At 44.4% G+C, this 72089-nt stretch overlaps 1 protein-coding gene and 2 pseudogenes across 1 annotated transcript; 2 read left to right on the top strand and 1 right to left on the bottom strand.

Annotated features, from left to right (window-relative positions):
* Positions 1 to 36730: 36730 nt before the first annotated feature.
* Positions 36731 to 40211, top strand: LOC119322050. Its single transcript, XM_037595558.1, has 5 exons — positions 36731 to 37097; positions 38219 to 38377; positions 38476 to 38548; positions 38963 to 39097; positions 39214 to 40211. The coding sequence occupies exons 4-5, from the start codon at positions 39023 to 39025 to the stop codon at positions 39871 to 39873; spliced, it is 735 nt and encodes a 244-aa protein (XP_037451455.1). The 5' UTR covers positions 36731 to 37097; positions 38219 to 38377; positions 38476 to 38548; positions 38963 to 39022; the 3' UTR covers positions 39874 to 40211.
* A 5160-nt stretch (positions 40212 to 45371) lies between these two features.
* On the bottom strand, positions 45372 to 46888 carry LOC119326293 (annotated as a pseudogene).
* Positions 46889 to 55059: 8171 nt separating this feature from the next.
* LOC119320839 lies at positions 55060 to 55457 on the top strand (annotated as a pseudogene).
* The last annotated feature ends 16632 nt before the right edge of the window (positions 55458 to 72089 follow it).

The raw sequence follows: 72089 nt of genomic DNA, 5'->3' as shown, positions 1-72089 counted from the left end.
GCAGAAAAGAGAGAAAAGGACGATGGTCGTCCCCTATGCTTTAGACGTAGGCTCTACAGTATGCTATGCTGTGTACCGCACCTGATGTGTGCCTTGCTACATACCAAGGCAAGAGGGTACAAAGGTGGTCAAGGAGTGCATCACCAGATAGCGGTCAAAATTATCCTTAGAGGAATAAGGATATGTTTCTCGATTATGGAGGTGATAAAGAGTTCGATGTAAAGGGTTACGTCGATGTAAGCTTTAACACCTATCCGAATGACTCTGAGTAGCAAAACGGATACGTATAGTGGAGCAACCATTTGGAATATCTCCAACTAGAGCGTGGAAGTAGCATTTACAATATGACCTAGAGATTTGCGAAGTACATACGGATCTGAATGTTGCAGACCCGTTGACTAAACCTCTCTCACAAGCAAAACATGATCAAACCCAAGAACTCATTGAGTCTTAATCACATGATGATGTGAACTAGTTTAGACACTAGTAAACTCTTTGGATGTTGGTCACATGGCAATGTGACCTGTCAGTGTTAATCACATGGCGATGTGAACTAGATTATTGACTCTAGTGCAAGTGGGAGACTGTTGGAAATATGCCCTAGAGGCAATAATAAATAAGTTGTTATTATATTTCCTTGTTCATGATAATCGTTTATTATCCATGTTATAATTGTATTGATAGGAAACTCAGATACATGTGTGGATACATAGACAACACCATGTCCCTAGTAAGCCTCTAATTGACTAGCTCGTTGATCAATAGATGGTTACGGTTTCCTGACCATGGACATTGGATGTCGTTGATAACAGGATCACATCATTAGAAGAATGATGTGATGGACAAGACCGAATCCTAAGCCTAGCACAAAGATCGTAGTTCGTATGCTAAAGCTTTTCTAATGTCAAGTATCATTTCCTTAAACCATGAGATTGTGCAACTCCCAGATACCGTAGGAATGCTTTGGGTGTACCAAACGTCACAAGGTAACTGGGTGGCTATAAAGGTGCACTACAGGTATCTCCGAAAGTGTCTTTTGGTTGCACGAATCGAGACTGGGATTTGTCACTCCGTGTGACGGAGAGGTATCTCTGGGCCCACTCGGTAGGACATCATCATAATGTGCACAATGAGATCAAAGGGTTGATCACAGGATGATGTGTTACGGAACGAGTAAAGAGACTTGCCGGTAACGAGATTGAACAAGGTATCGGCATACCGACGATCAAATCTCGGGCAAGTACTATACCGCTAGACAAAGGGAATTGTATACGGGATCGATTGAGTCCTTGACATCGTGGTTCATCCGATGAGATCATCGTGGAATATGTGGGAGCCAACATGGGTATCCAGATCCCGCTGTTGGTTATTGACAGGAGAACGTCTCGGTCATGTCTGCATGATTCCCGAACTCGTAGGGTCTACACACTTAAGGTTCGATGACGCTAGGGTTATAAAGGAAGTTTGTATGTGGTTACCGAATGTTGTTCGGAGTCCCAGATGAGATCCTGGACGTCACGAGGAGTTCTGGAATGGTTCGGAGGTAAAGATTTATATATGGGAAGTCCTGTTTTGGTCACCGAAAAAGTTTCGGGTTTTATCGGTAACGTACCGGAACCGTCGGGAGGGTCCCAGGGGTCCACCAAGTGGGGCCAACATCCCCGGAGAGCTGCATGGGCCAAGTTTGGGAGTGGACCAGCCCCAGGTGGGCTGGTGCGCCCCCCCACAAGGGCCCATGGCGCCTAGGGTTTGGGGGAGGGGGCGCACCCACCTAACTTGGGGGGCAAGTTTCCCCTCTTCCCCACTTGGCCGCACCCTAGATGGGTTTGGGCTGGCCGCCACCCCTAGGGGTGGAACCCTAGGTGGGGGCGTAGCCCTCCCTCTCCCCCTATATATACTTGAGGGTTTTGGGGCTGCCAACACATGAGTTTGACCTCTCCCTGGCGCAGCCCTATCTCTCTCCCTTCTCCTCTCCCGCGGTGCTTGGCGAAGCCCTGCAGGATTGCCACGCTCCTCCATCACCACCACATCGTTGTGCTGCTGCTGGACGGAGTCTTCCTCAACCTCTCCCTCTCTCCTTGCTGGATCAAGGCATGGGAGACGTCACCGGGCTGTACGTGTGTTGAACGCGGAGGAGCTGTCCGTTCGGCACTAGGATCTCCGGTGATTTGGATCACGACGAGTACGACTCCTTCAACCCCGTTCTCTTGAACGCTTCCTCTTAGCGGTCTACAAGGGTATGTAGATGCACTCTCCTTCCCCTCGTTGCTGGTTTCTCCATAGATAGATCTTGGTGACACGTAGGAAAATTTTGAATTTCTGCTACGTTGCCCAACAGTTTTTTCTACTAGTGGGGGGCCAAGGCAACTAGGAGGAGGCGCTCGAACCCATCTAGGGTTTCCCCCTTGGTGGCCGCCACCCCTAGATGGGATATAAGGGCGCCCTCTCCCTCCACCCTTCCCCCTATTTATATAGAAGGGGAGAAAGGGCAGCCACACCGATATATATCTAACCATGCCATGGCGCTGCTCCTCCTCTCCCTCATAGCCATCTTCTTCTCCGTACTGCCTAGCGAAGTTCTGCTGAGATTTGTCCACCACCACCGACATCACGCCGTCGTGTTGCTGGAGGACTCGAGCTACTACTTCATTGCTCTCTGGATCAAGGCGGTGACGGCGTCATCAAGCCATACGTGTGTTGAACACGGAGGTGTCGTCCGTTCGGCACTAAATCGGAGTTCACAGGATGGATCATGATTGGATCGCGAAAACGTTCAACTACATCAACAGCGTTTCTTAATGCTTCCGCTTAGCAATCTACAAGGGTATGTAGATGCAATCTCTCCTCTCGTAGATGGCCATCTCCTAGATTGATCTTGGTGAGCGTAGGAAATTTTTTGTTTCCCATGCAATGTTCCTCGACACTGGCATCATGAGCTAGATCTATGCGTAGATGACATCACGAGTAGAACACAAAGGATTTTGTGGGCGTTGATATTCAGATTGCTTCCTTCCTTGGTCTTTTCTTGATTCAGCAGTATTGTTGGATGAAGCGGCCCTGACCAACTTTACATGTCCATGTACATGAGACCGGTTCCATCGACAAACATGTGACTTTGTTGTAGAAAGATGGCTGGTGGGTGCTATCTCTCCCACCTTAGTTGAATCGGATTCGACAAAGGCGGTCCGTGTAGAAGGTTGAATAACAACTTGCATATCACCGTTGTGGCTTTGCGTAGGTAAGAATCTTTCTTGCTAGATACCCATAGCAGCCACGTAACACATGCAACAACAATTAGAGGACGTCTAACTTGTTTTTGCAGGGTATGTTGTGATATGATATGGCCAAAGGCATGATGAAATATATTTGATGTATGAGATGATCATGTTTGTAATAGTTTATATCGACTTGCATATCGATGCATACAGAAACCGGCAGGAGCCATAGGGTTGTCTTTAATTATTGTATGACATGTGTGTCAATCATTAAGCGCTATGTAATACTTTACTTTATCGCTAAGCGGGTAGCAATACTAGTACAAGCATGGTTGGCGTGACAACTCCGATGGCGACACAATGATGGAGGCGTCTGATGTGTCGCCACCGGCGCTGCTGCTGGAGGCGTCCGAACTGTAGTCGCACGCGCTGCAGTTCCTCCCCATGAAAGTTGTTGCCCGGCGTAGAAGCTCAATAATCTTCTTTGATGTGCCATGGGGCGGGATAGCTTCTTGGCAGGGGCGGGCGCCCCCAGGGTGGGTGCTGTTTTCTTGGCCGCGGCGAACGTCAAAGGGGGCATCGTGTCCGCGGGAGTAGGGCGCGCACCCAGCTGAACAATCCACCTCCGCCTCCATGCTCGTAGGATTCTTGCCTCGGTTCCGGTCCACCCTCTTCTTTTTTGCCATTAGCATCGAGCCACCGACCAAGAAGACGAGGGTGGGTTCCTTCGGGGATGCTTGGGTGTGGAGGGGAGGTGGTGTAAGATCATAAGCGTTCCTACTCGCTTGGGGGGAGCCGCATTGTTGTATATATTGATGTGGGCAGGAGCCTTGCCTTGGCATACAAGATGAGTTACAAGAGTTTGAAGAGAATAAGGGATAAGGAAGGAGGTTGAGATTACAACACGATATTCTCTAACACCCTCCCTTAATCTCAACTATCCTAAATTAAGATTGCTCTTGAACTTCTCAAATGGTCTTGTTGGTAGTGCCTTCGTAAAGCCGTCTGCTACTTGATCCTTGGAGGGAATAAACCGTATCTCAAGTTTCTTTGCTGCAACTCTCTCTCACACACACACAAAGTGAAAGTCAATTTCTATGTGCTTTGTTCTTGCATGAAACACTGGATTTGCAGACAAATGTGTTGCTCCCAAATTATCACACCACAAGCATGAGATACGATTTTTCTTAATCCCCAATTCCTCAAGAAGTGATGCAACCCAAATGATTTCAGTAGTTGAATTTGCATCCACCCTGCTAGCCCAGGCTGCTGACCTGGAACCTATCCCCTGATCGAAGAAGCAAAAGAAGAACTCAACACAAGCAAGCATCGCTCTCGTGTCATGAGCATCGCATAACCTGTACCTGCAACTGTTGTTTTAGTAATCTGTGAGCCACGAGGACTCAGCAATCCCATTACCATGGGTATCAAGACTAGCAAAGCTTAACGGGAAAGGAAGGAGTAAAGTGGTGAGGTTGCAGCGGCAACTAAGCATATATGGTGGCTAACATACGCAAATAAGAGCGAAAAGAGAAGCAAAGGAACGGTCATCAACTAGTAATGATCAAGAGGTGATCCTGAACTCCTACTTACGTCAAACATAACACCAAAACCGTGTTCATTTCCCAGATTCCGCCGAAAAGAGACCATCATGGCTACGCACACGGTTGATGCGTTATAATTCGAATCTGGTGTCACGTTATCTACAATCGAACATTAACAAATTCGCATCTGCCCATAACCGCGTGCACGGCTTTCGAAAGTTTATAGCCTGCAGGGGTGTCCCAACTTAGCCCATGATAAGCTCTCGCGATCAACGAAGGATATACCTTCTCCCAGGAAGACCCGATAAGACTCGGAATCCTGGTTTACAAGACATTTCGACAATGGTAAAACAAGACCAGCAAAGCCGCCCGGATGTGCCGACAAATCCCGATAGGAGCTGCACATATCTCGTTCTCAGGGCACACCGGATGAGCAAGACGACGGGTTGGCATAGACCCTGGTTGCCCAGGGGGCGCCGGACATCGCTCGGTTTGGACCAGCACTCGGAGGAGAACTGGCCCGAGGGGGTAAAATAAAGATGACCCTCGGGCTCCGGAACCCCAAGGGAAAAAGGGCTAGGTGAGGCAAATGGTAAAACCAAGGTTGGGCCTTGCTGGAGGAGTTTTATTCAAAGCGAAATGTCAAGGGGGTCCCATAAATCACCCAACCGCGTAAGGAACGCAAAATACGAGAACATAACACCGGTATGGCGGAAACTAGAGCGGCAAGAGTGGAACAAGACACCAGGCATAAGGCCGAGCCTTCCACCCTTTACCAAGTATATAGATGCATTAATTAAATAAGAAATATTGTGATATCCCAACATAATCCTTTCCACCATGGAGCAATCTTCAACTTCACCTGCAACTAACAACGCTATAAGAGGGGCTGAGCAAAAGCGGTCACATAGCCAAACAATGGTTTGCTAGGAAGGGTGTAAAGGTTAGAGGCTGACATGGCAATTTGGGAGGCTTGAAGAACAAGTGATAGGTAGCGCAGCAAAGCGATAGAACGAAGCAACTAGCATATCAATGATAGTAGTGAGATCCAGGGTAGCGGTCATCTTGCCTAAAATCCCGCTTGGAAGAAGAACGAATCCATGAAGAAGACGAACGGGAGTAGTCGAACGAATCCTCACAATCGCAACATTACCGGAACTAAGAAGCAACACCGGAAAGAAACAAATAACATGGTAAATGCACAAGCGTAAACATGGCATGATGCACAAACAAGTATGATGCATGTCTGGTTTAAATGAGGCATGGCATGGCAAAGTGCAACAAACAATACTACAAGTTAAGTGGAGCTGAATATGCAACGAGTTGCATATTGACAAAGCACCACATGGATATATTTAGTTTAATCTCGTTTAAGCTACCAAACGATATTAAATGTTGTTAAACATGGTAAGAGGTGAAGCATAATTAAGCTACCTATCTAGGCAAGTTTAAATGAGGCCGGAACAACAAGCAACAATTCCGAAAAATCCTCATGTCCATATTTATGAATTTGGTATTGTTCTGCCCTAAAAATATTTTATTGTTGATAAACAGGAAAATAAAGTGCACCATGTTAAACTAGGAATTTTTCCACCCCATTTACATATAAAGTTTATTTAAAATCGAGCTACGGTTATTTAGTTATGAAATAAACCATTTTAACATGACATTTATGCAAATTAATGCAAACAGCAGTTTTAAATATTTTAACATGGATGGAAGTTGGATATTGTGAAAGAACATGAAATTCTAAGCATTTTACATATACGACATGTTTCATTTGGATGCATGGATATTTAGATATGAACAATGCAATTTTAATAGCATTTCTGAAAATATGCATGCACTAGATATGTGTCAAAATCACAGAATGGAAAAAATGTCTACGGGCTGAATGTAACGCACTGTGCAAGGCCCAAGATGGACCTGGCCCGAAATGGATGAGTGTGAGTGTGCAAAAAAAATAAAAGAAACAGAGCAAAACAGGGGCGCAACTGGGACTTGAACCCAAGACCTCCTGCACGTTCGACACCGGGATCAACCAGTTGAGATAGAATGCATGTGTGATGCTTGATGGGTTCGGCTTTCCATGACACATCCTCTCGGACTGATCTGAACTGAAGAACCACGAACAGATAGCAAAATAAAAAGGATTAATAAAAGGGGGCAACTGGGATTCGAACCCCAGAACCCTCGATCGGATGGAGTGGCACTTGCCACTGCGCTGTCTTAGCATTTGTTACATGCGAGCGCAAGCGGTCTTTAAGAGGACCTGGAAGAGTCAACCTTGGCCGTTCATGGTCGCACGGAGATCGCCGGCGATGATGGCGACCAAAGCAGTGGCGGTGGAGGCTAGAGAGTGGCGAAGGGGGGTGCGGAACTTGGTGTGGTTGCGGTCCTGCAAGCGGAGCTGCTACGGAACGTGCAAGCGCGGGGCTGCTCGAGCACGAGCTTGAGCTCGTCTCGGTCCTGAACAAGAAGAAGGCTGGGGATACGTGAGTGGTTGTGAGTGCGGCGAGCGACGCAATTCCTGGACGCTCGCGTGTGGATGCATGCAAGGTGGGGCGCATCAGGCAAAATACAAGAAATACGAGCTTGCTCGCTGCCATGGCGCCCATGGCCTCAAGCGCGACGGGATCGACGGCTACGCGGACGGATTCGACAAGCGCACGAGGCTGGGAGGAGCGACTGCTCACCAGGGGCTCGAGGAACTCGACGAGGGGGCTGGAGACGCGACGCAGAGGGCGAGGCGAGGCGCTGATCAGGGTGGCGCCCTCGGGCCCGTGAAGCAGGGGAAGAAGACGGTGACGATGGCGTTGGCTTGGCGTCCCTGGGCGACGGAGTGAAAGAAGGTGTCATAGAGGACGGCGAGGAAGCAGATGAACGCGCCGGAGGTGGCTGAACTCGATCGGAGGGTCGCCGGCGTCGCGTACGCGCTCCCGGTAGCGCTCGGCCTCACTCGGGGAAGTAGAAGCGGGGCAGGGAAGAGCCCCTGTTGGGTGGCGGTGGAGACGGGGAAACCCTAAGGGGTTAGGTGTAGACGTTGAGGGGGATCTTATAGAGGGGGTGCGGGCACGGCTGGCTTGGCCACCGTGGCCATGTGGGCGCCATGCCCTCTGCTTTTACCATGAGGGAGAGAGAGGGCAAGGAAGAGGAGGAACATGACGCTGGGAGGCTGCAGGTGGGGTCAGCGTGGATGCCAGCGTGGATCACCACACGGGAGGGCGAGCGAAGGAGGCTGCGCGCGCGGGGAAGCTGGGCCGGCCTGGAGGTGAGGCCCAGCTGGCTGTTGCGGCCGGCTGGCAAGAGTGCCGGATTGCAAAACGGACAACGGGGAAAATGCTTGGATGCATGAGATGAACATGTATGCAAAATGAGATGCACATGATGACATGGCAAAATGCAACACGCGAGCAAATGACATGGCAATGACGGCGAATAACTGGCGGACACCTGGCGCATCGAATCCAGGGCGTTACAACACTCCTCCACTAACAAGAGATCTCGTCCCGAGATCTAAGGACGGCACCGGAGAAAAGCGGAAGAGGAAGAGAAGAGGTAAATCTAAGTTGCTTATTTGACAAACGAGTGAAACCACGAACCTTGAGAGATTGAATGAACGAAAAGAGAGAATACAAGGGAGATGAACGAGATTGAAAACACTCTGTTATCCAAGGAACACAGAAATACGGCAGGAAAGAAGAGCTTAAGTGACAAGATAGACATTGAAACCACTCCGGTTAAATGGATAAGCAAGAAAAGAACACGATCCTCACAATTCAAGATGATGAGTGAAAAGAGCAACATCACAATGTCTCCGGGAGAAAGAATAGAAGATAGATCATTGGAATAACATAATGGAGTAGAAAATGCCAACTTCTGCCACAAATGAGCTTGGAAAGCACCCTTCCAAGAAGGTTATAACGGAGTTGTTGGAAAAGCCACAACAAAACGAATAAGCTTGTAGTGGGCTTATGGAAAACTTCTCAAAATGATGAGGTGACAACCGGCCACCAATGGAAACAGTTAATTGGATTGAGATCAGCAAGGAGATGAAAACTCCTTTTAATGAGAGAATAGGAGAAACTTGGATTATCGATAGGCACCACAATTAGCAACATTCCTTAGGGAAGGCTTTAGGTGTAACCTAAACCAAAATAACTCCAAGGAAGAAAGTGGTGGGTTTAAAATACCTCATTCTTGACAACATATGAATCATGAAACATGAAGGAAATTGTGAAGAGTGACATAACACCATCTCAAAAGATAGGGTAGAAAGAATTGCACTTTGGAATGCAAGAATAAGAATACTTGAACTCCTCAGAAACAAAACATGTGTTTAGCACCATGTTTATTTTAGAGTGTAGCTTGGCGGATCATGACTCCGAGAGAAAAACTTGAAGAACAATTGAAGAATGAAAGGAATCCTTGATGAACTACCATGTAGAGCCTCCAGTAAACAAAAGGATGAAAAAATAGGATTCAAGCCTTGAAATGATTTAGATGGATCTTCGCGATGAGATAATGCGGAAAACTTGGAACTCCGGAAAAGAAGAGATGAATCATCTCGAATCGAGAAAAATGACATGATGAACAACTCTGGAAAAAGAAACTAGATCACTTGGATGAAACAATAATAAGAATTACGTTATGCCTATCGTTCACCAATTTAAATTGATGACAAGCAACGGATTTGGCATACTACTTATTCTCGTAGAAAGGATTAAGAGGGATATAGCGTAAACATGAGAAGGTATTGATGGAACCACCGGTGGGATTTGGAAACAACGAATGAATGAATGAATTGATATGATGACGAATGAAGAGAAATCTTGAACGAACCACCGTAAGAATTGACAATGAACATAGCAAAGGCACAATTCACGGGGAAGAATTAGAAAACGAATGAAGATACTTGAAGGGATTTAGATACATGAGGACGAAGAGATCCCGAACTGATTAAAGGATATTAGAATGATTCATCGGGAAGAATTTGGAGAATGATAGCTACACGCTGAGAATGAAGAATTATGACATGATGGCCTTCGGAGGAAAGAAATGGAAACAACTCATGAAATGCTCCGGATGGTAAGAAAAGAATTGTCACAATCAAAACAATTATGAGGATAGCATGAAGCTAGAACCACGAATCTCGAGAGAATGGGCAAGATTTAGAGGAAAACTCTTCTTCGGTCTTCAAATGAAGACGAGAAACACCACCAAAATTACTGAGATACTCCGGGAGAATGAAAAGCAAAGAGGTTGAGCCGACGATGAAAAAGAATTTGAACACGATCTTGGAAGGCATCTGACTGATGAAATTCATACTTACGTCATACTTCGAAAAGAATTTAATAATAGCTCCGGGGGAATTAGAAGAGTCAGGTAAGATCCTGGGAAAGACCTGTGGGTTAGGGCCCACTGAAGAGATAACACCGTTGGAAAGGTATGTTGAACAGATAGATGATGCACCCGAACAATTGAAATATTTGAATGAGGTGGCAACCTCGAATTAATTGGAACACAGACGAATCTCTTAAGGTGTCTTCCGAACTCCGGAATGATAAACTAGCGAGAGGCGAACGAGCAGGGAAAACATTTGAGCCGAGGAAAGAATATAATCACTACCAAAAAACTTGAATTGAATCCACCGGAAAAGAAAAAGAGATGAAGAATGACGAAAAAAATGAGAATTCACTGGTTGAAATAATTGAGGGAAGACTGAAGAGGCTCCGTACGAATGAAATGGCTTCTCGAATAGATGCTCAGACTCCGGGAAGAAAAAGGGGTGGGAGGGCTGGAAAACAAAGGCAACTCGGACGAATATCTTGAAGAGAAAACACCGGTTGAAAGAAAGCAAAGTCTTCACACGAGTCGGATGGATACTCGATTACGGACTCCGGTTCCAAGAGGAAGAAGGGTGGGCGGGTGGGAAAAAGAAAACAACTGAGGATTGAACTCAAAGATGAAGAGGCTTGAGTCAACTTGACGAGAAATGCACCGGATGGAAAGAGATGAGAACCAACGATCGGAAAACCAGCTGCGTGAACCTAAAGAAAGTTTGAAAGGGAAGAGGAGTAATTCAAAACACCTACGTCAAGATTCCTGACCAGAGCGACGAAGAGGCTGAGGAGTAAAAGAATTCTACTCTCCGATATAACTAGACTCAGAAAAACAGTTTTCTTCTATACTCAACAACGGCCAAACTACACGATCAATCAAGGGGGCTCCTAGGGTCGGTCGAGGCTCTGGTACCAACTTGTCACGCCCAATATGCGACCCTATCCAAAAGGAACTCGAAGGTCCCACCAAGGATAGACCCGCATATTGAAACGCTTATGCAAGGTGGATATCATTACATCAACATTACATAATAGATGGGGATACATACAAGAGGCATACATGCCACAAGAATACAACATCACAATACATCAGAGCACCATCCAACTACGGATGAAACACAAATAGAAACTCAAACGACATCCACCCTGCTAGCCCAGGCTGCCGACCTGGAACCTATCCCCTGATCGAAGAAGCAGAAGAAGAACTCAACGCAAGCAAGCATCACTCTCGCGTCATGAGCATCGCATAACCTGTACCTGCAACTGTTGTTGTAGTAATATGCGAGCCACGAGGACTCAGCAATCCCATTACCATGGGTATCAAGACTAGCAAAGCTTAATGGGAAAGGAAGCGGTAAAGTGGTGAGGTTGCAGCGGCGACTAAGCATATATGGTGGCTAACATACGCAAATAAGAGCGAGAAGAGAAGCAAAGGAATGGTCGTCAACTAGTAATGATCAAGAGGTGATCCTGAACTCCTACTTACGTCAAACATAACACAGAAACCATGTTCACTTCCCGGACTCCGCCGAAAAGAGACCATCACGGCTACACACACGGTTGATGTGTTTTAATTCGAATCTGGTGTCACGTTATCTACAACCGGACATTAACAAATTCCCATCTGCCCATAACCGCGGGCACGGCTTTCAAAAGTTTATACCCTGCAGGGGTGTCCCAACTTAGCCCATGATAAGCTCTCGCGATCAACGAAGGATATACCTTCTCCGAGGAAGACCCGATCAGACTCGGAATCCCAGTTTACAAGACATTTCGACAATGGTAAAACAAGACCAGCAAAGCCGCCCGGATGTGCCGACAAATCCCGATAGGAGCTGCACATATCTCGTTCTCAGGGCACACCGGATGAGCAAGACGACGGGTTGGCATAGACCCTGGTTGCCAAGGGGGCGCCGGACATCGCTCGGTTTGGACCAGCACTCGGAGGAGAACTGGCCCGAGGGGGTAAAATAAAGATGACCCTCGGGCTCCGGAAACCCAAGGAAAAAAGGGCTAGGTGAGGCAAATGGTAAAACCAAGGTTGGGCCTTGCTGGAGGAGTTTTATTCAAAGCAAACTGTCAAGGGGGTCCCATAAATCACCCAACCGCGTAAGGAACGCAAAATCCGGGAACATAACACCGGTATGACAGAAACTAGGGCAGCAAGAGTGGAACAAGACACCAGGCATAAGGCCGAGCCTTCCACCCTTTACCAAGTATATAGATGCATTAATTAAATAAGAAATATTGTGATATCCCAACATAATCCTATCCACCATGGAGCAATCTTCAACTTCACCTGCAACTAACAACGCTATAAGAGGGGCTGAGCAAAAGCGGTCACATAGCCAAACAATGGTTTGCTAGGAAGGGTGTAAAGGTTAGACGCTGACATGGCAATTTGGGAGGCTTGAAGAACAAGTGATAGGTAGCGCAGCAAAGCGATAGAACGAGGCAACTAGCATAGCAATGATAGTAGTGAGATCCAGGGTAGCGGTCATCTTGCCTAAAATCCCGCTAGGAAGAAGAACGAATCCATGAAGAAGACGAACGGGAGTAGTCGAACGAATCCTCACAATCGCAACATTACCGGAACTAAAAAGCAACACTGGAAAGAAACAAACAACATGGTACATGCACAAGCATAAACATGGCATGATGCACAAACAAGTATGATGCATGTCCGGTTTAAATGAGGCATGGCATGACAAAGTGCAACAAACAATAGTACAAGTTAAGTGGAGATCAATATGCAACAAGTTGCATATTGACAAAACACCACATGGACATATTTAGTTTAATCTCGTTTAAGCTACCAAACAATATTAATTGTTGTTAAACATGGCAAGAGGTGAAGCATAATTAAGCTACCTATCTAGGCAAGTTTAAATGAGGCCGGAACAACAAGCAACAATTCCGAAAAATCCTCATGTCCATATTTATGAATTTAGTATTGTTCTGCCCTAAAAATATTTTATTGTTGTTAAACAGGAAAATAAAGTGCACCATGTTAAACTAGGAATTTTTCCACCCCATTTACATATAAAGTTTATTTAAAATCGAGCTACGGTTATTTAGTTATGAAATAAACCATTTTAACATGACATTTATGCAAATTAATGCAAACAGCAGTTTTAAATATTTTAACATGGATGAAAGTTGGATATTGTGAAAGAACATGAAATTCTAAGCATTTTACATATATGACATGTTTCATTTGGATGCATGGATATTTAGATATGAGTAATGCAATTTTAATCGCATTTCTGAAAATATGCATGCACTGGATATGTGTCAAAATCACAGAATGGAAAAAGAACGTCTACGGGCTGAATGTAACGCACTGTGCAAGGCCCAAGATGGACCTGGCCCGAAATGGATGAGTGTGAGTATGCAGAAAAAAATAAAAGAAACAGAGCAAAACAGGGGCGCAACTGGGACTTGAACCCAAGACCTCCTGCACGTTCGACCCCGGGATCAACCAGTTGAGATAGAATGCATGTGTGATGCTTGATGGGTTCGTCTTTCCATGACACATCCTCTCAGACTGATCTGAACTGAAGAACCATGAACAGATAGCAAAATAAAAAGGATTAAAAGGGGGCAACTGGGATTCGAACCCCAGAACCCTCGATCGGATGGAGTGGCACTTGCCACTGTGCTGTCTTAGCATTTGTTACATGCGAGCGCAAGCGTCTTTAAGAGGACCTGGAAGAGTCAACCTTGGCCGTTCATCGTCGCACGGAGATCGCCGGCGACGATGGCGACCAAAGAAGTGGCGGTTGAGGCTAGAGAGTGGCGAAGGGGGGTGCGGAACTTGGTGTGGTTGCGGTCCTGCAAGCGGAGCTGCTACGGAACGTGCAAGCGCGGGGCTGCTCGAGCACGAGCTTGAGCTCGTCTCGGGCCTGAAGAAGAAGAAGGCTGGGGATGTGCGACTGGTTGTGAGTGCGGCGAGCGACGCAGTGCCTGGACGCTCGCGTGTGGATGCATGCAAGGTGGGGCGCATCAGGCAAAATACAAGAAATACGAGCTTGCTCGCTGCCATGGCGTCCATGGCCTCGAGCGCGACGGGATCAACGGCTACTCGGATGGATTCGACAAGGGGACGAGGCTGGGAGGAGCGACTGCTCACCAGGGGCTCGAGGAACTCGACGAGGGGGCTGGAGACGAGACGCAGAGGGCGAGGCGAGGCACTGATCAGGGTGGCGCCCTCGGGCCCGTGAAGCAGGGGAAGAAGATGGCGACGATGGCGTTGGCTTGGTGTCGCTGGCGACGGAGTGGAAGAAGGTGTAGTTAGAGGACTGCGAGGAAGCAGATGAACGCGCCGGAGGTGGCTGAACTCGATCGGAGGGTCGCCGGCGTCGCGGACGCGCTCCCGGTAATGCTCGGCCTCACTCGGGGAAGGAGAAGCGGGGCAGGGAGAGCCCCTGTTGGGTGGCGGCGAAGATGGGGAAACCCTAAGGGGTTAGGTGCAGACGTCGAGGGGGATCTTATAGAGGGGGTGCGGGCACGGCTGGCTCGGCCACCGTGGCCATGTGGGCGCCATGCCCTCTACTTTTACCGTGAGGGAGAGAGATGGCAAGGAAGAGGAGGAACAGGACGCTGGGAGGCTGCAGGTGGGGTCAGCGTGGATCACCACACCGGAGGTCGAGCGAAGGAGGCTGCGCGCGCGGGGAAGCTGGGCCGGCCTGGAGGTGAGGCCCAGCTGGCTTTTGCGGCCGGCTGGCAAGAGTGCCGAATTGCAAAACGGACAACGGGGAAAATGCTCGGATGCATGAGATGAACACGTATGCAAAATGAGATGCACATGATGACATGGCAAAATGCAACACGCAAGCAAATGACATGGCAATGACGGCGAATAACTGGCGGACACCTGGCGCATCGAATTCGGGGCGTTACAAATATGTTGCTCCCAAATTATCACACCACAAGCATGAGATACGATTTTTCTTAATCCCCAATTCCTCAAGAAGTGATGCAACCCAAATGATTTCAGTAGTTGCATTTGCCAAGGACTTATATTCAGCTTCTGTGCTTCATCGCGACACAGTGGCTTGCTTTCTGGCACTCCAAGAAATAAGATTAGATTCAAAGAATACTATAAAGCCTCCAGTTGATTTTCTGTCATCACTACATCCTCCCCAGTCAGCATCAGAGAATGCACTCACAAGAGAGGAATTACAATGTTTGAAATGAAGTCTTATTCCCATAATATGTTTTACATATCTTACAATTCTCTGGACATCTGTCCAATGTGTAGAAGTAGGTGCATGTAGATATTGACAAACCTCGTTGACAGCAAATGAAATGTCTGGACGTGTGAGAGTTAGATATTGCAATGCTCCCATGTTACTCCTATACCATGTGCTCTCCTCCTCTTGAAGGGGCTCTCCTTCATATGTTGAGAGTTTCTCTGAGGAAGATAAGGGAGTAGGCACTGGCTTACAATTCTTCATTCCCATACGAGACAAAAGTTCAATAATATACTTTTCCTGATTTAACACAATGACATCTTGAGTTTTCTTGACTTCGATACCTAGGAAGAAGTGCAAATCACCTAGGTCCTTCAAGGAAAAATCTAAACTCAAGTCATGTAGGAGAGCATTAGTAGCATTTTGTGAAGAAATTGCAACTATGATGTCATCAACATATATAAGCACAAAAATGACTACCCCTGCCTTGTTATAAATAAACAAGGATGTATCAGCCTTGGTGAAGGAAATATGCCCTAGAGGCAATAATAAAGTTATTATTTATTTTCTTATTTCATGATAAATGTTTATTATTCATGCTAGAATTGTATTAACTGGAAACTTAGTACATGTGTGAATACATAGACAAAACATATTGTCCCTAGTATGCCTCTACTTTACTAGCTCGTTAATCAAAGATGGTTATGTTTCCTAACCATAGACATGTGTTGTCATTTGATGAAGGGGTCACATCATTAGGACAATGATGTTATGGACATGACCCATTCATTAGCTTATTATTATGATCATTACAGTTTCATTGTTACTGCTTTCTTCATGACTTATACATGTTCCTCAAACTATGAGATTATGCAACTCCCGAAATACCGGAAGAACACCTTGTGTGCTATCAAATGCCACAACGTAAATGTGTGATTAATAAGTTGCTCTACAGATGTCTCCAAAGGTGTTTGTTTGGTTGGCATAGATCGAGATTAGGATTCATCACTATAAGCCTTGCCAGCAATGTGACTAATGAGTTAGTTGCGGGATGAAGCATTACGGAACGAGTAAAGAGACTTGCCGGAGATGTGTATCGGTCATGTCTACATAGTTAAACAGGTAATTTGTCGTATCTGGATCATAGACGGCAAAGACCCAAATCCAGACGGCAAAGAGTTTGCCATCAGGAAGCAGACGGCAAAGCTAAAGTCGACAAAGAATACTTTACTGTCAGCTTTTTATCGGGAAGACAGCAAAGACTTTGTCGTCAGCCAAATCTGCTTCGTCGTCAGCCTTATATATAAATGACGGCAAATAATGCGGTCTTTGCCGTCAGTCAAAACGTTTTCTTTGCCGTGAACAAGACTAAACTACAGACGACAAAGATTGTTTCCTATTTTTTTTTAAAAACGTCAGTTCAAGCGTTCCGAGGGTGGCTTCTGCTGCTGCGGTGAGCTCTGGAAGAAGGGAGGCAGAGAGGAGGGCGGTTGCTACTTTGGTGGTTGCCGGAGTAGCCAACTCCGGCAACTGCTAACACTGCCGGGGGAGCTCTAGTGCTCGGGCAGAGAGGAGGAGGTTGGCGAGTGATAACCCGCAAGTATACGGGATAGTTGTAGCCTCTTTCAATAAGTAAGAGTGTCGAACCCAATGAGGAGCTAAAGGTAGAACAAATACTCTCTCAAGTCCTATCGGCCACTGATACGACTCTACGCACGCTTGACGTTCACTTTACCTAGAACAAGTATGAAACTAGAAGTACTTTGTAGGTGTTGTTGGATAGGTTTGCAAGAATATAAAGAACACGTAAACAAAAACTAGGGGCTGTTTAGATAAAGATGCAATAAAGTAAATATAGCGAGTGTGGAAAAGTGGTGGTAGGAGTTGTGAAATTGTCCCTAAGCAATTGACTATGTTACTAGACCGGTAATCACTATTGCAATTCTATTTGAGGGAGAGGCATAAGCTAACATACTTTCTCTTCTTGGATCATATGCACTTATGATTGGAACTCTAGCAAACATCCGCAACTACTAAAGATTCATTAAGGTAAAACCCAACCATAGCATTAAAGTATCAAGTCCCCTTTATCCCATACGCAACAATCTACTTACTCGGGTTTGTGTTTCAGTCACTCACGCAACCCACTATAAGCGAATCATGAACGCATTACAACACCCTACAGCGGGGATCCCTCATGCTTGCGCGACATGGAGGGCACCATAGGACAGCACCAATAATAAAACATGCAACTCAAACCAATCATAGCAATTCATCAATCACCGATAGGACAACGAAAATCTACTCAGACATCGTAGGATGGCAACACATCATTGGAAAATAATATGAAGCATAAAGCACCATGTTCAAGTAGAGGGTACATCGGGTTGCGGGAGAGTGGACCGCTGTATATAGAAGGGGGAAGGTGATGGAGATGTTGGTGAAGATGACGACGGTGTTGGTGAAGATCGCGGTGATGATGATGGCCCCCCGGCGGTGTTCCGGCGCCACCGGAAGCAAGGGGGAGAGAGCCCCCCCCCCTTCTTCTTCTTCTTCCTTGACCTCCTCCCTAGATGGGAGAAGGGTTTCCCCTCTGGTCCTTGGCTCCCATGGAGTGGGAGGGGCGAGAAACCCTCCGAGATTGGATCTATCTCTCTGTTTCTGCGTTCTCTATTTCTTCCCCTTTACTGTTTCCTTTATATCTAGAGGTCCGTAACTCCGATTGGGGTGAATCTTTCACCCAGATTTTTTCTTGCGGCAAAAGAAGAGCATCGACTGCCTTACGGGTGGCCCATGAGAGCCCAGGGAGCGTCTGCCTCCCTGGGGCGCGACCCCCTGTCTCGTGGCCACCCCGGATACTGTTTCGTGTTGATTTTACTTCCCAAAAATCATAAATATTCCAAAAATAATCTCCGTCCATTTTTATCCCGTTTGGATTCCATTTGATATTGGTTTTCTGCGAAACAAAAAATATGCAACAGACAGGAACTGGTACTGGGCACTGGATCAATATGTTAGTCCCAAAAAATAGTATAAAAAGTTGCCAAAAGTATATGAAAGTTGAATAATATTGGCATGGAACAATCAAAAATTATAGATACGACGGAGACGTATCAGCATCCCCAAGCTTAATTCCTGCTTGTCCTCGAGTAGGTAAATGACAAAAAAGATAATTTTTGATGTGGAATGCTACCTAGCATAATCTTGATCATATGTCTAATCATGGCATGAATATTAATACATGAGTGATTCAACTCAATAATCTATCATTTGACATAAAAACAATAATACTTCAAGCATACCAACCAAGCAATTATGTCTTATCGAAATAACATAGCCAAAGAAAGCTCATCCCTACAAAATCATATAGTCTGGCTATGCTCCATCTTCGTCACACAAAATACTACCATCATGCACAACCCCGATGACGAGCCGAGAAATTGGTTCATACTTTTTAACGCGCTTCAGCTTTTTCAACTCTTACACAATACATGAGCGCAAGCCATGGACATAGCACTATAGGTGGAATAGAATACGATGGTGGAGGTTTATGTGGAGAATACAAAAAGGGAGAAAGTCTCACATCAACGCGGATAATCAATGGGCTATGGATATGCCCATCAATTGATGTCAATGCGAAGAGTAGGGATTGCCAAGCAACGGATGCACTAAGAGCTATAAGTGTATGAAATCTCAAAGTGGAAACTAAGTGGGTGTGCATCCAACTTGCTTGCTCATGAAGACCTCGGGCATTTGAGGAAGCCCATCATCGGAATATACAAGCCAAGTTCTATAATGAAAATTCCCACTAGTATATGAAAGTGAAAGCATAGGAGACTCTCTCTATGAAGAACATGGTGCTACTCTGAAGCACAAGTGTGGTAAAAGGATAGTAACACTGCCCCTTCTCTCTTTTTCTCTCATTTTTTTATTTTTTTCTTTTTTTTCATTTTTTCTTTCTTTTTGGTGGGCTTCTTTGGCCTCTTTTTTTATTTGGGCTTCTTTGGCCTCTTTTATTTTTCATAAAGTCTGGAGTCTCATCCCGACTTGTGGGGGAATCATATTCTCCTTCATCCTTTCCTCACTGGGGCAATGCTCTAATAATGATGATCATCACACTTTTATTTACTTACAACTCAATATTACAACTATGACTCTATATGAATGCTTCCGGCAGTGTACCGGGATGTGCAATGATCTAGCGTAGCAATGACATCAAAAAACGGACAAGCCATGAAAACATCATGCTAGCTATCTTACGATCATGCAAAGCAATATGAAAACAAATGCTCAAGTCATATGATGATGATGGAAGCTACATGGCAATATATCTCGGAATGGCTATGGAAATACCATAATAGGTAGGTATGGTGGCTGTTTTGAGTAAGATATAATGAGGCTTATGTGTGATAGAGTGTATCATATCACAGGGTTTGGATGCACCGGCGAAGTTTGCGCCAACTCTCAAGGTGAGAAAGGGCAATGCATGGTACCAAAGAGGCTAGCAATGATGGAGGGGTGAGTGTGTGTATATCCATGGACTCACATTAGTCATAATAAAGAACTCATATACTTATTGCAAAAGTCTACTTAGCCCTCGAAGCAAAGTACTACTACGCATGCCCCTAGGGGGATAGATTGGTAGGAAAAGACCATCGCTTGTCCCCGACTGCCACTCATAAGGAAAGCAATCAAAAAGCACCTCATGCTCCAACTTCATTACATAATGGTTCACCATACGTGCATGCTACGGGACTTGCAAACCTCAACACAAGTATTCCTCAATTTCACAATTACTCAACTAGCATGACTCTAATATCACCACCTTTATATCGCAAAACTATTGCAAGGAATCAAGCATGTCATACTCAGCGATCTACAAGTTTATGTAGGATTTTATGACTAACCATGTGAATGACCAATTCTTGTCATCTGTCTAAAAGGATATAAGTGAAGCAAGAGAGTTTAATTCTTTCTACAAAATATATGCCCACGCTCTAACAAATATAAGTGAAGCAAAAGAGCATTCTACCAATGGCGGTTTTCTATGTGAAGAGAAACAGGCAATCCAACTTCAAATGATATAAGTGAAGCACATGAAGCATTCTATAAAGCCATACTCAAAAGATATAAGTGAAGTGCAATGAGCATTCTATAAATAAAACAAGGACTATCTCATACCAGCATGGTGCATAAAAGAAAAATGAAAACTAAATGCAAAAGACGCTCCAAGACTTGCACATAATGCATGAACGAAACGAATTCGAAAACATACCGCACTTGCTGAAGAAAGAGGGGATGCCTTCCGGGGCATCCCCAAGCTTAGACGCTTGAGTATCCTTGAATATTTACTTGGGGTGCCTCGGGCATCCCCAAGCTTGTGCTCTTGCCTCTCTTCCTTTTCCTCAGATCGAGACATCCTCGATTAGACACTTCATCCACACAAAACTTCAACAGAAAACTTGGTAAGATCCGTTAGTATAATAAAGCAAATCACCACTCTAAGTAATGTAGAAAACCAATTCATATTTTGTTTTTTAATTGTGTCTACTGTAATATAGCTTTTCCATGGCTTAATGCACTGATATAAATTGATAGATTCATCAAAACAAGCAAACTATGCATCAAAAACTGAATCTGTCAAAAACAGAACAGTCTGTAGCAATCTGAACATCCACCATACTTATGGTACCCCAACAATTCTACCAAAATTAGAAAAAATAAATAAGTTGTATATAAATACATTTCAAAAGGAATCAGAACCAATTAACGTTCCAGTTAAAAATGTAAAATCGTGCACTACAGCCAAAGTTTCTGTCCAGCACCATACAAACCAACAAGCATTGTAAACATCCTAAAGGCAAACCTTGGCACACTATTTTTATAATACAATGGAATTGTACAAGGGGATAATTATTTTTGATGAAAAGTTTCTGTAATCAAGATTCACAAAGTTTCCGTGAGCATGAACAAAGTTCAAGGAGCTCTCCCACTTCAACAATGCTTGTCTTTCTTACTTTCACTTTCCTTTTTGAAAAGTTTTTAGGTTCCCCTCTTTATTTTTTTGTTTTTAAACTATATAAAAGCACTCAACAGAAATAAATGACTCTCTAAAACTTCCGGGTTGTCTCCCTGGAAATGCTTTCTTTAAAGCCATTAAGCTAGGCATATAGTGCTCAAGTAATGGATCCACCCGGGTCCCAAGGTATATCAAAGCCAATTTTAGTTAACAATGATATGTGATTTAGTAGTGAGCACAAAGTAACATACATCAAGCAATGACGAAGTCTAACTCTCTTCCTATGCATCGGTATGTCATAAAAGAACAATTCATGCACACACCAAGTAAAGGCCAATGCATAGTATAAGCAGTTTCTTGCAATTCTATCGTATTGGAAACATAAAGAGGCTGAGATAAAGTTCCTCTCTCATAATAATTGCAAGTAGGAGCAGCAAGCACATGCATATCACATTCATCAAAATCATCATGTGCAATGGTAAAAGGCAACCCATCAATATAATCCTTAATACGCACAAACTTCTCTGATAAAGTGTGGTAGGGAGAATTCAAAAGGCTAATAGGACAATCATGCATGGGTGCAATAGCAACAATTTCATGTTTAACATAAGGAACTATAGCAAGTTCATCTCCATAAGCATAATTCATATTGGCATCTTGGCCACAAGCATAGCAAGCATCATCAAAAGGGGATATTTCAAGAGAATCAATGGGATCATAACAATCATCATACCAATCATCATAGCAATCATCCTTCGGTAAGCACGAAGGGAAATTAAACAATGTATGAGTTGAAGAGTTACTCTCATTAGAAGGTGGGCACGGGTAGCTAATCCGCTCTTCCTCCTTTTGTTCTTCGCTCTCCTCATCATCTTTTTCATCCAATGAGCTCATAGTTTCATCAATTTCTTCTTCCATAGCTTCCTGCAAAATATTAATCTCTTCTTGGACAGCGGAGAATTTCTCAATATATGGTTTAACATAAGCATTAGAAGCATAATTATCATAACAATATTCAAGTATGGCAAAACTTTCAGATTTGTAAAGAGTAGCATCATTCTTTTCAATCAAAGAAGCAATTTCAAAAGCACCCTTAAAAGCAACAAATTCTTCAATTTGTTGAACATCATAGTAATTATAAACACCCTTAGCATATGAAGATACGATCCCATTATCAAACTCACATTGGTAGGGAAGGTGTTTCTTAGGGTTTTCAAAACAACAAGTAACATCATATATTTCACATAAATTCCAAGCATAGCATTGCAAACGTTGAATTTGATCCCATAATAGTTTCCCTTTTTCAGATATACGGTTGAAAGCACAAGTGCTCCCTAGGTGGTCTTGGTAATTAATGTCAACATATCTCTTGTTGGACTAACACTTTTATCTAGTATATTTTAGATAAGTTCAACAATGGAGTGGCATGGACTAAAGGATGTGGGAACTCCTTCAAGATGCTAAGGACAAAGGATTGGCTCAAGCTTCAAGCTCAAGACTCTTCATTTTACATTTTAGTGATCGAAGATCACATTGAGTCTATAGGAAAAGCCAATACTATCAAGGACGGATGAGGTGTTGCTTAGTGAGTTTCTTGCTCCATAGTGCTTAGTGATATGCTCCAAAACCCTCAACTACTTTCCCACTTCCACACATATGTCCTATACCTAAAGTCAAACTCGGCCATACCGATTCTTTCTATCTGGCGCCACCGAGTTCAGATGACATAGCCACTGCCACAAACCCTAGGCAAATCGGTCTCACCGATAGGGATCTCGGTCTCACTGAGATGGGATTGTAATCTCTCTGTGTATGTCCATTATCAAAGTCGGTCTCACCGAGTTTGAACAATCGGTACTACCGAGATTACAATGCAAACTTCCTGGTTGACTCATTACCAAAATCGGTCCCACCGAGTTAGAGTAATCGGTCCAACCGAGTTTGCCTGACCAACTCTCTGGTTAGCTAATTACCAAAATCGGTCTCATCGAGTTTGTGTAATTGGTCTCACCGAGATTACGTTATGCCCTAACCCTAACCATATCGGTCCTACCGAGTTGCATTTCGGTCCCACCGAAAATCCTAACCGTCACTAGATTTGCTGAATCGGTCTGACCGAGTTTCTCAATTCGGTCCCACCGAGTTTGGCAAGTTGTGTGTAACGGTTAGATTTTGTGTGGAGGCTATATATACCCCTGCACCTCCTCTTCATTCATGGAGAGAGCCATCAGAACAAACCTACACTTCCAGCATCCTATTTCTGAGAGAGAACTACCTACTCATGTGTTGAGGCCAAGATATTCCATTCCTACCATATGAATCTTGATCTCTAGCCTTCCCCAAGTTGCTTTCCACTCAAATCTTCTTTCCACCAGATCCAAATCCCATGAGAGAGAGTTGAGTGTTGGGGAGACTATCATTTGAAGCACAAGAGCAAGGAGTTCATCATTAACGCACCATTTGTTACTTCTTGGAGAGTGGTGTCTCCTAGATTGGCTAGGTGTCACTTGGAAGCCTCCGACAAGATTGTGGAGTTGAACCAAGGAGTTTGTAAGGGCAAGGAGATCGCCTACTTCGTGAAGATCTACCTCTAGTGAGGCAAGTCCTTCGTGGGCGGCGGCCATGGTAGGATGGACAAGGTTGCTTCTTTGTGGACCCTTCATTGGTGGATCCCTCCGTGGACTCGCGCAACCGTTACCCTTCGTGGGTTGAAGTCTCCATCAACATGGATGTACGATAGCACCACCTATCGGAACCACGCCAAAAACATCCGTGTCTCCAATTGCGTTTGAATCCTCCAAAACCCTTCCCTTTACATTCTTGCAAGTTGCATGCTTTACTTTTCGCTGCTCATATACTCTTTGCATGCTTGCTTGCTATGTATTGTGAATGTTAAACTTGTGCCTAAACTCCACTTAAACTTAAAGAGGTTAAAAACTGCAAGTTTGGTACTTAGTGTCTAATCACCCCCCCCCCCTCTAGACACCTCTTCTCAAGGTCCTACAAGTGGTATCAGAGCCAGGGTCTCCATTACCTTGGTTTAATCACCATTGGAGGAAGATGGATGAGTCTACTTTGGGGAGTCTTAGACATAGAGTGCCTATTCTTAATGGAGAGTACTTTCATGAGTGGAAAAATGAGATGCTTGTAATTTTCAATCAATATCATTTGAACAAGTACATTGCTAGCCCTTGTGCACCTCATGTTGATTCATCCTACTCTTGATGAGTCAATTGACATGATTAGGAATTTTAGAACTGTTAATCTTATCACTAGAGGCTTGCCTAGAAACTTGTTTATAAACTTGCCTACTCTTGAGTGTGCCTACACTATATGGAAATTTCTTGAGGAACAATTTCCAAATTATTCCTTGAAAAATCTAGATGAAATTCTTCATAAGTCTATTGCCTTGAGTAAGATGAATACTAGTGATCCTATGTTTGGTGATCGTCTATTTGAACTTACAAACCTTATGCGTGCCAAAGGAGATGTTGGAATTATTGGTGATGTTATTTCCGAAGCTATAAGAATTCATAAGCAAGATCATTGTCAAACTCACTCTAACGAATCACCCTCTCTAGGATTTGATCCACCACATGACGATGTTGAACATGGATACTATGATGAGGATGATGATAGTGACTTCGATTTTGATGATGCAATGAGACACTTTGGTCTTATGGCAAATCTTCGGGGATATATGTCAGGAGGAAAGGAATGGGTTCTTGATAGTGGATGTACCGATTACATGACCGGAGATAAAGACATGTTTCGTGAGCTTGCTGAAAATGATGGTCCTCGAAAGTATGTCACTTTCGGTGACAACTCAAAGGGTAAGGTGGTTGGCCTTGGTAAGGTGTCTATATCACATGATAGCTCCATACAAAGTGTTATGCTCGTCGAATCTCTTGGTTACAACCTACTTTCAGTATCTAGACTTGCTGATTTCGGATTCAATGTCCTATTTACTGAAGTAGATTGCCAAGTGTTTCATCGAGACAATCATAAAATGGTCTTTACCGGTATACGTAGAGGTGATCTATACATTGTTGATTTCACTAAAAAGGCTCAACCTAAAACTTGCTTCATTGCTAAATCCTCAAAAGGTTGGTTATGGCATAGACGACATGTCACGTTGGCATGAGAAACCATGACAAGCTTATTAAAGGAAATCATATCCTTGGTGTTAATGATGTCATATTTGATAAGTATAGACTTTGCATCGCTTGTCAAGCAGGTAAACAGGTTGGAGGAAGGCATCCCGTGAAGAACATCATGACCACAAGGAGGCCACTTGAGCTACTTCACATGGATCTCTTTGGTCCCAACTCTTACAAGAGTCTCAGTGGAAATTCTTTTGGTCTAGTTATAGTTGATGATTTTTCAAGATTTACGTGGGTGTTCTTTCTCGATGATAAATCGCAGGTCCAAAAGATCTTCAAAAACTTCGCCAGGAAGGCCCAAAATCAATTTGAGGTGAAGATCAAGAAGGTTCGCAGCTACAACAGAACGGAGTTCAAGAACGCAAATGTGGACACCTTTCTTGACGAAGAAGGGATTTCACACGAGTTCTCGGCTACGTACACACCTCAACAAAATGGAGTTGTTGAGAGGAAGAACCGGACGCTCATCGAAATGGCGAGAACGATGCTTGATGAGTTCAAGACGCCAAAGCACTTTTGGGCGGAAGCGGTTGAGAAAGCTTGTCATGCAACACATCTCTTGTATCTCCACAAGCTACTCGGCAAGACAGCATACGAGGTCCTCACCGGTAACAAACCCCAAGTTGGATACTTTCGAGTATTCGGCTCAAGGTGCTACATTCTTGATAAGCATCACCGTTCTAAATTTGCTCCTAAATCTCATGAAGGTTTCCTACTAGGTTATGGCTCAAACTCTCACACTTACAGTGTCTACAACAATTTCACCCAAAAGGTTGAAGAGATGGTAGATGTGAAGTTTGATGAATCAAATGGCTCGCAAGTAGAGAAATTGCCAATTGATGTAGGAGACAAAGATCCTTCGGAAGCAATCCAAGACTTGTCTATTGGCAAGGTCCGTCCAGCGGAGGTGAAGGAGAGTACCTCGTCCGTCGAAGTGGAAGCTTCTACTTCATGACAAGGTGAACCAAGAGTTGATACGGAAGCATCCACAAGTGGGACACACCAAGATGAAGAAAACGAGGAAGTGCATCAAGATGAACGTCAACAACCTCCTTCTCCACCACGACAAGAGAACGACAATGCCAACAATGAAGAAGGCCAAGAAGAAGAACAAGATGAAGAAGAAGTTCAACCAAGATCCAAGCAAAAGCTTTCACGAGTTCGAGCAAGAATTGCTAAAGACCATCCCGTCGAGCAAATCTACAATGATATTCAAACTGGGAGAATCACTCACTCTAAAACTCGTTTCGCTAACTTTTGTGAAAACTATTCTTTCATCTCTAGCATTGAACCTATGATGGTCGAAGAAGCATTGGAAGATCTGGATTGGATAAATGCTATGCATGAAGAGCTACACAACTTTTAGAGGAACCAAGTTTGGACATTGGTTGAGAAGCCCGACAACAACCACAACATCATCGGTACCAAATGGGTGTTTCGCAACAAGCAAGATGAAGATGGACAAGTAGTTCGCAACAAAGCACGTCTCGTCGCCCAAGGCTACACACAAGTCGAAGGTATGGACTATGGTGAGACTTATGCTCCCGTTGCTAGACTTGAGTCCATTCGCATCTTACTTGCCTATGCTAATCACCACGATATCACCTTGTACCAAATGGACATTCAAAGTGCTTTTCTAAATGGTGAAATAGAGGAGGAAGTTTATGTTAAGCAACCTCCCGGCTTTGTCAATCCTAAGAAACCAAATCATGTTTACAAACTTCACAAAGCTCTTTATGGTCTTAAACAAGCTCCTAGAGCATGGTATAAATGCTTTACCAAGTTCCTTATTGAAAAAGGCTTTGAAATTGGGAAAATTGATTATACTCTTTTTACTAAAAGGTTTAATGGGGAACTATTTGTGTGCCAAATCTATGTTGATGATATTATATTTGGTTCAACTAACCCTCATTTTAGTGAAAAGTTTGGGAAGCTAATGTCGGAGAAGTTTGAGATGTCTATGATGAGTGAACTCAAATTCTTTCTTGGGTTGCAAATCAAGCAAACTAAGGAAGGTACTTTTGTCTCTCTAACAAAGTACACCAAGGACTTATTCAAGAAGTTCAATATGCAAGAATGCAAACGTATGACTACACCCATGCCTACTAGTGGACATCTTGACTTAACCAAAGATGATGAACTGCTTGATCAAAAGGTTTATCGCTCTATGATTGGTTCATTGTTATATCTATGTTCTTCACGTCCTGATATTATGCTAAGTGTGTGCATGTGTGCACGATATCAAGCTGCTCCTAAAGAATGTCATCTTAAGGCCGTGAAAAGGATAGTGAGATACTTAATTCATACACCAAATTTTGGCATTTGGTATCCTAAGAGGGCCTCTTTCGATCTTGTTGGATACTCCGACTCGGACTATGCCGGATACAAGGTTGATAGAAAGTCCACTCCGGGTACTTGTCAATTTCTTGGTAGATCTCTTGTGTCTTGGTCCTCCAAGAAACAATACTCGGTATCCTTATCCACCACCGAAGCAGAATACATTGCCGTTGGTTCATGTTGTGCTCAATTACATTGGATGAACCAAACTCTTAAAGATTATGGGATATATGTGAAACATGTTCCATTGCTTTGTGACAATGAAAGTGCTATCAAAATTGGTCATAATCCCGTGCAACATTCTCGAACTAAGCATATTGAAGTTCGTCATCATTTCAATCGAGATCATGTTGCTAAGGGTGACAATGATCTTAAGCATGTTTGCACCGAAAAGCAATTAGCGGATATATTCACTAAACCTCTTGATGAGAAAGTGTTTTGCAGGTTAAGAGGAGAATTGAACATCATTGATGCTTCAAACTTGGAGTAGAAACTCCATTGGATACATGCAAGACATGAGCTTATGACTAATCCTTGATTTTTTTTCTCTTATGATGAAAATCTTATGTCTTGGATATATTTGTATCTTGCATGTTATCTAACTCATGTAGGTACTTGGTTGAATCAAAATCCATGAGACTGTAATCAACTCACATCTTGAGCAATCTCTACATCACCAAGTTTCTACACTATGGTGGTTGAAGACAAGGAAGCACGAAACCATTCAAACATATCCTTTGACAAATTCTATGTTGAGCTTCATGATTGTCATTTTTGGATAAACAAGTGCTCTTCCTTGCAAGAACTAACCCATGTAGGTAGATGGACTCAAATTCCAAGTAGTGCTCCAAACTCTTGATGAGCTACATCAACCTTGAGCAACCCACACAAGTTCAACTACATGGTCAACACCACCAACCAAGGTATGTCATTCCATCTTAGAGAAGCTTTACTCCAAGTCATGAGCTAAAGTAACTCGACAAGATGTGAATACATCAAGATGCTTAAATGAAAAATGGTAACCCCATTTTGAGCTTAAACGATGAGTATGACCTATGATCAAGTGATCTCACTTGACTCCTAAGTCAATATACTCTAACATAGGTGACTTTGTCGCCGACCATCTCTAGATGAAGTTCTCTTGTGTTCTTCTCTGTGTTTTTGCATTTGTCTCATGCATATTTGTTTCCCCTTTCAAAAAAAACTTCATCTAGATTTCTTTCTGTTTGCTCTGCATTTTCTGCATCCAATTCATTGCATATCATTCAGTAACTTCCTTGCAAATCTTTGTGAGATCTTATTAGTCTAGTGAGCTGAGGTGACAAGTGTTTTCTCTGTGATGAACTCGGTTACACCGATTTGTTGTTTTCGGTCCAACCGAATCCTTTCGGTACAACCGAAGCATACCACTCGGTGTCACCGATTTCACAACAGGAAAAATAGTTTGCCACTTATTTTGTGTTTCTTCTGATGCAGCTCCACTCAATGAATCTTGTCCTCTACAAGCATCACATTTTTATCATTGCCTTGTGCTGTGACTCAAGGACCAAACCCATTCGACAGATTCCAGAAAACCCTTCTTGGAAATTGATGTCAAAGGGGGAGAGAGAGATCACATCAAAGCTTATCATTTAGAGAGAGATCACATCAGAGAAAGAGTATATCACCTCCTCAGGGGGAGAGAGATCTCCAGGCGGAGAGAATACTCAAGTAGAAAGTATTTCTCAAGGATCCTAGATGCTTGGTGTTCAAGAGGAGAGATGCCACATGTCTTCTTGAGGGGAAAGACATGTTCATATGTGCTTATTTGCATTAGCTTGCATTAGCTCTGTTCATTTATATCTTTTAGCTCTGGTTTTCTGTTCCCTATCTTCTCCCAGTATCCTATGCTAGATTCAGGGGGAGCAAGACATCTATGGGAAAGAAATCATTTCAATTCATTGCATATCTTTATTCTTGGGGACATGTCTAATCCAATGTTGTACTTAGTACTCACTCTCTACATGTCATCCCAGTCTTGGTATTCTTGTGGTTTCTTCTGGTTTCTCTGGCTAGTAGACGTACCTGTGTTATCTAACCTTGTTTATGCAGGTTCATTCCATCCTAAGCCAACTCAAGACTACAAGGTAAGTATATGCATCACAATCATGTGTATGAGGAATTATTGCTGATGTACATACTGTTTGCAAGAAGGACTCATGGGCATGAAGCTATTTTCTTCAATATTCTTTGCTCTGATGCATGTGGCCAAGATACATGTAACACATTTCCTGCTCTAGCATGGTTATGCTCTCACATGCTTCTACATTCCATATTCACATGATTGCATATATGTAGGGGGAGCCTATGCTTGTTACATGTCTTTCCAAAGCTTTACTTGTCATTCTTTATATCTTCATCTAAAGCTTTGATGTATGTTGTCATCAATTACCAAAAAGGGGGAGATTGAAAGCACAAGTGCTCCCTAGGTGGTTTTGGTAATTAATGTCAACATATCTCTTGTTGGAATAACACTTTTATCGAGTATATTTCAGATAAGTTCAACAATGGAGTGGCATGGACTAAAGGATGTGGGAACTCCTTCAAGATGCTAAGGACAAAGGATTGGCTCAAGCTTCAAGCTCAAGACTCTTCATTTTACATTTTAGTGATCCAAGATCACATTGAGCCTATAGGAAAAGCCAATACTATCAAGGAGGGATGAGGTGTTGCTTAATGAGTTTCTTGCTCCACAGTGCTTAGTGATATGCTCCAAAACCCTCAACTACTTTCCCACTTCCACACATATGTCCTATATCTAAAGTCAAACTCGGCCATACCGATTCTTTCTATCTGGCGCCACCGAGTTTAGATGACATAGCCACTACCACAAACCCTAGGCAAATCGGTCTCACCGATAGGGATCTCGGTCTCACCGAGATGGGATTGTAGTCTCTCTGTGTATGTCCATTATCAAAGTCGGTCTCACCGAGTTTGAGCAATCTATACTACCGAGATTACAATGCAAACTTCCTGGTTGACTCATTACCAAAATTGGTCCCACTGAGTTTGAGTAATCGGTCCAACCGAGTTTGCCTGACCAACTCTCTGGTTAGCTAATTACCAAAATCGGTCTCACTGAGTTTGTGTAATCGGTCTCACCGAGATTACGTTATGCCCTAACCCTAACCATATCGGTCCTACCAAGTTGCATTTCAGTCCCACCGAAAATCCTAACGGTCACTAGATTTGCTGAATCGGTCTGACCGAGTTTCTCAATTCGGTCCCATCGAGTTTGTCAAGTTGTGTGTAACGGTTAGATTTTGTGTGGAGGCTATATATACCCCTCCACCTCCTCTTCATTCGTGTAGAGAGCCATCAGAACGAACCTACACTTCTGTCATCCTATTTCTGAGAGAGAACTACCTACTCATGTGTTGAGGCCAAGATATTCCATTCCTACCATATGAATCTTTATCTCTAGCCTTCCCCAAGTTGCTTTCCACTCAAATCTTCTTTCCACCAGATCCAAATCCCATGAGAGAGAGTTGAGTGTTGGGGAGACTATCATTTGAAGCACAAGAGCAAGGAGTTCATCATCAACGCACCATTTGTTACTTCTTGGAGAGTGGTGTCTCCTAGATTGGCTAGGTGTCACTTGGGAGCCTCCGACAAGATTGTGGAGTTGAACCAAGGAGTTTGTAAGGGCAAGGAGATCACCTACTTCGTGAAGATCTACCGCTAGTGAGGCAAGTCCTTCGTGGGCGACGGCCATGGTGGGATAGACAAGGTTGCTTCTTCGTGGACCCTTCGTGGGTGGAGCCCTCCGTGGACTCGCGCAACCGTTACCCTTCATGGGTTGAAGTCTCCATCAACGTGGATGTACGATAGCACCACCTATCAGAACCACGCCAAAAACATATGTGTCTCCAATTGCGTTTGAATCCTCCAAAACCCTTCCCTTTACATTCTTGCAAGTTGCATGCTTTACTTTCCACTGCTCATATACTCTTTGCATGCTTGCTTGATATGTATTGTGAATGTTAAACTTGTGCCTAAACTCCACTTAAACTTAAAGAGGTTAAAAAGTGCAACTTTGGTACTTAGTGTCTAATCACCCCCCCCCCTCTAGAGACCTCTTCTCAAGGTCCTACAATGGTTTCGCACATAACAAGCATGCTCATCTAAAGATTTTCCCTCAACTAAGCTAGTTGGGGTTTCAGCTCGAGCACATAGGGATCGAAGATGATCCAAGTAAAAAGCTTCAGTAGTGTGATAGATTTTGAGTGGTTCTTCAACCATTGGAGCACTAGGTACAACTATATTTTTGGTATTTTGCATTTCCTACCCATAACTAAAGATAGAGAACAACTTAGAACAGCAAATAAAAATTACTTAGTGATAAAGAAAACAAGCACACACGAGAATATTCACCCCACGCTATGACTCCCCGGCAACGGCGCCAAAAAAAGGTCTTGATAACCCGCAAGTATGCGGGATAGTTGTAGCCTCTTTCGATAAGTAAGAGTGTCGAACCCAACGAGGAGCTAAAGGTAGAACAAATACTCTCTCAAGTCCTATCGGCCACTGATATGACTCTACGCACGATTGACGTTCGCTTTACCTAGAACAAGTATGAAACTAGAAATACTTTGTAGGTGTTGTTGGATAGGTTTGCAAGATGATAAAGAACACGTAAACAATAACTAGGGGCTATTTAGATAAAGATGCAATAAAGTAAATATAGCGAGTGTGGAAAAGTGGTGGTAGGAGTTGTGGACTTGTCGCTAAGCAATTGACTATGTTACTAGACCGGTAATCACTATTGCAATTCTATTTGAGGGAGAGGCATAAGCTAACATACTTTATCTTCTTGGATCATATGCACTTATGATTGGAACACTAGCAAGCATCCGCAACTACTAAAGATTCATTAAGGTAAAACCCAATCATAGCATTAAAGTATCAAGTCCCCTTTATCCCATAAGCAACAATCTACTTACTCGGGTTTGTGTTTCAGTCACTCATGCAACCCACTATAAGCGAATCATGAACGCATTGCAACACCCTACAGCGGGGATCCCTCACACTTGCGCGACACGGAGGGCATCATAGGACAGCACCAATAATAAAACATGCAACTCAAACCAATCATAGCAATTCATCAATTACCGATACGACAACGAAAATCTATTCAGACATCATAGGATGGCAACACATCATTGGAAAATAATATGAAGCATAAAGCACCATGTTCAAGTAGAGGGTACAGCAGGTTGCGGGAGAGTGGACTGCTGTATATAAAATGAGGAAGGTGATGGAGATGTTGGTGAAGATGACGGCGGTGTTGGTGAAGATCGCGGTGATGATGATGGCCCCCGGCGGCGTTCCGGCGCCACCAGAAGCAAGGGGGAGAGCCCCCCCTTCTTCTTCTTATTCCTTGACCTCCTCCCTAGATGGGAGAAGGGTTTCCCCTCTGGTCCATGGCTCCCATGGCGTGGGAGGGGCGAGAGCCCCTCCGAGATTGGATCTATCTCTCTGTTTCTGCGTTCTCTGTTTCTTCTCCTTCACCGTTTCCTTTATATCTGGAGATCCGTAACTCCGATTGGGGTGAATCTTTCGCCCAGATTTTTCTCGTAAAATTAGCTTTCTTGCGGCAAAAGAACAGCGTAAACCGCCTTACAGGTGGCCCACGAGAGCACAGGGCGCGCCTGCCTCCCTGGGGTGCGGCCCCCTGTCTCGTGGCCACCCCGGACATTGTTTCGCGTTGATTTTACTTCCCAAAAATGAAAATATTCCAAAAAAAATCTCCGTCCGTTTTTATCCCGTTTGGATTCCGTTTGATATTGGTTTTCTGCGAAACAAAAAATATGCAACAGACAGGAACTGGCAATGGGCACTGGATCAATATGTTAGTCCCAAAAAATAGTATAAAAAGTTTCCAAAAGTATATGAAAGTTGAATAATATTGGCATGGAACAATCAAAAATTGTAGATACGACGGAGACGTATCAGCGAGGCTGAGGCGCGATGGGGTCCAGTGAGGGGTGGCTCAGGCATGGCGGGGTTCGGCGAGGAGCGGCCACGGTGGGGTCTAACAAGGGATGGCTGCGGCGGGTCTCGTTGAGTGACGGCCGCGGCGTCGTAAGTCGAGGGGCAGAGAGGAGGAGGTTGGGGAGGCTCGGGCGCGACAGGGTCGGGCGACAGGAGGCCGCAGCGGGGAACGGCGAGGAGCGGCCGCGGTGGAGTCCGGCGAGGGGCGGCGAGGCGGAGTCCAGCGAGGGGCAGCGAGGCAGAGTCCGGCGAGAGATCCGGAGGGCGCTCCATGGCCGCGAGTGAGGGGCCGGAGGCGACGGGTGATGAAGCTGGGGCCGGCCGGTGGAATGTCATCCTAGCGCCGCGGCACTGGGCTGGGTCCGGTAGCCGGGAAGCTCGGGTGAGCGGCCGGCGGAGAGCGCGGTTCCCTCCATTGCCAGATCAAGAGGGGTGCATACTGGACGTGGGGTGGGTGGTGGGCCAGGAGGGGAGAGGATAATGGACGGGTGGAGTGGGTGGTGGACCACCGGGTGGGTGTGTCAAGCGCGCGTGGTGAGAAAGAGGCAGGCACAACGGATCGCGCGCCTGGCGAGATAGGCGGGCGGCGCGGATCGTGCCATGTCATCAATCTGTGGGATCAATCCGTGCCGTGTGTTTTCTCTTTGATGTCTGCGTTTATATTTACAGACGGCAAAGTCCTCATTTTGCCGTCTGTAAATATAAACGCAGATGGAAAACACTTTGTTATCTGCTTTTTTTGTTACAAACGGCAAAGTGAGCTCTTTGTCGTCTGTAGAAAAAAAGGCAGACGGAAAAGATTCTTTGATGTCTGCCTTTTTTTTGCAGATGGCAAAGTAAGCTCTTTGTCGTCTGTGTTTTTTTTGGGAGACGGCAAAGTTGATTTTACCACTAGATTTTCTTTGCCATCTGTTGATGATGGCAAACCATTTCTTTGTCGTCTACCCTGACGAAAAGCTGACGGCAAAGACTATGAGATTATGCAACTCCCGAATACCGGAGGAACACCTTGTGTGCTATCAAACGTCAGAACGTAAATGGGTGATTATAAAGATGCTCTACAGGTGTCTCCGAAGGTTCTTGTTGGGTTCGCATAGATTGAAATTAGGATTTGTCACTTCATGTTTCGGAGAGGTATCGTTGGGCCCTCTCGGTAATGCTCATCACTATAAGCCTTGCAAGCAATGTGACTAATGAGTTAGTTGCGGGATGAAGCATTACGGAACGAGTAAAGAGACTTACCAGTAACGAGATTGAACTAGGTATGATGATACCGACAATCGAATCTCAGGCAAGTAACATACCGATGACAAAGGGAACAACGTATGTTGTTATGCGGTTTGACCGATAAAGATCTTCGTAGAATACGTAGGAACCAATATGAGCATCCAGGTTCCACTATTGGTTATTGACCGGAGATGTGTCTCGGTCATGTATACATAGTTCCCGAACTCGTAGGGTCCGCACGCTTAACATTCGATAACGATTAGTATTATGAGTTTATGTGATTTGATGTACCGAGGGTTGTTCGGAGTCCCGGATGAGATCACGGACATGACGAGGAGTCTCAAAATGGTCGAGACGTAAAGATCAATATATTGGAAGGTTATATTCGGACATCAGAAAGGTTCCGAGTGATTCGCGTATTTTTCGGAGTACCGGGGAGTTACAGGAATTCATCGGCAGAAGTAATGGGTCTTATTGGGCTTTAGTGGAGAGACGGGAGAAGGGCCAAGATGTGGCGCGCACCTCCCCCCTACCCAAACCGAATTGGACAAGGGGTGGGGGCGCAGCCCCCCTTTCCTTCTCCCTCTCCCTCTCTTTCCTTCTCTCCTACTCCGAATACGAAAGGGAATCCTACTAGGACTTGGGAGTCCTAGTAGGACTCCCTATGCTTGGCGCACCCCCTAGGCCGGCCACCTCCTCCCTCCCTCTTGTATATATGGGGGAGGGGAGCACCCCAAGGACACACAAATTTCTCTCTCAACCGTGTGCGGTGCCCCCCTCCACAGTTACACATCTCGATCATACCATCGTAATGCTTAGGCAAAGCCCTGCGCCAGTAGCATCATCATCACCATCGCCACGCCATCATGCTGACGGAACTCACCCTCGTCCTCAACTGGATCAAGAGCACGAGGGACGTCATCGAGCTGAATGTGTGTTGAACGCGGAAGTGTCGTACGTTTGGTACTAGGATCGGTTGGACCGTGAAGACGTTCGACTACATCAACCGCGTTATTGAAACGCTTCCACTTTCAGTCTACAAGGATACATGGACACACTCTCCCCTCTCGTTGCTATGCATCACCTAGATCTTGCGTGATCGTAGGAATTTTTTTTGAAATTACTGCGTTCCCCAACACTTGGAAGCAATGAACCCAAGTTATTTCAACTATAGGCTCAATTTGGAGTACCATGCTCTGGGTGTTTGTTTTAAGCAATAGAGTGCTTTGTCAACCTTGCGAACATAATGTGGTATTCTTACTCTCATACTCAGGTGGTTGTCTCATGAACACTTCCTCTTCCAGACCATCATGCAGAAATACATTCTATACATGTAGTTGTCTTAGGCTGACCAGGGGCGAAATTGGGCCTGGGGCAACTGGGGCTGTAGGGGTGGACGAAACGGTCCGGTCCTTCGGTCCGGCTCGCGGCCCGCTCGGTGCAGGCCGGCTCGGTCCAGGCCCGCTAAAAAAAGTCATCAGTCCGGTCCCTAAAAACTGGACCGAAATTTTCTCGGTCCGGTCCGGTCAAAGCTCGGTCCGCTCGTTCGGACCGCGACATTTAGCCCAGCTCACATGCCAGAGCCCACAACAACCCATATAGAGCCCAGCACGGACAGGAATAAAGGCAAAGCAGAGAGTTCAAGTGCTCAACGCCATCCGTTCCCCTCCCCCGACCCCGAGCGGTCAAGCGCCGCCTCCGGCGGCTGCCGTCGTCGACCACCTCCTGGTGCTGCGGTCGTCAACCACCTCGCCGTAGACCACGAAGCCGTAGTACTGGAGTGAAGGAGGAGAAGAGGAGGGAGCGCAGCGCGAGCAGCTGCCCGCCGTCGAGTTGAGGGTCGGCCGCCGCCGTCTCCACCTGTCCGTCGTCGACCACCTCCTCGCCGTCTTGCTGCTGTCGATCAGAGATGACCACGAAGCTGGAGGAGGGGGAGGATGTGCCTGCAACTGCACGCCGTCTCCCCTACACCTGTTCGATCTCCTCTGTCCTCTCCTCTGTTTTATCCTATCTCTGACAGAGGTATTCAGTGCCAAAATTTTCAACAATTAGTACCGAATTGTTAGCAGTTCGCACTGATCTATTGAGTGTTGAATACACCATTGTTAGCAGTAGGTACTGAATTCCAAAATTTTCGTTTATCATCTTTCGTCCATTCTTCAGCTTGTCATTGTAAACCTATTGCAAAACTTGCTTACTTACTGTCGATTCCATCGTCTTTCGAAACAAAGATTCGTAATGTTCAAAATTTGTCTCATATATGCTGTATTCTTGGTCCATTTGCTTTACAGAATATAAAAGGACGACTAAACAGTGGCTAAACAGAGTCAAAAACCTCCCAGCGCACTCCCAGGATACATATACAGTCGGTCCAGTCGGTCCTCTCGGTCTTGACCAAGCTTTGCTGCAGCCGGTCCGGTCCTGAAAATATGGACCGCCAGCCACTTCGGTCCGGTCCGGACCGGACCGGCCGCGGCCGGTCCAAAGCATGGCTCGGTCAGGGACCGGACCGGACCGGACCGTGTCCACCCTGCCTGTAGCCCCAGGCGTGGCCCAACTAGCACCTGTAGTATAGAAGCAAATTTTTGAGAATTCGAGATAGATAGAAGATTAGCCCCAGGCTTCACGTAAAGGGCTTCAGGCCATTAGCCCAAGTCAAGTCGATCGATCGAACTGAAAATCAATGGCGCAGTACGTCGATGCTTCGATCTGTCGTTCGTTTGCCAAGGAAAAAAAACCTCTCCCGATCAAGAAACCCTCGCCTAGTTGCCGCCGCCCTCGTCAGTCGTCAACCGCCTTTCCCCGCCTGCTGCCGCGCCGCCGCCCGGTCCGGCGTCCTGACCACCTGCCTCTCCTTCTTCTGATTTTCTCGAAGTATTCCTAAATTACAATGCACGCACACACTGCCCTACAGCGGCACAGGTAATACGGTATTGCTCAATTAATTAGAAATCCTTCTATATCATCAGCCATTCCAGCAATTAATTTTTTCTAAATCTGTATCATCTAATTAGTTGAGTATCTTCAACAATACTCAACTCAGTATCGTCTAATTATTTTCCCTAGTTCCTTTTATATCATGCAAACTCGATGAATTGGTGGTGTTAAATCATATTACATAGTTCTTATTTCATTGTTGTTAGGAGATTACAAGTCTAAAATGAAGAGGACCGGTACAATTTAATCTTTCCAATCAGTTGAGCGTGATGTACTTACAAGCATTGATGATATTAATATTATACAATGCTATCAAAAAAAAGAGGAAACGCAAGGGGTACTACCTCGTGGACTTTGCGTAAATGGTATGATATGTTCTTTCTTTTTTGCAAAGTTCATATGAACAATTGATTTAGTCTATGTCCAATGTCTTGATTTTAAATACTTGATTTTATGTTTGCAGATCCAGGCCCTTCTAGCTACTATTGCCGGTGAAGAAATGATGGACTTGAATTAAGGAAGTCTTCGGTAATTTGGTACCAAACCATGTTTGCAATGATGCACTTTGTTTAACTATTTGTTTTTACGGAATTTCCTCTCGTGATAGTAATGGATTTATATTTCGTTTTGAATGTGATTTTATGCTATACTTATAACACACGTTGGTGTGTGTAGTATTAATTTGACGATATATTTAGTTGGTTAGTTTTAGCTCCAAGCTTTGAGAAATCCTGGCTCCGCCTCTGGCAATGACTAACACAAGTCTGATGGTTGCAGCTTTCACTACAGAACTAAAAATGTCCTCATAATCAATATCATAATGTTTCTTAAAGCCCTTTGCAACTAGACCTGCTTTATACCTATCAATGAAGCCATCTGCCTTCTTTTTAATTCTATACACCCATTAAATCAAAGAGGTAAACATATCATTGATTGCAAATAATCTACAGCTTCCTGGGCACCAAGACAATCACCCACCGCCCAAGCGTCCTACACGGGGTCAGGCTATTATGTACACCTTTGGCAGAGAGGCTCTGTCGAGAAGGAAGCGCCCCGATGTTTTCCCTCCGGCTCCTATTTATCTAGTGAGTAAATACTTGCTCTTCAGCCAAGTAACTTGCCAAGGATTGTACTTGTGTGAAAAACTGTGTTTCCTAGTTTGTTCTTTTGTTTCCTACTTTGTTCCTTTGTTGCTCTTCAGCTCTGTCGAGAAGGAAGCGTCCCGGTGCCGCCCGCGCCCACCGGAGATGCTCGGCGCGCCAAAATCGCACGCATCCGGTCTTCGTTGCCGGAGCCGCAACGGAACCAGACGAGGTATGCCCCCAGCAGAAATGCGTTGTGGACGCGTACTTCGAGCGGCGCCACGAGGAGCAGATCGCTGCTACCAACGGCGTCGAGCCCCCGCGGCCGCCACAACTCCGAGGGGCGGTGCCGATGGCGGGGCGTCCCAGGCTGCACCCTCGAGGCAGTCCTCGACCACATCGAGGCTGGCAACACGCCGCGCCTGGATTACTTGGCGCCCCCCTCCTTCTCTCGCCGCCGCGGCAGCTCCTGGACGCCGAGGCGCATGGAGACGGCGATCTCGTCGTCATCGGGCTCTGGCTCTCTTTCCTCCGGCTCGCTGGCGCTTCGCCCCATCAAGCCGGGGCCGCAGGAGACGCCACTTGGGCGCTGCACCGGCGGCGGCGCCCTCGTCATCAACGAGGGCGTCCACCCCTCTCGTTCTTCCTACCGCCTCGTCAGGCCGAAGACCGAGCCGTATTTGCTCCCCGTGAAGGAGCACGAGACCATGGCCGCCGCCGACGAGACCGCCCTCAACTGGGCTAAGGAAGACTATGTCCGCGAGCAGATGGAGCGCTAGCGTCGGGCCTTGGAGGAGATCGTCGCTCGGCGCCGCGGACGCGAGGAGGGCGGCGTCGTCATCCTCGACAGCGACGACGAGGAAGCTCCCGGGCCGTCCAACCCCCCGCGCATCGGTAACGCTGGTCAGGGGAGCAGCAGGGACGGTAGCGATAGCCAGCACGGCGGCGACGATGACGGCAACGTCTCGACGATGACGGCGGTGACTATACCCGGTTCTACAAGCTCCTCGGCATGTAGAAGGCGGGAGGCGGCGGTGGCTGGGCGTAGTTGTCGTTTTTAGTTTGTGTTTTTAAGTTTTTGTACAAATATCAATGAAATCGCTTAGTTTGGACGAAATTGTGTCATGTTTGGCCGATTTTATGTTTTAAAAAATGGCGTCTAAGGGCGACCTGAGGGCGGTGGCTGGGAACCCGATCGGCCCCAATGCCGAAATTATCGCCGGTTCGCCCCCAGGAGGCGCTATCTCAAATCCCCTGGAGGGCCGAATGGCTGAAGATGCTCTAACAGGTTGACAAGGATGAGGATCCTTACCAGAATGAGAGGAGGTATGAAGAGTTTTGTGAAGCTAGAATGAAGCTTCCACTCGGATATGAGTTGTGCGCCGTATGTTTTTTTTGAAGAGCCCTGGAGAAATGCATCACTACCGCGTGGAGATGTAAGTCAGTTGGCGCCCCTTCGTTCAGTGCGTGGCCCCCAACCGCGGTGGTCATCAGGCTGGCTCGGGGTCTTCCACCTCTGCGCCCGTGCGCCGCATCCTTCCGCTCGGGCAAAACTCCACTCCGGCGTGTCGTGCGTCCTGCTGCTCTATGCCTCCCAGGCTGGGCTGCGCCGCCGCTGGCATGGCGCATGCGTCCACCGTCGCCCACACCACCCCTGCCTCAGATCCATGCTCATGGGTGCTGGGTGGATTGTCGTGGTTCCCCTGCCTCGGGCGGGCCATACGGCTCCGGCACCCCCGGTCTGGTCGCCTTCGCGGCCGGGCATTTCAGCTGCGTCTGGTGTGTGCCCGTGTCAGCCGCGTTTAGCGCTGCCCCTGGCCACAGTTCCATGTAACCTTCGGCTCTCTGTCTCCGGGAGAAATCCCTTCGCTGGTTACTTGCCAGCAGCAGCAACGGCGATGCCTTCGCGGCGCCGCTTCATCGTCTTGGAGGCGCTGCTGTGGAGTTCAGTGCAGCTATGGTTTTGGACGAAAGTCCTGCAATGATGGCGCATGTGGGCGTCATTCAACCTTCCTGAAGGTATCGCGAAAACCCATGCTTCCATCCTCTCACCTACGCCCGTCCGTCCCATCATCGACATTTGTCTCTCCATCGAGCCATCCCATCATCGACTTTTGTCTCTCCGTCGAGCCAGTCACCGTCATCCATCCATTCGTCTGGTGTTCGTCTTCGGTGTTGTTCCCCGGTGTCGGCCATGTTGTTGTGCATGTTCAAGCCCCTCCCACGGTGGCCATTGTGCTGCTGTGAGCTTAGTGCTATTGGTGTTGTTCCGGTTCATCTTTGCTCTTCGACGACGCAAGATGCCTCCCCAACTTGCTAATCGTCCCGAATTCCCGTGGCGGAGCTCCCAGTCAAGGTTCGTGTTGTCACTCGTTGGTTGTGGATGCTCCTGAGTAGTGTCGTGAGGTTCGGTATGCACGCTGGTGCGGTGTGTTAGGTTGCTTGCTTAGTCTTGGTATTGTGATCCTTAGATGACACCCCTCTTCTACTTGTGCCTCCATGGTGTTGGTCGTTTGGTCTGCTAGCTAGGTCATCCCTTGTCCGGGGCGTCCTTTTTCTTCTCTTCTTCAGTTATTGATGTGCGTCATTTTTTCTCTCTTCTTTTGTAACCTTGTTGCCTGTACGGTTTTCGGCCCGGTTTCCCTTATAAACGGGGTCAATTTGTTTAGGTTTTCGATCCTGTTTCCCTTATAAACGGGAAGTTAAGGGGTGACTCTTGGCTTTGGCAGCTTTTTGAGCAATATATTCAGGTGGGGATCATCTCCCCCCGTGACCGTTCAAAAAAAAAATGCAGTGAGCGATTATGTTACATTAGATTCTGCAGCTGCGAACATCAGCAGCTGCACACATCCTATTGCACAAGTATTTGGGAGGCAAGGTGATTCCTGTCATGTGCATGCTGAAAGAAATTATGTGATAATCGATACTAACTTTTGTTCTTATTTTTAATGTAGACCAAGCCGGAGATGCGGAATGACAGGTTCTGTCGAGGAAGGGTGTGGTACAATCTGTTGAGAAGATTTGCAATAGCTGAAGGTGTCTACAACTATTGCCTGAGATTCAAGAACCAGATAGTCTGCTAGTAAAGCTAAAGAGAGATGAACTATTATATGCCTTTCTTGGATGATGGGTTTGACATGTCGTGTGAGAGCGATGTCAAACAACAGATTGTGTGCATGGTGCATCCATTTTGTTGAGAGAATGGTTTCTTGGATGATGTGATGCAACTACTGCAGAAGTTATCTTTACTTTGTTTGAATGAACTGTGTTTGCTGGAATGTTATTCACATTGGGGAAGATGGTGACAAGTGTCGGCTTCGTCATGGTGACATTCACTTATTGGTTATGAGTTTTACAGGTGTATCATGTGTTCACAGTTTACCGTAGGTTTGACTGTTTCTAGGAGAATTGTTGAGGATGGGTATTTCTGTTTAAGGTCTGCTTTGGGGCGAAACCTGCAGGTCGTGGTAAGAAGTGCCAAGGAAGTATTATGTGTTTTCTTTACTGATCATCCATTCGTCCCGATGCTGTTCTGTGGACATGTGGTACCATGTGATTCTGTTTAAAGTCCCAGGAGGTGTCTTCTCCTTAGTTTCATTTGGAATGTGAGTGCTCATTTGAAGATCAACTGCTCCTTTTCTTTAAGTATTGAAAAACTGAATTCTTACCAAGGATAGATGTGGTGGCATGATCGTAAAGGTTCTCCTTTGCGCTCCAGAATTAGAAGATAACATTTTTTTCCAGATGTCCAATGGCTTGATATGTGGAAACCCATCCAGTCTTCGTGAAGTTCGAGTGCCAAGTGAACAGTTTCAGCAAGAAAACTCGAAAACCGGCAGTGTCCAGGATGTCAGTAGTTTGGAGGGGCTGTGTCTATGTGGAAGTGGAACACAAGAAATACGTCTTACTGTCAGCATAGTTTAACTAATTAAAGTAACACCGCCCATTCACTGTATTTTAAGCTTGATTCGTGCTTTGCAGGATGAGCAAAGCCAGGAGAAGTCACTGCTGAGAATTTGGTATATGTGTCGGATGCCGGCAACAGAATATTTCAAAAGATGTGAGGCTGGGCTCCGGTGGCGATGAGAAAACTCTGAATTCAATGGCAGATTTTTCAGGCCTCCCCCACCCATGTTCTTCTAGCAACTTCAATGAATACTATGGGTACTAGTTTATCAATGTTTTGCATCTAACCTGAATTATTTATCTCCTGTAGGTTTGTGCACTGAGGCTTGTTCCTTATATGAGAAGAAACAGAAGATATGTCGTCAGACATTTGGATCTCCACATATTTCAGTATAGTTATGGACTGTTGAAGGAGCAATGATTAGCTCCGCAAGCGCAGTTGGTTCTCCCAAAATGACAGCTACTAGGAAGATAGACTCAAGAAAGAAAGAGACATAAAAATAGCTCATTGATTCTTGTTGTCCAATGATATGTATTCTTCTTGTATCCTTTTAAGTCAACAAGATGCTGTAAAATAGCTCAGGTGGTAACAGCTGAAGTTACCACCTGCCAACAACTTGCGGCAGGACCTGGTTTCTATAAGGTTTTGCTCGATTTATCATGGGAGGTGTATATTTTTTTAACAACCTAAAGCCAAGCACTCTCTAACCTTTGCTCATCTGTCATTGATATTTTTGACATCTGTGTGGGAACTTCTAGTCCTCTAGCTTTCTATATTCCCAGATTTACCCAAGCTGACTGTAATCCTTCTCTCTTTAATTCATCACAATAATCTAAACTTCTCCTTGAGTTGTTCAATGCTCCCCTTAGTCGTTCACTGTTCAATTGATAACATCAGATTCGGTTCTTCTTAATATAGGGACAGCCCCTAATGTCAGCAGATATCAGTTCATGTAGTAGGCCCACTCTGACTTCCACACTGCACCTCAGTACTGTCTCAGTTGAATTAATGCTGCTAAAAAATCTTTGAGCTCGGGATATTATGCCACGTTCCTCAAATGCTATGGATGCAAATGTGCAGCCTGAAAAATGAAGATCATCACCAAATTTACTTCAATGGCATGAACTTCTTTCTTTTCAAACATGTGGAAAGCTGACCAAGAATAAAGAGAATCCACCCCCCCCCCCCTTCGACTTTGAGAGGTCTGAAGAAAAACCACACAAGACCTTAACCCACAATACTCGGTCGAGTATCTAGTTTGCACTCATTTGGCTTACATTGAAGCAGCAATTTAGACAATTCACTATGGTGAGCAATATTATATAATTAAAATTCCAGGAAAAGCTCACACTTTACAAAGATGGAACTTTGCACCTTCAACTACATATATAAGAAGATGGATGCTGAGGATGTCTCTTGATATGGTGTCCACATTCTATTTTCAGAATTTGATGTTAATATTCTTCTTAAGAAGCTGCAATTGTTAGAAATACTTCCCTATCTGGTAATGACTTGCGCATATTATTCAGCCCATTTTATAGCAAAACTAGCATTATTTTTTAAGGTATGTGTGAAGCTAGCTGTAACCTAGTGGATGTGGCTCCAGCTAAGAAGCTGGAGGCCAAGGCCAAACAAGAGAGAAATTGTGTCTGATGCACTTCTGCCAAATAGGTGCGATATGTCTCAAGATCAAACTAATAGATATGTTGAAACAATATACAATAAAAGAACTGATCAATGTGCTCTGTGTATTTATCTTTGGCGAGAAACATTACAAGTAGTTCAACAGCAATGTATACATGATAAGGAACCCATTTCAGTTTGATCCATGTTCAAACCGGGGAAAATAACACAAGATATGTTCACCTTCACATTGCCCGAGCTATACCAGTTTACCATGGTCAAAAAGCATCTGTTGCAATGTGCTGGAGTGACAGTTTTCAATGCATCTTATCCAAATCTGTTCAAGGTCATCTGGTTTCCATTCACCGGAGGCTTTTGTTCAGAACAATTCCTGTACAGTTGTATCTACAGGCCTAGATTCTCCATAGGCCAAAATGTCGTTTAGTCTCCACCTTGATGAATAAGAGGCAAGTGCCAGAGTAATATGCAGCATTGTCAAAACAAAGCCCCACAGTATAATATACATAAACAAGCTACTAAGGTGCATTGGAAGAAAAAACATATACATTTCAAGCTTATCTATTACACATGCCACCCATTTGAAGCAACAGAGGAACATGCAGCATTTGATGCAGACCTTAGAGCTGGATTTTAACCCTTAACTCTCACCAACTGCAATGTCCTCCAATCAATGATCATAATTTATTCCCTTTTCCATATAAAACATTTGCATTACATCATCTGCTATACAATTATATTATCTGGACATGAAGAAAAACTCATAGATTATCCAATGTTGGATACGGTTTTGTAAGACTAGGTGTTATCCATATGGGAGTAGGCCAGTTGGACCAAAGTGGAGGGGAGACAAGTTCCTCACTACTGTTATTTGCCAGGTCAAAAACTGCAATGTCACGCCGGTTATTCTTGTAAAAAGTTAGATACTTGTGGTCATCGGTAACATACACATTGTTTGCCTTCAACTGTGGATATTCTTCAGCAGAGAGACAAAGTGATTGGTTCTGGCCAACCAACAACACATGATCCTTCAAGCTATTTATTCCCACATCCTTTTCAGGCATAGTCACAACTTCAAATATTTTGATCTTAGAGGTATAGTGGACATGCGTTGCAGTGTCAGCACATGGATCACAGTCAACCACATGTTGGGATCTAAAAACTTGCATCAGATCCCCACATGGAGCATGAACAATGTAAAATGTTGGACAACTGAAGATATCTGCCCAGGCTGCAATTAACTTCGTTGCGACCACAGGGCCTTTGAGATCGAAGGCGTAAATTTCTCCTAGCGATGCCACTGCATATAACATACCATCTTTGTACACGCAGTCTTGAAAAAAACAACGTGGTTTCAGCCAGGTCCACTTGTCATCCCCTAACCAAGCAAATGAGAGTTGGCCATCTGGATCATGAATAAGCACCACGATGTAGCCTCCTGTGGATGCATCATAAAATACAAATGCCTTTTTCTGGAGGTATTGTGGCAGCTCGCCAAGATCAACGGCTTGAGGATCAGTGGTACTACGGTGCTCCGCCGTGTCCCGAGAGTAAATGTACTTACATAAGGCACCTGTTTCATCGAAAACTGGTGTCACTTGCGCGATGGTGATCACCGAGGGGAGAGCGATCTGTTCAGATGTGATGGGATTGACAATATGCATCTCGGACCTCTCATCTGCAGTTATCAGCCAGCCATTCAAGGACCCGATCAGATACCTACTGCGAATGGGTGGCTCCGGGAGAGTCAACTTGTATGACCTTTTCTCCACGAGGCTGTACGCTCTCACCAGCAGATTCAGATGTGTAAAAGAGGCACGGCGTCTGGCGCCGCTGGTACTGCTCAAGGTTGCGCAGGCTGGAATACGCGGAGCGCCACGAGGAGCAGAAGGAGCAGGCACGCATCAGGTCAGGGATCTCCAGGTGTGCAAATATGGACATCAGGACATCCTGTGGCAGCTCTGGCAATCCAGCAACTGCAGCCTCCGTCAGAGGTCCATGGATGTGCTCTTCTTTGAGGAATTTCTTCGGCAAACCGGGAGGAAGAAGACCTAGCAGCCCAAGCACTCTGAAGACTAGAGAGCGCAGATTCCTTCTGTGGATGGCTGGACTCGATACCTTGGATACGCTACAGGTACCGCCCATTGGAGATAAATCGGCACTTTCAGAAGAACAATTGGTCGTTGGAAGGTTGCAATCCTGGATGGGGCACACGGAGGGCACGGCCAGGCAGGCTCTTGGGCGTACTTATGGATGTCTCCTTCTGCCGGAAATTGGACTCCGACAAGGCCACTCCCAGAAAAGGTTCCGACTTTGAATCGAACGGGTTGCCGCAAGAAATCCGAGTGCTGGCGCTCCTCCGCAGGACTGAACCGAATCCGAGAGATCGAACAACAGAACTAACCCGCAGAGAGTAGCGAGCTCAAGATCACAGTTCGGCGAACAACGAGGAGACAGAGCGTGACGGCGAGGTGGGGATTCGCCTGGCCTCCGTCGCCTTCGTCGTCAGATGCGGTAAACCGGGAATCAGACAGCGGTCGCTGAAGGGCAAGTGGAGGTGGGACTTTATGGTACCAGGATGACGGTGGGTGGGGATTCGTCGGAGGCGGTGCCTCGGGCGACGGCGGCGGCTCGGTGGTTTGGTTACTAGGGCCAATGGCTGATAGGCCTGAGAGGCTGAGACAGGTAGTAGGAGGTGCCCTTGCCGAAACCAAAAGGAAAAAAACACCTACTCCCTTTACTAAATCAGAGACAAGTACTCCTCCATAACAATTGAACTCAAAACGTCTAATATTTTGATGGATTGGAGTCCGGAACACTAAGAGCATCTTCGATAAATAATGTAGATGTATAAACAATTGCTTTTTTACATCTCCGAGCCCGAAAAACGTAGTTGCATTATTATTATTTTTTTAAGAAATCTCGCTACTTTATTAGATGATAGAAATGTTCATAGGTACACGAGTCTGGTCATGGGGGATTCCCAACCAAACATGTCGACCTACATCTAAATTACAAGCCAACTTGGTGAGATTGTGAGCCTCGAAGTTGTTGTTTCTACTCTCAAAAACAAAAGAGACTAAATCGAAGGAGCTCCTCCGCTGCGTTATTTCATGTACAATAGCTGAATGCGGACCACCCGTCCCCTCGTTTATGTCCAGTACCACGCCCTTGCAGTCCGAAGCGACCTTCATGTTTGTCAGATGAAGATCCAGAGCCAGCGCCAACGCCTCCCTGCAAGTGAAAGTTTCCAGTGTTGTGGGATCGGTAATGCCTCGAAAGACTGCCGCCGAAGAACCCAGATATAGTCCCGTCTGGTCTCAGCACACCGCAGAAACTGCCCCTCCACGTTTATGTCGCGCAACTGCTCCATCAACATTGATTTTCACCATCCCCTCTGGTGGAGCTAGCCATCTCCTTGTCCCTCGACTCGTCGCTGCAGTCTGTATATGATCATTCACAGGTTTTTCAAGCTGCTGCAGCTCGTTGATATAAGACATCATGAACGAAGAAGTTTGCATTGGGGACTGAAAAATCCCCTCGTGGATGGCCTTCCTTCTGGCATACCATATTGCCCATAGAGTCACAACCAGCTTTGTAAATAACTTGTGATCCAAATCCTCATTCATGCGAAACAACCAGTTCTTGGCACTTGCATCGCCATTCTCCGCCATCTTACACAACGAGAACAAGATCAGACAACGCCCAGGTGCAGCGAGCCGTAGAACATGACACAAGCGCGTGCCTCCACAAATCGGGAGAGCCACACAGTGGGCACGCATCACGAGTAGCCATGTTCCTCCGGCTGAGGACGTCTGTTGTCGGCAGAGAGTGTCGGGCGAGACGCCACAGAAAAACCCTGACTTTGGATGGTACTGTCAGGGACCAAAGCGAGGTCCAATCATGTTCTTCTCTATCATTACTCGAAGATCCACTCCTATCTTCGAGCCAGTTCTCTCTGGTGATCTTCGTTTTAATCATGAACTTATAAGCTGAGCTCACCAAGAACCTTCCCTTCTTCTCCGGATGCCATGCCCAAAAGTCGTCAACGTTGCTTGTGCATACTGGAATTCTCAAGATTGCCTCTGCATCAGTTGGCAAGAAAACCGATCTAACAAGATCATCATGAAGGAAATATGCCCTAGAGGCAATAATAAAGTTATTATTTATTTCCTTATTTCATGATAAATGTTTATTATTCATGCTAGAATTGTATTAACCGGAAACATGATACATGTGTGAATACATCACTAGTAGAAAAAGGGTCAAATGTGAAGCACATTAGTGCCGGTTTAATTTTGGCCTGGTACTAATGATACCATTAGTGCCGGTTCGAACGGATTTGCATTAATGCCGGTTCATGTTGAACCTTTAGTACCGGTTCGTGGCACGAACCGGTACTAAAGGGGTGGTGGCAGGCTGGCGTCAGGCCGGGGCCCCACGATCACCTTTAGTACCGGTTCGTGGCACGAACCGGTACTAAAGGTCTAACCTTTAGTACCGGTTCGTGGCACGAACCGGTACTAAAGGGGTCTGACCTATAGTACCGGTTTGTGACACAAACTGGCACTATAGGGCAATTTTCAAAAAGTGTAGGGAAAATGTAAAACGGCTATAACTTTTGCATACGATGTCGGAAGAAAATGTATAATATATCAAAAAATTCAGCACGAAAATCCGCATCCGATGGAGACCGCCTATGGCCTGTTTGGAATTTTTTAGAATCCTCAAATTCCAAAAGGAAAAAAAGATATGGTTAAATTTCAGTTTTTTTAAATTTTTTGGTTAAATCTGGTCAAACTACTTATTCAAGAAGTATTAATGTTACTACATAATTATTCAAGAATATTAGTGTTACTAAATAATTATTTCAATTTTTTTGAATTTTGGTCAAATCTGGTCAAACTATGGTCAAACTGTGGTCAAACTATGGTCAAACTTATTCAAGAAATATTAGCGTTACTAAATAATTACTGTTTTTTTAGAATAATAGTTTCAAACTCAAACGATGAAATGTGTGACTTCATGCTCAAGCTAAACTCCTGAGAGTTAATAGGATTGACATCTTACTATTATCAGGAAAACAACAAGTGCAGACTCGGAAGCGAAGGAGAATAGAACCTGAAAGTTAAGCGTGCTCGGGCTAGAGTAGTGAGAGGGATGGGTGACCGGTCGGGAAGTTAGATGATTTAGAATGAGTGATCCACACTTGAGCAGTTAAGAGAGGTGATTAGAGACTAAATCATCAAATAATTCAGAAAAATTAAAAATCGAAAAAAAAATAAAAATAAAATTTCAAAAAAAAACCTTTAGTACCGGTTGGTAACACCAACCGGTACTAAAGGTCCCCCATACCAGGGCGCGAGCTCACGCCACGTGGTGGCACTTTAGCGCCGGTTCGTGCCGAACCTGTACTAAAGGGGGGGGGGGCTTTAGTGCCCACCCTTTAGTGCCGGTTATGGAACCGGCACTAAAGGCCCTTACGAACCCGCGCTAAAGCTCCGTTTTCTACTAGTGCATAGACAAACAGAGTGTCACTAGTATGCCTCTACTTGACTAGCTCGTTAATCAAAGATGGTTATGTTTCCTAGCCATAGACAAAGAGTTTTCATTTGATTAACGGGATCACATCATTAGGAGAATGATATGATTGACTTGACCCATTCCGTTAGCTTAGCACTTGATCATTTAGTATGTTGTTATTGCTTTCTTCATGACTTATACATGTTCCTATGACTATGAGATTATGCAACTCCCATTTATCGGAGGAACACTTTGTGTGCTACCAAACGTCACAATGTAATTGGGTGATTATAAAGGTGCTCTACAGGTGTCTCCGAAGGTACTTGTTGGGTTAGCGTATTTCGAGATTAAGATTTGTCACTCCGATTGTCGGAGAGGTATCTTTGGGCCCACTTGGTAATGCACATCACTTAAGCCTTGCAAGCATTGCAACTAATGAGTTAGTTGCGTGATGATGTATTATGGAACGAGTAAAGAGACTTGCCGATAACAAGATTGAACTAGGTATTGAGATACCGACGATCGAATCTCGGGCAAGTAACATACCGATGACAAAGGGAACATCGTATGTTGTTATATGGTTTGACCGATAAAGATCTTCGTAGAATATGTGGGAGCCAAAATGAGCATCCAGGTTCCGTTATTGGTTATTGACCGGAGACGTGTCTCGGTCATGTCTACATAGTTCTCGAACCCGTAGGTACGCACACTTAAAGTTCAATGACGGTTATATTATGAGTTATGTGTTTTTATGTACCAAAGGTAGTTCAGAGTCCCGAATGAGATTGGGGACATGACGAGGAGTCTCAAAATGGTCGAGACATAAATATCGATAAATTGGATGACTATATTCGGACATCGGAAAGGTTCCGAGTGATTCGGGTATTTATAGGAGTACCGGAGAGTTACGGGAATTCGCCGGGGAGTATATGGGCCTTATTGGGCCATATGGGAATAGAGGAGAGAGACCAAAAGGAAGGAGGCACCCCCCCTCTGGTCCGAATTGGACAAGGGGTGCAGCCCCCTTTTCCTTCTTCCTCTCCCCCTCTTTCCTTCTCTCCTACTCCAACAAGGGAAGGAGGAGTCCTACTCCCGGTGGGAGTAGGACTCCCCCCTTGGCACGCCCTCCTCCTAGGCCGGCCGCCTCCCCCCTTGCTCCTTTATATACGGGGGCAGGGGGCACCCCATAGACATAACAATTGATCCCTTGGATCTCTTAGCCGTGTGCGGTGCCCCCTCCACCATAGTCCACCTCGATAATATCGTAGCGGTGCTTAGGCGTAGCCCTGTGTCGGTAGAACATCATCATCGTCACCACGCCGTCATGCTGACGGAACTCTCCCTCAAAGCTCGGCTGGATCGGAGTTCGAGGGACGTCATCGAGTTGAACGTGTGCAGAACTCGGAGGTGCCGTGCGTTCGGTACTTGATCGGTTGGATCGTGAAGACATACGACTACATCAACCGTATTGTGCTAACGCTTCCGCTTTCGGTCTACGCGGGTACCTGGACACACTCTCCCCTCTCTTTGCTATGCATCACCATGATCTTGCATGTGCATAGGAAAATTTTGAAATTACTACGTTCCCAACAGTGGCATCTGAGCCAGGTTTTATGTGCTGATGTTATATGCACGAGTAGAACACAAGTGAGTTGTGGGTGATACAAGTCATACTGCTTACCAGGATGTCACACTTTGGTTCAGGGGTATTGTTGGATGAAGCGGCCCGGACCGACATTACGCGTACGCTTACGCGAGACTGGTTCTACCGACGTGCTTTGCATACAGGTGGCTGGCGTGTGTCAGTTTCTCCAACTTTAGTTGAACCGAGTGTGGCTACGCCCGGTCCTTGAGAAGGTTAAAACAACACTAACTCGATGAACTATCGTTGTGGTTTTGATGCGTAGGTAAGAATGGTTCTTGCTCAGCCCATAGCAGCCACGTAAAACTTGCAACAACAAAGTAGAGGACGTCTCACTTGTTTTTGCAGGGCATGTTGTGATGTGATATGGTCAAGGCATGATGCTATATTTTATTGTATGAGATGATCATGTTTTGTAACCGAGTTATCGGCAACTAGCAGGAGCCATATGGTTGTCGCTTTATTCACTACAAGAAATATGTCAACTTGTGACCACCACTATTGGTCACTGAAAGGTCACAAATTTCCATTTACGACCTTTTTGTGACCAAAAACAGAAGGTCAAAAGATGGCCGTCGTAAACTAACTATAGCGACCTTTCTTTTGGAATGGTCAAAGACGTTTACGACCAAAATATTCCTACTGTGGCGTTTTGGTCACTAGCAACCTCCCCAGGCCACGTAGGCATCCAGCGTGGCAATCTGACGTGGCACAAGATTCAGCCCGGTCCAATTGGGCATTTTACATGGGCCGAGCCCATTAATTCGGCCTTTTTATATATTTTTTTCATGTCAATTTTTGGTCGATTTCATGGGCCTAGCCCAACATTATAGCCTTTTTATTTTTGGGCCGTAGCCATTGTTTCTCTTTTTTTTAACGCATGCCAATTGTCAAATTCTGGTAATTGGGTCCCAAATGTGACGTTCTAGTTTGTGAGACCCTACTGTCAAGGTCATGTTTCAATATGCAAATACAAAAAACAGACACAATATTTCAAATAACAGCAGGAAGCAATCTGCTACATCATATAACATACATAAAAATGTGATCAACATCAAGTTTACAATTAGATAACACACATACAGCCCAAGTCTATCACAGGAGCCCTACAAGTTCTGCTACATCATATAACACACAAATAGGATTAGCTCCCAGAACTAGCACACGTACAAGTTCTGCTACAAGGAGTTCGTGACTCCCAGAACTAGCTCAATGAGGTAAAACTATGCTTCATCCAACTTCTTTGTCCTGAATGAAATGCCAGCATCTGCACATTGTAGAACAAAATGTTTAGGGACAAAATAAAAATAAATCGAACAGCAAAGTATCAAAAAACCAAAGTATTAAAAACTTCAGTAATTTACTCGTAGTTGGCAGGTACACAATACCATGGTTTTAATATAAAATAAAGAGCAAGTGTTTGGCTACAACATAGAATGCTGTAAAATTTGTTTTAGAATCTAGGCATGTCAAATTTTAAGCACCAGCAGAATAGATCTAACAAACCAGACCATGATCATCATGCGCATCAGGATTTATGGTTCTAGCAAAACAGTAAAGAGATGGACATACACGCATCAAGCATACCAGCTACTACATCACCATTCTCGTGACCATAGACATCACGATTCACTAATAATTCCCATTGGAAGATCAAACTATGCATCCAACAAGCTACAGCAACAGGGAATGCAGAAAAATTTATGACCCGAGATGACGAATCAACTGGGTACATCTCAATTTGAACAACCACGGCGAGACAACAACCGCATACTAATGCGGCGAATCAATCTGCACGCAGGAGCAGCTCCGTTCATGGCATCCACATGAGGTTGCGCAACATCAAGAACATGGCGCATGACAACAACAGACCTAGAGATCTTGGACGGAGGGAGGGGGAGCTTACACTTGCGGATGCGGCCGGGTAGAGGTGGAAGCTGCGGCGGCCGCGACGGATGCAGAATTGGAGAGGGTCCTCATGTAGCAGTAGCAGCAGCAGCAGCATGAAGAATTGAAGACCGACCAACAGAGCCTGCAATGCAAACAGAGAGGCATGAGGAAACTGAATCCAATCACATCAAATCAAATCGAGCTGCTGCACCTTGCCCTTGAGGAAAACAAACCTCATCTCATGTCATCTCAGGGAAGAATAAGAAGAAAAATATATGGCTGCTTCTCCATGACAATGACCTTGAATTGCTGCTACTGCACCAGATCGAGGAAGAAGAATACCTGCAAAAAAAGCAATAACTAGCAATGCACAAGCATGAATTCATGGAAGGACGGATGCAAGGCCAAACATCCAGCATACTGTTTCTTAATGCCCCAACTACTTAAAAAACCATGGTAGTTCTAACCATATTAAATTAAAGGACAAAGTGAAGTCATGATATTGAGTTCCATCTTATAAACCTTTCTGTTTAGCATATCCTAAATCACAGTCTATCTACCAATATATGAACTCTTTAGTTTTCAGAACCGAGGCTCACATATTTGGGCTGATTTGTACACTGTATTTTCAGTATTTTTTTTACTTGAGACAAACTAAATGCTAACATCAGTGACAACAAGACATGAACAGAAATAGCTATTGAAGAAACACGTTTATAAGATAGAATGAAAATGATTTACACCACAACATATAGTTCACATGTACTGGGGCTAGAGACTACAGAACACACATAACAGGTTTAGGAGAAGCACATGACACCACAAGAAGCACATCTACAGGCAGCAGCTATTGGATATGATGCCTTCTTTAGATTGATTGATTGATTGATTTGGTTACGGCTATTGGTTGGTGTTCAAATGTACTCCTACTAGATACAGTAGATAGCTAGATGAAGCTGGAGACTATTGTTACAGTGCACAACATGATACTGAAGCCATACATCATAATATGGTTGATTTGGTTGGCGCTAGCTAATGGCTGTTGGCGTCTGAATGTAGCATCCAGTCTCATACCAAGTTGCCTCATTCATCTCAATCTCATCCAGAGCATGCAAGCAGAGTGACAAGCAACGCAAACAAACAAACATTGGCAGCAGCTTATCATATATAGCAGGAGCGGTGTCTGCTGACCTACTGCCGATCCTCGTCGCGCTTGTCCAACCACATCTCCTAACTCCGGTCAACGCTCCACCCTCACGTTTGGGGTACCTACAGAGAGACACAGAAATTAAGAGAGAAATTTGGAGGGGGTAGGGGGAGAGGCATGAGGGGTAGGCTCACCATGGTCGGGATCTCGGGAGGATGGCGCCGCAGCGGCCACAGAGGGGAAGTTTGCACCGGTGGTGGAGCCACAGCGAGGCGGAGCGCAAGCAGTGGCAGTGCATCAACACCCAACTTGCCATGCTACGCAGCCTCCTCCCGTCGGCCTCCTAGGTGAGCTCGGCGAGGTGGTGCGGCACGTGCGGGTGCTGCGGGAAGATGCGGACGGCTGCGTGGTGGCGGACGTGGCCGTGCCGGGGGAGAGCGATAAGGTGGGCGTGGAGGAGGAGCGCTGGGACGCCAAGCGCGTCAGGGCATTGGTGTGCTGCATCGACCGCCCGAGGCTCATGTCTGAGCTGGGGCGCGCCATGCACTCCGTCAGTGCCAGGGTGGTCCGCGCGGAGATCGCCACCATCGGTGGGAGGACGCGGACGAGGTAGGCGTGGAGGAGGAGCAGCGAAGCGACCGGAGCAGCCGACGGCTGCCAGATCGAGGGAGGGTTAGGCGGAAATCCTAACCCTAGCAGAGAAGGAGGAGGGGGATGCCATGGTCGCGCCATGAAGACGAGATGAGGGGGGTGACGGAGACGAGGTCGTCGGTGGGTGGGGGCAGCGGTGGTGGATGGGGTTGGTGGCGGCGGTGGTGGATCGGGATGGTGGCGGCGGTGGTGGATGGGGATGGCGGAGACGAGGGAGAGTAGGCGGGGCGGCCTCGATCCGATCTGGAGAAAGAAAGGGTGGGTGGGTAGGTGGATTAGGGTTTTGGTATTTCAGAAGATCCACCGTTGGATGGGTGCGTGGTGGATGGCTTAGATCGTGTCCAACTTGGTAATCCGCGTGGAGGTGGTTCCTCGCTTCTCATTGGCCGGCTGTCTCGCGCTCGAATATCCAAAATTTGGACTCAAAAATCTCTGGGTTTTTTAAATGCCTACAAATCTGTGTTGCAAATTTGGATCACGCCATTTTCCAAAAGGCGGCTGATAGGTGCCAGTCAATCGGCCTAAGTTTCCGTCGATCGCCTCGTGACCCTACGATTTTTTCATCTCTAACCATTTGATTCACCTCCCACTTTATACTTTCTTCCCCATCTTCCTTGTTCTCCCTTAGATAGAACACATCGTTGACCCTCCCATCGTTGCGCTGTCGCGCACAACCGCAGTTTACCGCCTCACCGCCGGCATCACCCCTACATGCTTTAGTTGTAGCATTCGCCAGTTCTAGCACCTCCTCGAGATGAAAAACCTTCGCATTGTGTCATCATATGTGACAAGAAAGAAATGGTGCGTATTTGAATGACAAACAATGTTGTCTAAGGAAGTTTTCATTTTCTGTTGACGAAAAAATCATTTTCCATTTTTTGAGCGCCCAAAATGAGTTTTTTTGTGAAGAATGTACCAAATAATTGTTGTAAAATTGGACCAAATCAATTTTATAAAATACTAGGCCATATTTAATCCACAATTGACCAAATGGTTGGGTGTCAAAAGATTTGATCCACCTCTGGTGAAAAAGACAAATTCCCGCTGATTCAGCTGGAAGCGGGTCAAATTTGAACTGTAGATGCCTTGTAGTTTGCTCTTTATTTTTTCCAAAAATCATTTCTAGGTACATAAGTATCTATTTAATCAGAGAAACACCAAAAAAATTCCAAGATTCAACCACTAGCTAGGAACGGTCATTCCCACCGTTTTGACCGCATTTTGAAACGGGCATAAAAAATTAAAAAAAAATTAAAAAATTGGGAAACCTTCGCATTGTGTCATTATATGTGGCCAAGTTCCCAGGAAAAATAACAAACTTGTCATACAACAATTATTTTAAAAAAGTGTTCTCAGAAATGAGCTATCATCTCTAAAGATTCATGGCTTTCAAGCCAAATGATCAATCTTATGGCCACATTCATGGAATAGTTTGTTCAAATGATCTCATATTGTGCACAAGGGTGCATATTGGAATGGCAATAATGTTGCCTAAGGAAGTTTTCATTTTCTTTGGACGAAAAAACCATTTTTCATTTTCCGAGTGCCCGAATGGAGGTTTTTTTGTGAAGGAACTACCAAATAATTGTTGCAAAATTGGACCAAATCATTTTTCTAAAATACTAGGCCATATATAATGCACAATTGACAAAATGGGTGGGTGAATTTTTTTTTGATCCACCCCTGATGAAAAAGACAAATTGTCGTCGATTTAGTTGGAAACAGGTCAAATTTGAACTGTAGCTGCCTCATAGTTTGCTCTTTATTTTTTCCAAAAATCATTTCTAGGTACAAAAGTATATATTTAATCATAGAAACACCAAAAAATTCCAAGATTCAACCACTAGCTAGGAACGGTCAAGCCCGCCGTTTTGACCGCATTTTGAAACGGGCATAAAAAATTCAAAAAAAAAATCAAAAAATTGGAAAACCTTCGCATTGTGTCGTTATATGTGACCAAGTTTCCAGGAAAAATAATAAACTTGTAATACGGTAATTGTTTTTAAAAAGTGTTCTCAGAAATGAGCTATCAAGTGTGAAGATTCATGGCTTTCAAGCCAAATGATCAATCTTATGGCCACATTCATGGCATAGTTTGTTCAAATGATCTCATATTGTGCACAAGGGTGCATATTGGAATAGCAAACAATGTTGCCTAAGGAAGTTTTCATTTTCGTTGGACGAAAAAACCATTTTCCATTTTTCGAGTGCCCGAAAGGAGGTTTTTTTGTGAAGGAACTACCAAATAATTGTTGCAAAATTGGACCAAATCATTTTTATAAAATACTAGGCCATATTTAATGCACAATTGACAAAATGGTCTAGTGTAAATTGTTTTGATCCACCTCTCGTGAAAAAGACAAATTTCTGCCGATTCAGTTGGAAGCGGGTCAAATTTGAACTGCAGCTGCCTCATAGTTTGCTATTTATTTTTTCCAAAAATCATTTCTAGTTACATAAGGACCTATTTAATCATAAATACATGGTTTGGTGGCGATACGTCGAGGTTTGGGCGGTGGCCGAGGGCCCCAACTCTAGAGCGCGTAAACTCGCATGCCCGCCGCGTGGTCACCGCGTGACCGTGGCGTTGCCATGTGTTCTGGGCAGCCTAGGCATGTCTAGTGAGTTGGGCACTCCCTAGGTTGGTGCTAGGAAGAAAATTACAACATAAGATTCTCACGAGGAGACCAATCGATGCTCAAACATGAACTAGCAGCCAAGTGTTTGATTAGCGGTACGGGAAATGCACATGGCTAATGGGCGTAAGTTTTGGCTGAGGATGATCTGTTACTAAGAAGACCGTCTTCACATATTTTCAGCTCAAAAGGAGGAGCCTAGGTGGTACTTGCTTTACAAAGTACCACACTGGACATAAATACGAATGTTGAAGCTGGGCTCAAAATAATGAATGGATTGAGCCAGCATTTGGTGGAGGATGGTTATTTGGGCATAGGAAAGCACTATAGAAAATGGATACCATTTGGACATGCCAAAGTGGTACTTCCTTCACAAAGTGCTGCTTTGAATAGAATAGGAAAATGAATATTTTTGAATTATTTTTGAACTAGGCAAGGAATGTTTTTGACATATTTGATGAAGATATGATCCAAAACATTTATGAGAATTTTTTGGGAATTTTTGGAATAACAGAAATATAGGTTGCTTCACAACCTAGGGCAAAAACTGCCACATGGACATGACACATAGGCAAAACTGATGAGATGGTGCCTAGTCATCACAACCCACCACAATCTACAAGGCTATGACCATCTATGTTGGTCATTAACAACTAGAAATAAGGCAGCGGACTAGCACTGTTTGCTTTGTGACCATTTCGTGTAAGGAAATTACGACCTTTCTGACCAAAATGGTCACAATGGTTTAGGGTTTGGAGCCCCCCGAACAGCTTTTGACCAATTGGTCTGAAATGGTCATAAATCTATGACCAATTCTTCCAGGGTCACTGACAAAAGGTCACAAGTTGACATATTTCTTGTAGTGATTGTATGCAATGCAATCACCCTGTAATTGCTTTACTTTATCACTAAGCGGTAGCGTTAGTCGTAGAAGCAATAGTTGGCGATACGACAACGATGCTACAATGGAGATCAAGGTGTCACACCGATGACGATGGTGATCATGATGGTGCTTCGGAGATGGAGATCACAAGCACAAGATGATGATGGCCATATCATATCACTTATATTGATTGCATGTGATGTTTATCTTTTATGCATCTTATTTTGCTTTGATTGACGGTAGCATTATAAGATGAACTCTCACTAAATTTCATGATAAAAGTGTTCTCCCTGAGTATGCACTGTTGCCAAAGTTCGTCGTGCCCAGACACCATGTGATGATCGGGTGTGAGAAGCTCTACATCCATCTACAATGGGTGTAAGCTAGTTTTGCACATGCAGAATGCTCAGGTTAAACTTGATGAGCCTAGCATATGCAGATATGGCCTCGGAACACTGAAACCGAAAGGTCGAGCGTGAATCATATAGTAGATATGATCAACATAGTGATGTTCACCATTGAAAACTACTCCATTTCACGTGATAATCGGTTATGGTTTAGTCGATTGGATCACGTGATCACTTAGATGATTAGAGAGATGTCTATCTAAGTGGGAGTTCTTAAGTAATATGATTAATTGAACTTTAATTTATCATGAACTTAGTCCTGATAGTATTTTGCAAATTATGTTGTAGATCAATAGCTCGCGTTGTTGTTTCCCAATGTTTATTTTGATATGTTCCTAGAGAAAAACTATGTTGAAAGATGTTAGTAGCAATGATGCGGATTGGATCCGTGATCTAAGGATTATCCTCATTGCTGCATAGAAGAATTATGTCCTTGATCCACCGCTAGGTGACGGACCTATTGCAGGAGCAGATGCAGACGTTATGAACGTTTGGCAAGCTCGGTATGATAACTCCTTGATAGTTTAGTGCACCATGCTTTACGGCTTAGAACCGGGACTGCAAAAATGTTTTGAACGCTACGGAGCATATAAGATGTTCCAAGAGTTGAAATTGGTATTTCATACTCGTGCCCGTGTCGAGAGGTATGAGACCCCTAACAGTACTTTGCCTAAAAAATGGAGGAGAATAGCTCAACTAGTGAGCATGTGCTCAGATTGTCTGGGTACTACAATCGCTTGAATCAAGTGGGAGTTAATCTTCCAGATAAGATAGTGATTGACAGAGTTCTCTAGTCACCATCAACAAGTTACTGGAACTTCGTGCTGAACTATAGTATGCAAGGGATGACGAAAATGATTCCCGAGCTCTTCGTGATGTTGAAATCGGCGAAGGTAGAAATCAAGAAAGAGCATCAAGTGTTGATGGTTGACAAGACCACTAGTTTCAAGAAAATGGCAAAGGCATAGAAGGGGAACTTCAAAAAAATGGCAAACAAGTTGCTGCTCAAGTGAAGAAGCCCCAGTCTGGACCTAAGCCTGAAACTGAGTGCTTCTACTGCAAAGGGACTGGTCACTAGAAGCGGAACTGCCCCAAGTATTTGGCGGATAAGAAAGATGGCAAAGTGAACACAAGTATATTTGATATACATGTTATTGATGTGTACTTTACTAGTGTTTATAGCAACCCCTCGGTATTTGATACTGGTTCAGTTGCTAAGAGTAGTAACTCGAAACGGGAGTTGCAAATAAACAGATACTAATTAAGGGTGAAGTGACGATGTGTGTTGGAAGTGGTTCCAAGTTTGATATGATCATCATCGCACACTCCCTATACTTCCGGGATTAGTGTTAAACCTAAATAAATGTTATTTAGTGTTTGCGTTAAGCATGAATATGATTTGATCATGTTTATTGCAATATGGTTATTCATTTAAGTCAAAGAATAATTGTTATTCTCTTTACATGAATAAAACCTTCTATGGTCATACACTCAATATAAATGGTTTATTGAATCTCGATAGTAGTGATACACATATTCATAATATTGAAGCCAAAAGATGCAAAGTTAATAATGATAGTGCAACTTATTTGTGGCACTGTCATTTAGGTCATATTGGTGTAAAGCGCATGAAGAAACTCCATGCTGATGGGATTTTGGAATCACTTGATTATGAATCACTTGATGCTTGCGAACCATGCCTTATGGGAAAGATGACTAAGACTCCGTTCTCCGGAACAATGGAACGAGCTACTGACTTGTTGGGAATAATACATATCGATGTATGCGGTCCAATGAGTGTTGATGCTCGTGGCGGGTATCGTTATTTTCTGACCTTCACAGATGATTTGAGCAGATATGAGTATATCTTCTTAATGAAGCACAAGTCTGAAACATTTGAAAAGTTCAAAGAATTTCAGAGTGAATTGGAGAATCATCGTAACAAGAAAATAAAGATTCTACAATCTGATCATAGAGGAGAATATTTGAGTTACGAGTTTGGCCTTCATTTAAAAACAATGTGGAATAGTTTCACAGCTCATGCCACCTGGAACACCATAGCGTAATGGTGTGTCCGAACGTCGTAACTGCACTTTATTGGGTATGGTGCGATCTATGATGTATCTTACGTTATGCATTAGAGACAACTGCATTCACTTTAAATAGGGCACCATCAAAATCCGTTGAGACGACGCCTTATGAACTGTGGTTTGGCAAGAAACCAAAGTTGTCGTTTCTTGAAGGTTGGGGCTGAGATGCTTATGTGAAAAAGTTTCAACCTGATAAGCTCGAACCCAAATCAGAGAAATGTGTCTTCATAGGATACCCAAAGGAAACTGTTGGGTACACCTTCTATCACAGATACGAAGGCAAGACATTCATTGCCAAGAATGGATCCTTTCTAGAGAAGGAGTTTCTCTCGAAAGAAGTGAGTGGGAGGAAAGTAGAACTTGATGAGGTAACTATACCTGCTCCCTTATTGGGAAGTAGTTCATCACAGAAATCAGTTCCTGTGACTCCTACACCAATTAGTGAGGAGGCTAATGATGATGATCACGTAACTTCAGATCAAGTTACTACCGAACCTCGTAGGACAACCAGAGTAAGATCCGCACCAGAGTGGTACGGTAATCCTGTTCCGGAGGTCATGTTACTTGACCATGACGAACCTACGAACTATGAGGAAGCGATGATGAGCCCAGATTCCGAAAAATGGCTTGAGGCCATGAAATCTGAGATGGGATCCATGTATGAGAACAAAGTGTGGACTTTGGTTGACTTGCCCGATGATCGGCAAGCCATAGAAAATAAATGGATTTTCAAGAGGAAGATGGACACTGATAGTAGTGTTACTATCTAAAAAAGCTAGACTTGTCGAAAAAGATCTTTGACAAAGTTCAAGATGTTGACTACGATGAGTTTTTTCTCACTCGTATCGATGCTTAAAAGTCTGTCCGAATCATGTTAGCAAATTGCCACATTTTATGAAATTTGGCAAATGGATGTCAAAACTACATTCCTTAATGGATTTCTTAAAGAAAAGTTGTATATGATGCAACCAGAAGGTTTTTTCGATCCTAAAGGTGCTGACAAAATGTGCAAGCTCCTGCGATCCATCTATGGACTGGTGCAAGCATCTCGGAGTTGGAATATACGCTTTGATAAGTTGATCAAAGCATATAGTTTTATACGGACTTGCGGTGAAGCATGTATTTACAATAAAGTGAGTGGGAGCACTACAGCCTTTCTGATAAGTATATGTGAGTGACATATTGTTGATCATAGAATTTTTCTGGAAAGCATAAAGGAGTGTTTGAAAGGAGTTCTTCAAAAGAAAGACCTCAGTAAAGTTACTTACATATTGAGCATCAAGATCTATCGAGATAGATCAAGACGCTTGATAAGATTTTCAATTAGTACATACCTTGACAAGATTTTGAAGTAGTTCAAAGTGGAACAGTCAAAGAAAGAGTTCTTGCCTGTGTTGCAAAGGTGTGAAATTGAGTAAGACTCAAATCCTGACCATGGCAGAAAATAGAAAGAGAATGAAGGTCATTCCCTATGCCTCAGTCATAGGTTCTATAAAAGTATGCCATGCTATGGACCAGACCTATTGTATACCCTGCCCTGGTTTGGCAAGGGAGTATAATAGTGATCTAGGAGTAGATCACTGGACATCGGTCAAAATTATCCTTAGTGGAATAAGGATATGTTTCTCGATTATGGAGGTGACAAGAGGTTCGTCGTAAAGGGTTACGTCAATGCAAGTTTTGACACTTATCCAGATGACTCTAAGTATCAATCTAGATACATATTGAAAGTGGGAGCAATTAGCTAGAGTAGCTCCGAGCAGAGCATTGTAGACATAGAATATTTGCAAAATACATACGGCTCTGAATGTGACAGACCCGTTGACTAAACTGCTCTCACATGCAAAACATAATCACACCCTAGTACTCTTTGGGTGTTAATCACATATCGATGTGAACTAGATTATTGACTGTAGTAAACCCTTTGGGCGTTGGTCACATGACGATGTGAACTATGGGTGTTAATCACATGTAGATGTGAATATTAGTGTTAAATCACATGGTGATGTGAACTAGATTATTCACTCTAGTGCAAGTGGGAGTCTGAAGGAAATATGCCCTAGAGGCAATAATAAAGTTATTATTTATTTCCTTATTTCATGATAAATGTTTATTATTCATGCTAGAATTGTATTAACCGGAAACATGATACATGTGTGAATACATAGACAAATAGAGTGTCACTAGTATGCCTCTACTTGACTAACTCGTTAATCAAAGATGATAATGTTTCCTAGCCATAGACAAAGAGTTGTCATTTGATTAACGGGATCACATCATTAGGAGAATGATATGATTGACTTGACCCATTCCATTAGCTTAGCACTTGATTGTTTAGTATGTTGTTATTGCTTTCTTCATGACTTATACATGTTCCTATGACTATGAGATTATGCAACTCCCGTTTACCGGAGGAACACTTTGTGTGCTACCAAACGCCACAACATAACTGGGTGATTATAAAGGTGCTCTATAGGTGTCTCCGAAGGTACTTGTTGGGTTGGTGTATTTCGAGTTAGGATTTGTCACTCCGATTGTCGGAGAGGTATCTTTGGGCCCACTCGGTAATGCACATCACTTAAGCCTTGCAAGCATTGCAACTAATGAGTTAGTTGAGGGATGATGTATTACGGAACAAGTAAAGAGACTTGCCGGTAACGAGATTGAACTAGGTATTTGCTACCTCTTGAGCACTACGTTGGATTTACCTGAAGAGGAGAGGATGATGCAGCAAAGTAGCGTAAGTATTTCCCTCAGTTTTTGAGAACCAAGGTATCAATCCAGTAGGAGACCACGCATAAGTCCCTCGTACCTACACAAAATGATAGCTACTCGCAACCAACGCGATTAGGGGTTGTCAATCCCTTCACGGTCACTTACGAGAGTGAGATCTGATAGAGATAATAAATAATATTTTTGGTATTTTTGATAGATAGATGCAAAGTAAAAAGTAAAAGGCAAAGTAAAAACAAAGCAAGTAAATAAAGCGATAGAGATTGATATGATGAGAATAGACCCGGGGGCCATAGGTTTCACTAGTGGCTTCTCTCAAGAGCATAGTATTCTACGGTGGGTGAACAAATTACTATTGAGCAATTGACAGAATTGAGCATAGTTATGTGTATATCTAGGCAATGATCATGTATATAGGCATCACGTCCAAGACAAGTAGATCGAAACGATTCTGCATCTACTACTATTACTCCACTCATCGACCGCTATCCAGCATGCATCTAGAGTATTAAGTTAAAAATAGAGTAACGCCTTATAAGCAAGATGACATGATGTAGAGGGATAAATTCATGCAATATGATAAAAACCCCATCTTGTTATCCTCGATGGCAACAATACAATACGTGCCTTGCAACCCTTTCTGTCACTGGGTAAGGACACCCTAAGATTGAACCCAAAGCTAAGAACTTCTCCCATTGCAAGAACTACCAATCTAGTTAGCCAAACCAAAAAGGATAATTCTGAGAGACTTGCAAAGATAACTCAATCATACATAAAAGAATTCAGAGAAGAATCAAATATTTTCCATATATAATACTGGATCATAAACCCACAATTCATCGGTCTCAACAAACACACCGCAAAAAGAAGATTACATCGAATAGATCTCCATAAGGGAGGGGGAGAACATTGTATTGAGATCCAAAAAGAGAGAACAAGACATCTAGCTATTAGCTATGGACCCGAAGGTCTAAAGTAAACTACTCACACTTCATCGGAGGGGCTATGGTGTTGATGTAGAAGCCCTCCGTGGTGGATGCCCCCTCTGGCGGAGCTCTGGAACAGGCCCCAAGATGAGATCTCATGGATACAGAAGGTTGCAGCGGTGGAATTAGGTTTTTGGCTCCTGTTCTGATCGTTTGGGGATACGTAGGTATATATAGGAGGAAGGAGTACGTCGGTGGAGCGTCAGGGGCCCACGAGGTAGGGGGGCGCGCCGAGGGGGGGGGCACCCTCCACCCTCGTGACCGCCTCTGGCACTTCTTGGAGTAGGGTCCAAGTCTCCTGGATCACGTTCGGTGAGAAAATCACGTCCCCGAAGGTTTTATTCCGTTTGGACTCCATTTGATATTCCGTTTCTTCGAAACACTGAAATAGGCAAAAAAACAGCAATTCTGGGCTGGGCCTCCAGTTAATAGGTTAGTCCCAAAAATAATATAAAAGTGGAAAATAAAGCCCAATATAGTCCAAAACAGTAGATAAAGTAGCATGGAGCAATCAAAAATTATAGATACGTTGCAAACGTATCAGGCATCCCCAAGCTTAATTCCTGCTCGTCCTCGAGTAGGTAAATGATAAAAAAGAATTTTTGATGCGGAGTGATACTTTGGCATAATTTCAATGTAAATCTTCTTAATTGTGATATGAATATTCAGATCCGAAAGATTCAAGACAAAAGTTCGTATTGACATAAAAAAATAATACTTCAAGCATATAATCAAAGCAATCATGTCTTCTCAAAATAACATGGCCAAACAAAGTTATCCCTACAAAATCATATAGTCTGGCTATGCTCCATCTTCCCCACACAAAATATTTAAATCATGCACAACCCCGATGACAAGCCAAGCAATTGTTTCATACTTATGATATTCTCAAAACTTTTTCAATCTTCACGCAATACATGAGCGTGAGCCATGGATATAGCACTTATAGGTGGAATAGAAGGGTTGTTGTGGAGAAGACAAAAAGAGGGAAGATAGTCTCACATCAACTAGGCGTATCAACGGGCTATGGAGATGCCCATCAATAGATATCAATGTGAGTGAGTAGGGATTGCCATGCTGTTGGAAATATGCCCTAGAGGCAATAACAAAGTAGTTACTATTATATTTCCTTGTTCATGATAATCGCTTATTATCCATGCTATAATTGTATTGATAGGAAACTCAGATACATTTGTGGGTACATAGACAACACCATGTCCCTAGTAAGCCTCTAGTTGACTAGCTCGTTGATCAATAGATGGTTACTTTTTCCTGACCATGGACATTGGATGTCGTTGATAACGGAATCACATCATTAGGAGAATGATGTGATGGACAAGACCCAATCCTAAGCCTAGCACAAAGATCATGTAGTTCGTATGCTAAAGCTTTTCTAATGTCAAGTATCATTTCCTTAGACCATGAGATTGTGCAACTCCCGATTACCGTAGGAATGCTTTGGGTGTACCAAACGTCACAACGTAACTGGGTGGCTATAAAGGTACACTACGGGTTGTTGGAAATATGCCCTAGAGGCAATAATAAATTAGTTATTATTATTATATTTCCTTGTTCATGATAATCGTTTATTACCCATGCTATAATTGTATTGATAGGAAACTCAGATACATGTGTGGGTACATAGACAACACCATGTCCCTAGTAAGCCTCTAGTTGACTAGCTCGTTGATCAATAGATGGTTACGGTTTCCTGACCATGGACATTGGATGTCGTTGATAACGGGATCACATCATTAGAAGAATGATGTGATGGACAAGACCCAATCCTAAGCCTAGCACAACGATCGTAGTTCGTATGCTAAAGCTTTTCTAATGTCAAGTATCTTTTCCTTAGACCATGAGATTGTGCAACTCCCAGATACCGTAGGAATTCTTTGGGTGTACCAAACGTCACAACGTAACTGGGTGGCTATAAAGGTGCACTACAGGTATCTCCTAAAGTGTCTGTTGGGTTGGCACGAATCGAGACTAGGATTTGTCACTCCGTGTAAACGGAGAGGTATCTCTAGGCCCACTCAGTAGGACATCATCATAATGTGCACAATGTGACCAAGGGGTTGATCATGGGATGATGTGTTACGGAACGAGTAAAGAGACTTGCCGGTAACGAGATTGAACAAGGTATCGGTATACCGACGATCGAATCTCGGGCAAGTACAATACCGTTAGACAAAGGAAATTTTATACGGGATCGATTGAGTCCTTGACATCGTGGTTCATCCGATGAGATCATCGTGGAACATGTGGGAGCCAACATGGGTATCCAGATCCCGCTGTTGGTTATTGACCGGAGAACGTCTCGGTCATGTCTGCATGGTTCCCGAACCCGTAGGGTCTACACACTTAAGGTTCGACGATGCTAGGGTTATAAAGGAAGTTTGTATGTGGTTACCGAATGTTGTTCGGAGTCCCGGACAAGATCTCGGACGTCACGAGGAGTTCTGGAATGGTCCAGAGGTAAAGATTTATATATGGAAAGTTGTTGTTCGGGTTCCGGGAAAAGTTCGGGTTTTTCCAGTATTGTACCGGGAAGCTTCCAGAAGGTTCCAGAGGATTCCGGAGGGGTCTGGAGGTCCGGAAATTGTTCCACCACATCCAATACAGCAGAATGGGTAGTAGGGGGCGCCCTAGCCTTAATGGGCCAGGGGCACCGGCCCTCCCAAGGCCCATGCGCATGGGAGAGGGGAAACCCTAAGGGGGAGGGCCTCCACTTGACTTGGGAGGCACTCCTCCCCCCCTTGGCCGCCGCCCCCTCCTCACATTGGATCTGAGGGGGCCGGCCCCCCTCTCCCTTGCCCCTATATATATGTGGGGGGTGGGAGGGCAGCCGCACCCAAGTTCTGGCGCAGCCCTCCCCCTCTCCCAAGTCCTCGTCCTCCCCCGCGGTGCTTGGCGAAGCCCTGCAGGATTGCCACGCTCCTCCACAACCACCACGCCGTTGTGCTGCTGCTGGATGGAGTCTTCCCCAACCTCTCCCTCTCTCCTTGCTGGATCAAGGCATGGGAGACGTCACTGGGCTGTACGTGTGTTGAACGCGGAGGTGCCGTCCGTTCGGCACTAGGATCTCCGGTGATTTGGATCACGACGAGTATGACTCCTTCAACCCTGTTCTCTTGAATGCTTCCACTTAGCGATCTACAAGGGTATGTAGATGCACTCTCCTTCCCCTCATTGCTGGTTTCTCCATAGATAGATCTTGGTGACACGTAGGAATTTTTTTGAATTTCTGCTACGTAACCCAACAGTGGCATCATGAGCTAGGTCTATTGCGTAGATTCTTTGCATGAGTAGAACACAAAGTAGTTGTGGGTGTTGATTTTGTTCAATATGCTTACCGTTACTAGTCCAATCTTGATTCGGCGGCATTGTGGGATGAAGCGGCCCGGACCGACCTTACACATACACTTACGTGAGACAGGTTCCACCGACTGACATGCACTTGTTGCATAAGGTGGCTAGCGGGTGCCAGTCTCTCCCACTTTAGTCGGATCGGATTCGATGAAAAGGGTCCTTATGAAGAGTAAATAGCAATTGACATATCATGTTGTGGTTTTTGCGTAGGTAAGAAACGTTCTTGCTAGAAACCCATATCAGCCACGTAAAACATGCAAACAACAATTAGAGGACGTCTAACTTGTTTTTGCAGGGTATGCTATGTGATGGGATATGGCCAAGAAGAATGTGATGAATGATATGTGATGTATGAGATTGATCATGTTCTTGTAATAGGAATCACGACTTGCATGTTGATGAGTATGACAACCGGCAGGAGCCATAGGAGTTGTCTTTATTTATTGTATGACCTGCGTGTCATTGAACAATGCCATGTAATTACTTTACTATATTGCTAACCGGTAGCCTTAGTAGTAGAAGTATTAAGTTGGTGAGACAACTTCATGGAGACATGATGACGGAGATCATGATGATGGAGATCATGGTGTCATGCCGGTGACGATGATGATCATGGAGCCCCGAAGATGGAGATCAAAAGGAGCAATATGATATTGGCCATATCATGTCACTATTTGATTTCATGTGATGTTTATCATGTTTATGCATCTTATTTGCTTAGAACGACGGTAGTAAATAAGATGATCCCTCATTAAAATTTCAAGAAAGTGTTCCCCCTAACTGTTCACCGTTGCGAAAGTTTGTCGTTTCGAAGCACCACGTGATGATCGGGTGTGATAGATTCTTACGTTCACATACAACGGGTGTAAGCCAGATTTACACACGCGAAACACTTAGGTTGACTTGACGAGCCTAGCATGTACAGACATGGCCTCGGAACACAAGAGACCAAAAGGTCGAGCATGAGTCGTATGGTAGATACGATCAACATGAAGATGTTCACCGATGATGAATAGTCCGTCTCACGTGATGATTGGACACGGCCTAGTTGACTCAGATCATGTAATCACTTAGATGACTAGAGGGATGTCTATCTGAGTGGGAGTTCATGAGATGAACTTAATTATCCTGAACATAGTCAAAAGATCTTTGCAAATTATGTCGTAAGCTCGCGCTTTAGTTCCGCTGTTTAGATATGTTCCTAGAGAAAATATAGTTGAAAGTTGACAGTAGCGATTATGCGGATAGTAGAAAGCTTATGTCCTTAATGCTCCGCTCAGTGTGCTGAACCCCAAACGTCGTCTGTGGATGTTGCGAACATCGGACATACACGTTTTGATAACTATGTGATAGTTTGGTTAAATGGTTTAGAGTAGAGGCACCAAAGACGTTTCTCGAAACATCGCGGAACATATGAGATGTTTCGAGGGCTGAAATTGGGATTTCAGGCTCGCGCCCACGTCAAGAGGTATAAGACCTCCGACGATTTTCTTAGCCTGCAAACTAAGGGAGAAAAGCTCAATCGTTGAGCTTGTGCTCAGATTGTCTGAGTACAACAATCACTTTAATGGAGTGGGAGTTAATCATCCAGATGAGATAGTGATGTTTCTCCAAAGTCATTGCCACCAAGATGCTGGAGCTTCATGATGAACTATAACATATCAGGGGTAGATATGATGATCCTTGATGTATTCATGATGTTTGACACCGCGAAAGTAGAAATCAAGAAGGAGCATCAATTGTTGATGGTTGGCGAAACCACTAGTTTCAAGAAGGGCAAGGGCAAGGAGGGATACTTCATGAAATAGCAAATCAGCTGCTGCTCTAATGAAGAACCCAAGGTTGAACCCAAATCGAGACTAAGTGCTTCTGTAATAAGGGGAGCAGCCTCTAGAGCAGAATTACCCTAGGTACTTGGTAGATGAGAAGGCTGGCAAGGTGTATAGAAGTATATTGGATATACATTATGTTAATGTGTACTTTACTAGTACTCCTAGTAGCACCAGGGTATTAAGATACCGGTTCGGTTGCTAAGTGTTAGTAACTCGAAATAAAAGAGCTACGGAATAAACGGAGACTAGCTAAAGGTGAGCTGACAATATGTGTTGGAAGTGTTTCCAAGTTTGATGTGATCAAACATCGCACGCTCCCTCTACCATCAAGATTAGTATAAAACCTGAATAATTGTCATTTGGTGTTTGCGTTGAGCATAGACATGATTGGATTATGTCTATCGCAATACGGTTATTCATTTAAGGAGAATAATGGTTACTCTATTTATTTGAATAATACCTTCAATGGTCTTGCACCTAAAGGAATGGTTTATTGAATCACGATCGTATGATACACATTTTCATGCCAAAAGATATAAGATAGTAATGATAGTACCACTTACTTGTGGCACTGCCATGTAAGTCATATTGGTATAAAACGCATGAAGAAGCTCCATGTTGATGGATCTTTGGAATCACTCATTTTTGAAAAGATTGAGACATGCGAACCATGTCTATTGGTGTATACGCATGAAGAAGCTCCATGTTGATGGATCTTTGGACTCACTCATTTTTGAAAAGTTTGAGACATGCGAACCATGTCTATTGGTGTATACGCATGAAGAAACTCCATGCAGATGGATCGTTTGGACTCAGTTGAGATATGCAAATCATACCACATGGGCAAAATGACTGAAAAGCCTTGGTTTCAGTAAGATGGAACAAGATAGCAACTTGTTGGAAGTAACACTTTTTGATGTGTGCAGTCCAATGAGTGCTGAGGCATGCAGTGAATATCATTATGTTCTTAATTCACAGATGATTTGAGTAGATACTGAGTATATTTACTTGATGAAACACAAGTCCGAATTATTGAATGGTTCAAGTAATTTCAGAGTGAAGTTGAAGATCATCGCACTACTAGGAAAAGGGCTATAGATAGGATTGATTCTAATGGCGCACCGTGGAAGCAGTGCGCCACTACTATATACTAATGGCGCACCTGTTTGTGATACCCCATTAGTGTGGAAGACACTAATGGCGCACCGTAAACAGGGTGCGCCACTAGTATGAATTATTTTTTTTCCATTTTCCCATACATACTAATGGCGCATCGGGTCCATAATGCGCCATTACTATCTATAACTACTAATGGCGCACCAAGCAGGCAGTGCGCCATTACTGTAAATTTTGTTTTATTCTTTTTTTTTTGCAAAACTACTAATGGCGCATCGTGGCACAGTGCGCCATTACTAGTTCCATTACTAGTTTAAACTAGTAATGGCGCACTCAGAGGAGATGCACCATTAGTATATATACTTATTATTTTTACTTTTTTGCAAAACTACTAATGGCGCACCGTAGGCTGATGCGCCATTAGTAACCAGGGTTACTAATGGCGCATTTTCCTACGGTGCGCCATTAGTAACCTGGGACCAACAAGATATTTTGGACAGCCCACACCTACCCACTCACTTTCCCCACTTCATTCCATC

This window comes from Triticum dicoccoides, chromosome 6B, assembly GCF_002162155.2.
Source record: "Triticum dicoccoides isolate Atlit2015 ecotype Zavitan chromosome 6B, WEW_v2.0, whole genome shotgun sequence".
Classification (NCBI taxonomy): Eukaryota; Viridiplantae; Streptophyta; class Magnoliopsida; order Poales; family Poaceae; genus Triticum; species Triticum dicoccoides.
The sequence above is the reverse complement of the archived record's forward strand: the minus strand, read 5'-3'. Positions and strand labels throughout refer to the sequence as shown.

Excerpts from the sequence above, each read along its gene's own strand:
- LOC119322050 (XM_037595558.1), top strand. The coding sequence starts at position 39,023 with ATGTACACCTTTGGCAGAGAGGCTCTGTCGAGAAGGAAGCGCCCCGAT. Across the intron at positions 39,098-39,213 it reads CTCCGGCTCCTATTTATCTA|CTCTGTCGAGAAGGAAGCGT; the intron begins GTGAGTAAATAC and ends GTTGCTCTTCAG.